Source organism: Charadrius vociferus, unplaced genomic scaffold (genome assembly GCF_000708025.1).
Source record: "Charadrius vociferus isolate BGI_N301 unplaced genomic scaffold, ASM70802v2 scaffold34, whole genome shotgun sequence".
In the NCBI taxonomy this organism is placed as follows: Eukaryota; Metazoa; Chordata; class Aves; order Charadriiformes; family Charadriidae; genus Charadrius; species Charadrius vociferus.
Window position 1 is genome coordinate 2,137,432 of NW_009647989.1, and position 71,137 is coordinate 2,208,568.

A 71,137-nucleotide genomic window follows, 5' to 3' on the forward strand; every position below is an offset into this window, starting at 1 on the left:
GGGAGGTCAAGAAACATAGGAGGAACTAGTCTTACCGAGACCTCCCTCCACCTGTCTGCAAGTGATGCTTGTGTTTCCTTGTCCCTGGGTACTGGCTCCCTTTTGGGCTATGAAAGAGGCAGAGTACAGCCCCATACTAGCAGGAGATGGGGGCTCTGCTAGGTCGTGAGAGGCCTGGGGGCAGAGAGGTCATCTTCCAATAACTGGACTGAGAAGACATTGAGGGATGCGAGGTGTATTTGGAAGGAGTGTGGGTGGAGCCAGGAGGAATGAAAGCCAAGTTGGTCTCTACCCGGTGCTGGCTATAGTCCCTGAAGAAAAGCATTTTTGCTGTGTTGCCGCTGATGGTGGTACTCAAAGCACTTGGGCAGAGGTGAAGACACCATTCTGGGAATGTTTTGCTTCAGAAGAATTTGCAAAGTGAATTCTTGTTATTAGCCTGATATTAACAAGGGGTTAGGAGAGGAATGATGACTTTGTTACTTGGCTGGTATCATGGAAGTGTGCAGTGGAGGGTGACATTAAGTCATTATCAACTAAAAGAAGTTGAGGGAGTGTCGTTCCCTCTTGGTTTAAAACTTATTGCTTCGCACAGGCTAACACAGTGCTCCAGGAAGGGATCGAGGGGGTGAATGCGTGTGGGTGTCCCGGTTGCGGCAGGGATGGGGTTAATCTCCCCAGGGATGCGGCAGGGGGCGGGCATTCCATCCCACGTGACCCATCCCGGGCTATAAGAGGCGCGAGCCCGGCGAGGGGAGCAGTCGCCGCTCGGGGGTGGGCTGGGGCGGTCCTGGTCCGGTCGGTGCGTTTCGAGACGGTACTGTAATCGCGTCTGTATATCCCTTTATTGGTGTTATTGTTTTGTTTTCATCTTCCATTTTGCTGTTCTGTTAAACTGCCCTGTCTCAACCCACAGGTTTTGCCGTTGTCTTCCCATTACTCCCACGGCTGTGGGAGTTGAGCGAGCGGCCGCCTGGTTCTTTGTTGCCGGCTGAGCCCAAACCACGGCAGTGGGAAAACAGAGGGTGGGGATGGGTTCTCATATATGTGTTTGGTGCTTCCCTCCAAAGTTTGTCAGTAATTTGGGAATTAGTTCTGGCATATTCCTCTTTATGTTATAATAGGAGAAGTCTCTTCAAGGTGTATCTGATGGGTGCTCGAGTACTTGTATGAGTTGTCATTTGTTAAGATGTTATCAGGTTCAGGATGGTTGTTTGCTGGGGTGGTTGCAGCTCCCCCAGCTCCAGTTCAGTCCTGAGTGGAGGGACTGGGAGGAAGGGTGTCATTTGGACTCTCAGCTCGGTTCAGCTGCTGGAGAAGCCTTGCTGGAAATATCCTTGCGGGTTTCAGCAACTGGCCTAAATGCTGGCTCTGTAACTCAGAGAGTGAATGCTAACCTGGAGATAGAAAAGTCTCACGGCCTCTGATTCAGTGCATCTAAGTGACACGGAATGGGGAGAGCTTGCAGGAGGCCAGGTGGGGTAGATAAAGTTAATTTGGAGGGGAAGCATATTGCAATGTGGCAAGGTAGGATGCGCTTTGTCCCTTGTGCTTCTTTCTCTGCACTCTAGAGTGCAGAGAACAGCATTGATTTAAACATCCCTGTGGACTTTCCTCACTTTCAGATGAGGAAAGAAAGGGACAATAATTTTTTTAGGAAACCTGAGATATGGCTATGTGCACAGTTTCTAAACTGAGTTGTCTGGGAGATGCGTATGTGTTATCTGTGTGGGTGTATATTGACATCCTTGAGGTTCACGTGGCAGCCCAGTTATGAGTGCATGCTGTAATGATATTTTAATTGTGCTAACTTCTGGAGACTTTTTTTTCAGTATGGAGGATTTTCATCATCTCTGTACTTATTTTCCTGTTTTATTTGAAGTAGCAATTCAGATCGAGTGTTTCTCCTACTGCCCTGAGTGGTACAAACGAAATGGCGACAAGCCATTTGACTTCCTGAGCAAAACTACTGGAGGTCAGAGAGACACCTCCCTGTATCTACCAAGGGAACTGATATATCTACCTAATGAGAGACCAAACCTCATCAGTTTGGCTGGTGCACTTCTGTCCCCACCAAGCAGTGGTCAATTTTGGACACCTTTAGTTTAAAAGGCCCAGAGCTTTCCTGCAGAAAGGGCTGGTGGCAGGCAGCTGGATTCCAAGGACCCAGCTGCATTCCTTCCTCTTCAATTTCTCCTGCCTGAGGCATCCCTAAGCAGGACTTGAGGCATCCAAGAGCTGGGACAAGCCAGGTTACAGTCCCCTCCTGCGTGAGGGTGGGCTTGCCCAAGACTGGATGACTCATGTGTGCATCCTCTGATGAAGTCACCAAGGCAGCAGGGACCTGCAGTAGGTAGAGCCCTCGTTAGTTGGAGTTGACAATCTGAGCCTTGTAGCAGAGGTTCTGCCAGTAGAAACTGGTGAATCACTTTCAACTCAATTGATTAAAACTGCAATAAATAAGCATTTGCTTGTGATGGCTAAGTGAAGTTGTAGTACCTCAACCCATGAGACTTTGTGAGATGTTTCAGTGTTCCCAAGTTAATGAGCCTCCTTGAGATAGGTATTTCTTTTCTCTTGACACCTATTGTCACGTCTCAGAGCTGGCACAGTGGGAGTTGAACTGTGTGACACTGGTTAATGCAGAGGTATGAATTGCTATTGCATTACCTTTGCCACAGTGCATGTCTGTGTCAGTTGTCTCTCTCCAAGGCAGCCATTTTTGAAGCAGCCATCACACACTGCTATTATGCTTTTGGTGAGGAAGATCACTTACTTTCTGCAAAAAGAAACATGATTTCTTCCCTACTCTATGATTAAAGATCAGTGGACTTTTGAGAGATACCTTTCTACTCTCCTTTAACAAAATTATTCATGTTCTTGGTCTGCATGACTGACATGTATATCAACCACAGGCCTTTAGCATCACAGTATAAACCTCTACTGCCTGCGTTTAAGGACTGATGGTTCATTTGCAGGAACAGTACCAGGCAGTTATCCTCTGTGAACCAGCATACAGAAATGAGTAGTATGCAGTCCTAGCAAATCAGGAGGGTAGGTTTGCAAAAATTGCTCCATTTTATGATGGATGTACCTTATCAAGATTTGATGCTGTGAGACAGTTTTCTATTATTTCACTTAACTGCTAGTTTCTAATGAAAAGTGTGCTGCTAAGCTCTTCTGCTCTGTGTTGCTGGGGCATTGGTTGCTAAAGGGTCAGCTTTCCCAAATTACCTGAATGTACCAAGTGCTGGGCTCTTTAAAAAAAAAAAAAACAAAAAACAAAAACTTATTGGAAAAAGGATACCTTTCTGCTTCTGGAAGGATTCTTCCTTGGGGATTCTTGATTCTGAACATGACCACAGTTAATTATATTTGGGGGTTAAATGTCTGGCAGTGAACTTGTTTCATCTTTTCCAGATTCCTTGGAGTAGCCCATGAATGACATGCTGAAAACCAAGGTGTTGACCAATGTATGTTGATATGGCAGTTCTGGAAAATAACCTTGTGTTAAGGCTTCTGTAAAGCACTACCAGACCCTGGAAGCAGACTCTAGTATTAAAGGAAAAGTTGGCTTTACATGATTTGTGCTGGTTTTGTAAGCTCCTTTTGGCTGAGCTGTTTAGGGAAGAAGCTGAAAGTGGATGCTCATAATAATCAGATGATTGTTCTGAGAAAAGTTAATAGCAAGAGCTCCCCGAGGAGGTAAGGAGGCTCAGTAGCGTGGCACTCATCAACATGGGTAGGTAGCAACACAGTGCTGTGTGTGGGCATCAGAAATGGCTTTGGTGAATGAAGTGGGCAGAGCCCTACAATCTCTGCTGAGTGTAAGGCAGGAACTGAGCATCTCTTCTCAGCACCCTGCTCCCAGGTAGGAGGTCCTGCTGCATCTACAGCACGCTGCGAGTATTAATTTCCTTCTCACATTGGGAACTGGCTCTGTTTGCACCGGATAAGAACCTAGCTTTTAAAAAAACCAAAAGTGACAAAACAAACTAAAAATTACTATGGTATTGCTATGGTAACAAACATCTAGAAATGCAGGCAGATCTCTGTATCAACTGCAGGCTTTATAGCCTGTGCCCTGGTGGTTGCAGATGCCATCAGAGACAGAAATGATGCTGTAAAGGGAAAACAGCAGCAGGTTTATGATACCTTGGGATCTTTCCAAATATGAGATCTACTGCTCCCTCTGAGGCAGGCTAGGAGTAAGCTGTTGGTATGCATCTGTCATGGCCTGTTTGCTACCCACCCAGGCAGCGAGAGATGAGGGGCCAAATGCACTTCACAGCACTGTTATGGCTGAGCTGAAATGACCAATAACGGGATCGGCGTTGGAGTATCTTGCAGTTTGAGTTTAAAAACACCTTGGCCTCTCATTGGATTTTGGAGGGGCTTTGACTAGCTGTAGAAGATACACTGTATGCAGAATGAATTTATCAAATGATAAATTCATGTTGAATGTTCCGCTGGAACATTCAACATCGGGCCTGGGAGAAAGCAAAGGGAGCTCAGATTCTTCCCTGGCATGGTGTTTAGTTGTGTCTCCGGTGGTTCTCGGTTTTGCTTTTTTTTTATTCTTGTTTCCCATTTTCACTCTGTTATGGGCAGTGTTAAAATCAGTGAAGGAGAGGAGTGCTAGCAGCAGAGTGCTTGGAGTTTCTGGCTGAGATGGAACAGGTTCTTCCAAAGCACCCCTAAAGCTGACTGTCATTTCTGGCTTCAAATTAGTGGAAGCTACTGAGTGTGAGATATCACTGGTGACCTGATCTGGATCCTTTTGGCGTGCCACTTGTTTCTGTTCTACTTTGCATGTGATTGCAGGGAAGCAAGGGAAGAACTCCAGGGAGCTCAGTCTCCTGCGCCAGGGCACATGGTGGAATGTAGTTGTGCGCAGTCATGCCAATTAGTGCTGGTAGTGGATGTGCATGGTCAGCTTTGCGCTGACACTTGTAATTCAGGACTGCCTTCTGTGCTGAATGCTTGACTCTATGACTTTAAATATGCCTTTTAATATTGGTTTGGGGTGGAGGCAGCAAGGGAAAGAGCTGGATGAAGTAATATATATATTGACAGACAGCGAAGTGCCCTTCAACTAAGGTAGATAAAGTCCTGAAGGATGTGCTCCTGTAAAAGTTTGGCATGTCTCTTATCAGTGGTTTCAGAAAGCCAGAGCAACTCATGTTGCTTAAACTTATGTTAGTTACGAAGAAAGATTGAAGAATCCAGCCCTGGCAATTGGCTGGATCCTGAGTGGTGGATGTTACTCAGTTGGCATGAGAGCTGCTGTGTCTCACGCCCTGTGGCTGCAGAGGTCTCAGTGGGAGCTGCCTTTGTGCTAAGCAAAAATAAGATTTGAACCGTTAAATGCATTTTATTCAGTAGCAGGTGCTGCTCTGCTGAAGAGTTTTGTTCTTCACTGATGTTCTTCATTGATGTGTTGCTGGTCAGCCTTCCTTCAGCAGTGGCAGGGACAGGCTGCCACTATACGGGATGTGTGGGTGAATACACTGCCTGGGTGCTGTCGCTCCGTAGTCCTGCCATGTTCAGAGTCATTATATAGAATACCTTTTACATCCAACCAGCTACCATAAGAAATGCTTATTCCAGACAGCGTAATGCAGAGTTACAGGTTAACTCCTCTTTTGCACCCACCTTTTGTCGTTTCAGAGTAGGCTTCCCACATCTTGTTCCCTCTCTAACAGTTCTTTCATGTTTTTTGATGGTTGCTTTTCTAGGTGGGGTTTTTTGTGTTTTTTTTAAGTTTATTTTGTGATATCTTTGGTGATGTCTGTCCCCACGCTTGCAACCACAGCTCTGCTTTTGGTTTTATGACTTTACACCTACTTTGAACAAACCTGTCAGCACATTTCCTTTGTTCGTGTTTGTTCATCTCCGTGTTCTCTTCTTGAGCCAGAAATGCTAAAACCCAACAGGAGCCAGCCAGAAATGTGAAGAATGTCTCAACATCTTTTTCTGTTTGGGAGAAAATGAATTGCATTACAGACTCCATGTCTCTAACAAGCTGTATTGCATTTAACCTTCACCTCGCCACCACAACCTGCAGCTAGAAATTTATACATTATTTGTCTTCTGGGTAATGAAGGCCATTTAACAATGTCTTGCCATTTTCCAGGGCAAATAAAGATTTGGAAGAAGGGGAAGTTCAGTGTGTTAAACAGATGAATTTTTCCAATAGATCAAAATAAAATGATGAGTGTGAACCACCGAAAGGTAGTGGAAAACTGGGGCCTGGGTAAGTGCTGTGTGTGTTTGTTTCTCACTGTTTATATTTTTGTTGTAGCTGAAATCCTGTCCTGCTGATGTCACTGGGAATTTTGCCACTGGATTTCACTAGTAATTTACAGCATACTTAGATTTTTACATTGTGTTCTTCTGAACACAAACAATGTCTCTGTGCTTCATGCCACTCTCTGCGAGAGGAGCAAGCAGAGCTCATCCTCGTGAGCAACCCTGTGGTTTTCATGGATCTGTGACAGGACTGAATGTGTCTGGGTTTTATTTTTCAGTCATATTTAGGAAAGCTGCTGAAGGTCCAGACAAGATTCTTTGACCATCACAGCACCCGTGGCTTTTTGGAGCTGTGCTTTGGTGACATAAATCTGTGTGCTGAAAAATGCACCTGCCCGGTGCTCCTGGGCAATGGGATGTTTCGGGCTGTTCCACTGCCCAAAAATATGAATGGAGTTTACTCAGTCCTACTGGTTATGCTCTGCTGTCATACTTTCGAAGAAGAGAAATTTTTTTTAAAAAAAAGGCATCCATTAGATCTTGAGAAGATCTGTCTTCCTTGACAGCATTGGTTATACTCACACAACGCTCCTCTGGGAAGCAAAAGGTTAGGGGCACAACCCCAGCTATCAGAAATGGACACCCACATTTCTCGTATGACACTTGCATGAACTTTTTGTTTTAAAACTTGCTGGCAGAGTGAAAACTGCTAAGCTGGTGGCTGGGTTGTGAGCCAGTCAGCCGTGGTGGGGGGAGGCTGTCAGGAGTGCAGTCTGTACGCAGTGTGAGGAAAGTGGGACCGAACTGCAGGGCTCTGGGAGCTTTCTGAAAATGAGATTTGGGCAAAAACTCACTAGTTGAATATGTGGAGAAAAATGACAGACATATCTTTTAACAAATGAACTCAAAACCAGCAGCTCCTCAGACCTGCCTGCTCAAACAGGCCAGATTTGATTTAGCCAGGACAAAAACCAGCTGTAGTACCCTAAGGTTTCTGTAATGGCGTTGTTGCTGACCACAAACATTACTTGATTTGAAAATCAAGTTTTGTGTCCTTCATCTTCACCTTTGGGGTTCTGAATTTCTAGGTATCCCCCTTTTTCTCTTCTGCAACTCTGAAGGCAAAAAAAACCATGCTTTCAAAAGAAAAGCTGTGAGTTCTCCCAACAATACAACCCAGGAGCTGCATCTTTACAAGATGAGACTTGCAGCGGAACTGGGAGCACTGTATGTGTGGAGTCAGATGATGGTTGCCCTTTGTATTGGATAGGGATTGGCGGAGTAATGGATTTTAAGGATCCTTGCTGGCCATTGCAATCATTGACTTTATTTTGCCACAGTTTGCACCTGCAGAATGAGATGAGCGTCCGTGTGAGGAACCGTGACACTTTGTGCGTGGGGAGAGCTGTGTTTCTGTGAGCTGTGGTTTTGGCCATACCTGTCCTGAGTGTATTTCAGGACTGTCAGATGTGTGTGTTTTTGTGATGCCTGCTTCAATGGCTCTGCTCTTCCTTATATGCCCAGCTCTTTCTTGGTTGACAGTGATTAAACTGGCAGAGCAGAGAGGCTGTTGAGGAGGCCGCTATTAATAATGTGATTGAAGCCTAGAATGACAGAGACCTGCATAGCATAACATGGTTTTTCTTCCGTATTTGACAGGGCATATGTGAGCCCATTTCATGATTCTTCATTGGTTTGCACCATCCTTGATTAAATTTGCTATTGGGGAGGTGAATTTTAATGCCTTTGCAAATGGAGACCCAAGCAGAAAGCAGAGCGCGGCTCTGAGGGTCTTGGCAGTTCAAATTGATTGCTGGGTCCTGGAACTGGAGCAATGCAGTAACTGAAAAATTAATCAATTAAAATGGAATATCATTTGGCTTCTAAACAAAATGCCAACAGCCTGATATTCTCAAATCTTCACTGACAAATAGACAATGAGTTTTTCCACTATTAGAAGACAATGTTGCGTGCCGCAGAGCTGAATGCATGGCAGAGGACATATCTGAGTGACCAAGGTCTTGTGCAGAAGGACTCATTTTTGTAATAAATCATGGATGCATGTGCACCATCGCCATTGTCACTACAGAAAGAGTACCAGTACAGTCCCTGGGGATAGATGTCATGGCTTCAAACCTCCGAAATACAAGTCTGCATTGTGAGCTGAAGGTCATTCTTGAACTTCTCTAAGAAACTAGGTCATGATTCAATGGCAGCATGAGGAGTTATATTAAGTCACTTTGTTAAGTGCCAGTTTGGTTGTTGGTTTACAGACAAGTTGCATTTTCATACTGGGCCTGGCTAGCTCCCAACCAATGAGTCCTGCCAAGAGTCTTTCTGTGTGGTGTTCAGAAGCTAATGTGAGGAAGAGCTGCATGAAGCATCGTGGTAAATTACCTGACTCATCAAGGTCATGTATTGCCCAGGTGTTATTTTGTGGGAAGATAAGCTCCATCCAGGATCTGGAACTGTGGGCCAACCTCCAGGAGCAGTGTGGTACCCCAGCTGGCACAAAGGCAGGAGTATGGCTCCCTGAGGCCACCCTGCCACCCGGCTTGGTCTGCGGGATGTGCCATGGTGTTTCCTACTTGTGGGGTGCAGCTATCAGTGAGACGGGCTGTAACAGGATCTATCTGGTGATTAACATGGGGAGAGAGGAGAGAGTTAGTGTGGAATTGGATAATATTCAAAATCATGACTGCTTGAGCAAGACCCACTAACCAAAACAGGTGAGGGAAAAATCTTCCCTTGCTAGAAGATGGGGAGAAATTCCCACCTCCTGCTGTGGGGCTGGGGTTGTCCATGCTGGCGGTATGAAATGTCCCCTTGTCTTCTTGGCTCAGCTGTGCACATGCACAGTATTTCTGCAGTGTGAATGTTGGCTAGTTGCAAAATCACGCTATTTTATTCTTAATCTTCTAATCTCTGTTAAAAGCTCTAACTCTTGAGGATGAATGATTAAAAAGGTATTTCAGCTTCCTTTCTCTAGCCTTAGAAAAAAGACCTGACAGCGTGATCTTGAAGGCAAAGAAAATGAGCCCCAAGCTTAATATAATTAAATATTTTAATGCTTTGGGTGAGCAGTGCCCGGTCCTCAGTGCTAGCTGACCTCTGCTCATCTCTTAGGTAACAAGTTCACTGCTGACTACGTTAGCAGCTTATGAGGTCTAAAGTTGCTTTCTTCTCTGCGAAAAAATCTGTGGCGGCATCTGTCACTTTAGACAGTTGTGATTCACTGGGAGGAAAAGGCTGAATGTAGGTCACTCGAGTTCAAAGGGAATAGATTAGTGCATCGGCACAGGAGGCACATACACACATAGTGCAGACAGAGTAGGTGGGGGAGTGGGCAGAGACATGATTTATGTGACTGATGTGTTTAATGAAGACCTAGGCCACCCTCAGCTGAACTGTCTTATTGGCTTCATAGGTGCTACCAGGTAATCATGAGGGTATCATCGGTCTTGATACAGAATGCTATGTCAATCTGTCTTGATACAGATGCTATAAATCAGTGTTTGGGTAATATCTAAATGGCCACTGAGCATCTAACACTTCGAAGACAGGTAACAAAACATCGTGCCTTTTACTTCTTAATTTTAATAATTCAAAATCACTTGGAAAACAGGGACATTCCTTACATATTTAAAAGTTTAGAAAGACTGGGATATTTTTCCAGAAGAAAAAGTGCAGCTTCCTGTGGTACCTTTTTATTTGCTCTGAGGGACCTCAAAACACACCTTTACAAACTGTGTATGTATAATCTTTAGCAGAACAGTACTCCTGTATACAGTGAGTAACCTAGATGGCTTTTGCTAAGGAGGTTTGCTATGTGACACTGAACAGATGTCTGAATGCAGACAGCTTCATGTCCACGTGACCGTTGTTTCTCTGTACAAAACCTTCATTTCCAGAGGGACTATATCCCAGCTACGCATTGGGATCTCTTTCTGGCAGTGCTGCTGTTCTGGTGGGGGTGCCAGCATGAACTGCCTAGTCCCTTATGTATTCAAAGGGCATGCTGTCATGTCTGTCTTCTCCCTGACATTAGATGTTGTCATGGATATTTATGGGTAGAGGGAGGTATGCTTGGAAAACAAGTGCTGTTTCAGGGAAAAACTTCCCCACAGTCCTCACACTACTCTCTCATGCTGGTGCTCAGTAATTTTGAAGACCATCCCCTCACTATTTTTCAGTGTTTTCTCCACATTATTTTTCTCCTGGAGAGAAATATAAAAGCATAAAGGTTTCTGTCAGCAAAAATGGCCATGTTCGTGTCACTTTTGCCAAATAGGGAAAAAATGGCAGGGAATGAGATGAAGATCAAATGAACATAGAAGCAGATGTATGTGTGTCTGGACATGTGGGTGTTTATACAAAATCAATATATGTGAATGTCATAAATATATTTGAAAAAATTATAATATAATTTTTCAGTTTTGCATAATGGGCATCTGTGTGCCTTGGACTTAAGACTGAGGGAAGAAAGAGGCCTTGGCAACTGCTTCACCTCATCTGGGGTCTGGTTTTCCAGGGTTCTGAGCAGGCTCATTTCCTTAGAGCTGTTTGGAAGAGAGTGCCCTCGGGCATCTATCTTTGAAGCCCTTTTGGCTTCCACTGCTTTGCTTTATTCAACACTTCTAAAACCAAAAGACTAGAAGGATGCCCGAGGGCATCATGTTCCCTCCCTCAAGTTATGGGCTATGTCTTCCTGCCTCAGGGCAGCTGGGCCAGAAAACATTGCACATCCAGCCCTTGCTAACCATTGAAGGTCTCTTCAGGATTACATAGCTGAGCCAAAGATGGACATACTTTATAGAAGTTATCGTTTGCTATATTTTATACCTATATACCATATATCTGTCTTGGCCAGCAGTCGTAGAGTATGATAACTGATAGTATCATGTGCCTGTCACATGTGAGGTTGTATAATAAATTCCAGCTTCTCAGGTTATCATTCTACGATGAATAAACATCAGGACTGTATTCAGAGGGGAATCCAAGTTGGCATGATTTATGCATGGACTGCTAATCTACGTGGGGGCGGAGACGGGTTAGTTCATGCTGAAGCCAGTTCCTGCATGTGGAAGTGACTTGTTTGCATGCAGTGTGATGCTGAGCTCAGATAACCATCGTGGTGGAGAGTACAGTACCCCACACTCTTTAGGGCTGCTGTCTGCAAAATGAAAGACTGATGTATGCTGTAGTGCTGGTGTTTGTGCACTGTGTGTTACTTTTAGCTGTCGTCCAGTTGTCAGCCCATGCTCCTTTGCATACCTTTGGGACCTGGGCAAAGTGATCCAGATGTTCTTCCTGGAAGGATCTCTCCCTTCTGTAGACAAGGACATGCAGGATCATGAAATACCACAAGAGGGATGCTTCTCCACAGAGTCACTAAAGAGATGTCTAAGTAGGATCATTGGGCAGAGGCCATGTGGCTGCCTCAGAAGCAAGATTGTGAGTTCTTAGACATGAAAGCAAGGAGTTGGCACCATGGTAGGACAGACAACACGTTTCCATATGCTGATAAGTTGGATGAGGGTAGTGGTGTGTGAAGCTATGAGGGAAAAAACGCTTGTGATGGACAGAGGTAGTAACTTAGTTGCTCCTGGGGTTTTTTTGCTGCTCTGCCTGTAAACTTCCTTTGCACTGTTTTCCTCTCTTGTGTTGCCTACTTTCTTCTCCAAAACTGGCCAGAAGACCAGCTTGTCAAACCATGGCAAGGCTGCTTGAAAGGCAGTGGCCAAGCCTTGTCTATCAACACACTGTTATGACCTGTAAGTCTGCAACATCCTGTTTGTAAACTCTTCACACTAACAACCCATGTCTGCTGGTGACAGACATCACAGGAGAGAGTGTGATGTTCACCTCATCCAGGCTGTAGGCAGTAACATGGAAAAACACTGTGCCATCTTCTGTGTCTCTTAGAGGAGGCTCTGAAAGTAGCATCCAAAAATTGATGGGTGTGGGGAGAACATGGCTGTGGAAACCAAACACGGAAAAATAATTGCTTCTACTTTCTTGCTTTATACAGGATTTCTACCTTTTCAGGCCAGATGCTTGAGGACACTTTCCTTGTCAACAGCTCACTGTCTGGCAAAACTATGAGGGAAGAAGAAAAGAACAAGATAGAAAATGTTTGGTGGAATCCCATGACTTCCTAGCCATGAGGCAGGGATGGAGAGAAAGGGTTTCTCAGGGCTAAAACAGAAGAGAACAGAGATGCAGTCTTACAGAGATGGCAGAGGACTGCCTCTGCATGTACAGAAGAGTACATGGAAAAGAGTAGGGAGGTGGAGAAGCACCTTGAGCAAGCAGCAAGCCCCAGGAGACTTTCCATGCTTCTCACTCCCACCATCCCTTGGCGACTACAGCTCTGTCACAGGGCCTGGAGGCAACCATGGCCCCTTCTCAGAGGGCATTGAAAATAGATAACCTCTTCTGGGGGCTCACCACTGGTTTCTCCAGCCCAATTTGGAACTGGCAGCAGGCCTCAAGATCGTCCAGTGCTGATGGCAGTAGAAAAATCTCTTGAGACCAATTAGCTGTGGTGGGAGCTGATCAATTCGAGTTGCTTTACTGCTTGCATTTTGTTACTCCAGGCCACAAACAAAACATTTGAATCGGTCTCTGAGCTCCTCTGTCAGCACTTGCACTTCTTAAAGAACAGAGATGGTTCTATTTAACTGTGGTAATTTTTATTAACATTTCATAACAGAAGTTCCATAAGAGCATGGTTCCTAAACCACATTTAAAATGCTTTACACAGTTAAACAAAGCATGAATAAAATAGGCCCTGTGCTGTCAGGCACAGACTTCTTTCTTAAAGTATTTTGAGCTATTTTTCAGAGAAGTATAAGGCCTATTTCATGAGACATAGCAAGAGCCATGCACACTGGGATTCCTAATCCCAACTGGAAATGCAACACACCTTCTAAAACAAATGCCCTTGGCAACAGGCGTTCAAGAGAGTATCTTGCAGGTTCAGCCCATCAAGAGTAGCTTGCTCCCTGGGCAAGCAGGTTCTCCTGGGAATTTCTTGGGAGTTGCTGCAGCTCTCAGTCCTTCCCTGTCTGTTCTCTGTGCCATTCGTAGCCCATCCATGTGTCAGCCATATGGGTTACGGACCTGAACAGCACCTGCCCATGTAGCATCCCCAAGCACTGCTGTGCGCTTGCCCCAGCATCTGATTGCTGGTGGTGGAGCTGTGCTGTCCTCTCTGGGTCTTGTCTTCAGGTCACTGGGACAGCATATGGAGCAAGCGGAGTGAGGCCATGGAGAAAAATTTTGCACCGTGCGGGCCCCAGCAGCTCCGCTGTGGTTTACAGAGGTGACTTGGCCCTGGCCTTTGCTCTGAGGGAAAAGGATTTACTCAGCCAGCAAGGTTGTATCTCAACCCAATGGGTCGAAGCTCGCATTAAACCGGTTCAGAGAGGCAGCCTCTGCTGAGGGGGGTTGGACAGGCAAGGCTGGTGGGAGAGAGATGCTGACAGGGTTGGGGGTCATGGCAGTGGCAGTATGTGAGGCTGTGGCAGTGGGATAAATCGAAGGGGTGCCTCAAGAGGGAGGAAGGTTTGGTGGGGTTGTTATTCCCTGGCTTGCTTTGTGTCCGTATTCATCAGTTAGACCTTCCTGGTCAGTTAGTTCTTCCAGAGAAGGACACTTACTGGGGATGGCTTGTCACTGATGCTTTTCTGTCCTGGGATTTGACAGAGCTTCCACAATCATGAAAATTAGCTTAAAACAAAAGAGAAGCATGGCAGCCCCCTGCTCCATTTGTTGTACTCGTGCTAAAAAATTGTAAGAAAGATATGCAAGAGCTGCAAAGTATATGTCCTGTCATATAAAACTGCTCTTGGACTAACTTCGCAGTAACTGTGAAATGATTAATTGCACTTACCTTTGAGAGTTCTGCGTACCTTACTCTAGTTAAGTAATGATTCCTCATGACCCCTGGGGTATGGTTATCCTTTTTGCATTTGGCCAAGCCTGCTGTTACAAAAAAAATATCTGGGGACCCTGAGGTCCCTAGCTGCTCTGGTTTTAGTGGCTGTTTGAACGATGTTGGAGCTGGAGTGCCTGTGTCTGGTGGCAGATAGTGATAACGCACGGAGGTGAGTGGCACATTACAGTCTTGGTATTTTACAAGTGATCAGGCCTAGAGGAACATCACTGTGCTAGTTGAGAAATGAGCCTCTCAAGTTTTCATAGATGTGCATGGCATTAATTCCTTTCCCTTAATCCCTTGCTTACAAAGTTGATTTCATGACTTGAATAGTTTCTGGTCTCGTGAACTGTGTCAAAACACAAATAAGAGCGTACTTTCAACAGCAGAAGAGCAACTCGGTCCATTCTGTTACTGAAAGGGAAAAGCATGTGTGAAAACGAGAAATGGCAAAATGAGATTAGAAGGTTTACAGTATTTCCTGAAATTTTGGTATGTGAATTGTGTTGGAGGTCTCAGCGGTGTTTGGGACAAACCTTAATTTGTGGAAACTGCTTTGCTAATCCCTAGTCTAGACACTCACATTTCCAGTGCCTATTCATCGTTATTTCTGCTTTCATCTAGCAAATTTTTTTTGGTCTATCACAGAGCATCAGTCAGAAGGAACTGGGCTCTTCTGCTCCCATAACTCCCACTTGTTCCAGCCTCAAGCATGGGGTTACTGCACGTGTAGGTACATAGAGAGCTTACAGGTATGAACTGTCCTGTTGATGTGGTTAGCTCTGCTCTCAGCTGTACATACCATGCCTTTAATATACCCAGAGCTCATATGTGCTTATGTGGACTTCTTCCTGAAGTGAGAGGTCTTAGTGTGAAGGGAGAGGAAAGAGGGGGTGGAAGTCAGTCCGCCCTCCTTAGAGTATTTGGCAGGGGACTGACTACTATTTTACAGAGAACCTGTGCTGTTCCTGTAAAGTATGTTTTCAATTAACAGTGAAAAAATGTCCTTTTCAAAGGACATTTATCAAGCATCTATATTCTAGGAACAGAATCTGATAAAGCAAGTCGGTCCTTAAAGATAAGCTTTATATTTGCTTTGCTAGGCTTGTTTGTAGCTGTCTGGGCTCCACTCAGGATGGTGTTTGCTCTCTTCTCTTTATTGGGCTTCGCTATTGTGTGCTTTGTAATGAGTTGTAATATCTAGGGCTTTTTGAATACCACTGGATCCAGAACAAAACCCCAAGACCTGCTCTCACCATAGACCCTCTGCTCTGACAGTGAACAGCTGGTGATTCTGCTCTGACAATCAGTTTTACCCATTCTGCATTAATTTCATCTAGACTATTATTTCTCCAGCTTGCTAATGACGAAGTCTTACAAGCCCCTATCAGAAACCTTACCAAAGTCATGATGTATCTATCTACTGCTTCTCTACACCCTTAAGACTGATTACTCCATCACAGGAGAAAATTAGGTTGGTCTGACATGATGCGGTCTTGACAAATCTCAGTTGGCTCCTATTTATTACCTTGTTATCTTCTCAGTGCTCACAAATGAGTTGTTTGATTACTTGTTGATTACCTGTTGATTAGCTGTCTGGAAGCTGAAGCTAGGCCCTCTGAGCTATGGTGCCCCGAATCCTCCCTTTTCCCCATTTGAAGAGATACTGGCTGAGATAAAAATGAGACATGTTCTTAACTGACAGTTAACACCCAGTGCTCTTTTACCACTTTTTAAATTTGAATTTGATGTGTAAGTAAGGTGAGAACCAAGATGTTCTTAACTGACAGTTAACGCCCAGTGCTCTTTTACTACTTTTTAAATTTGATGTGTAAGTAAGGTGAGAACCATAGTATCTAGAGGAATTACCCCTAATAGTTCAAGTTAAGGTGTGTCATGGCTCTGAGGACACTAATGGGCCTTCCTGTCCCCGTTCACTCCCTGGGGCTCCCTCTACCCTGCCAATGGCCCAGGACCCCTTGTCAGCCCCATGGGGATTCCCTCCACCCTCTCCATGGCCCAGGACCCCAGGTGCTGTCATCCCCTGCCCCTGTGATGCTGCAGCAGGGCTGGTCTCCAGCTCGCCATAGCCCTGCCCTGCCTGGCCATGAGCCCTGCCAAGGTGGACTCATGGCCTGACAGATCGCCAGAGAGGTGCCTGCTGCCCAGGGCTGGGCCTGCCCCGGTGCCCCCCCGGCTGTGTCGCTCCTAGCTGGATGGTGGAATGGTCCTTGGCTGCCAGGCCCGTTCTTGTATGGTAAGAAAGGGAAATCTGAGCGTCAGGCTGACCTTGGCTGTATTGGGCATAATTTTATGGACCACCTTAATATTTCTTCTCTGTTCATTCATCTTCTCTCCAAATGGAATAGTCCTAACCTCTAATTTCTCTTCATCCTTCTTCCAGCTTCTTTCCAGAGACTGGTTTGACAAAACTTGTGCTCTGGCCACGGCTGCTGAGCTGTCACTGATTTTGTATAACAGTGTTCATGGTGGTTTCAGTTTTCTCTGTCCCATTTGCAGTGCACTCGATTTGCTGTATTACCCATCTCAGCGGACCAAGTGCAGGGTTTCTCTGAGCTGTCCATGGGGACGCTCAGATCTGTAACCCGTGTGGTCACGGTTCATTTGAAATCCATCAATGTGCATGAGTAGCTCAATTTGTTTCTTCTAATGTTCATTATCTTGCACTTGTCTACGCTGAATTTCATTTGCCAACTGTCTGGTTCTCCCAGGGCTGTCTGCACTGCAGGGTAGCCTTTCTCGGAGAAAGATGTAGAGATTTTTGTTCTTCTGAGCACTCTCCTGCTTAAGGAATTTGCTGTGGTGCTGGGTTTCTTGAGTTGTTTCCCACCTCACTAAGATGGTTCAACGAAAATGCTGTGTGATACCGGGGACCAGTCCCTGGTCTCTTGCCCTCTGAAACTCCTAAAAAGAGCCATATAATGGAGGGAGGAACGTGATCAAGCCTAGTATTAGAGGGTGTCCAGACTGTTTTACACAGAAGGTTCTCAAGATCTGGGGATTGTTCAGTGCTTTGGATGAGATGTGAATGTGCCAGAATCTGCCTTTCCCAGCAGTTTTAGGGAGCTCCAACACTCCTTCATACAAAGCTGGAGCCATTTTATGGCTTCTTCATGATTCGGTATATCAAATGTCTCCATAGGCAATTTGTTAAACTACTTTTATTATGTAAACAATCCTGATTGCTTTATTAGCTAATATTTTACAGTTTCTAGGAACCAAAATCTCGTATCTAAGAGTTCAGCATGGGCTAGAACTATGCCTGTCCTCCCTCACAGTGGCCCTAGTGAATGGTCTTTGGGTGCCAGCATTGTGCTGATTCTGTGGCCTAGGAAAGCTAGAGGAAAATTAGGAGAGGAAAGGGATGGCCCAAGTGTTTTTGCTCTTGTATGGGACTGGGGACAGTTACATGCAGCTTCCAACTTTATCAGGGCATTCTGTGAGACTGGGCAAAGCTGGACAAGGCACGGTAGGCGACCTGTTAAATCAGCTGCCTCTGTGTTTGGATGCAATAGCGATTGCTGAAAGGCCGAAACTGTTTTTCCTCAAAATACTGTGTTTCAGCCACATTGGCTGGAGGCTGCTCTCAAACCCGTGTTGCCTGGAAGAGTTTCCAAATTCCTGCAGTCTCACACGTTCTGCGTAACAAGTGCTAAAGGGAATTTGGCTCTGCCTAGTGCTATCAGGAACAGCAGCTTTTGTCCCAAGCTCAGCCAGTAAGAATAGCGAGGGCCTGCAGTTTTCCTCGGAGAAGGCAGTTCTGGCACCATATCTGTGAGGGTTTCCTGCTTTCATTTCCAAACTCTTTATCTGTCCTGCCTTCCCCTATACCTGAACCACTTCCAGATGCGTGGCAAACAACCTGCCTTAGCGTACATGTGTCTGAACTTATTACCTGTGTCTCAACATGAGTTGGCTGCTCGCCCTGATGCTCTGATGCTTGTCTCTGCTCTAGATGACAAGGGCTCCCCAAGGAGAGAAGAACAGCCGGAGGGGTTTTGATGAAAAGGCTTACTTGTCCTCAAAGCTGCTGAAGGCTGGAGAAGACCCTTACCGCCAGCATGCTTTTAATCAGCTAGAGAGCGACAAACTCAGCAGCGATCGGCCCATTCGGGACACCAGGCATTACAGGTACTGTGCAGCCCTTGCTCCAAGCCATGGCTGCTGCTTGGTGTGGGGAGTCAATTGCCCTTCTGTGCTGTTCTGCAGCATTGACAAAGGACAGTTTGGGTTTTTCTTCGCTAGCATTGGTCCATTACTTCACTGTATTTCATAGTTAATCTGGAAAGGTCTCAAATGCGCAGAGACCCTTGAGTAATTCTGCCCCAGCTTGTTGCTTTTCTAGCGTCTCTTCTTGCAGGTCCAGGCATCATCTTTTTGTTCCAGCGCAGCCCCTCCATTGCAGCTCAAATTGCTCATCTGACTGTTGGTTTTTGTGCAACTCCCCTCACACTCATGGCTTCTCTCAGCAACCCTCTGTCCTGGCTGTTGCAGCCTTGCTTTACTCTGGTATTCCTCACCTGCTGCCCTGGCTGCCTGAAGCTGGTTTCGTGCCTTCTTTCCGGCCTGAGCATTATGGTTTGGATGAAGGCTGCTGGGGTGGGGATGAAATGCACATGTGATTATAGTCAATATTTCATGGCTTGCAAAGTGCTCATCATTCTATCTTTGTTTCAGTGGGGGTGAATTTATTCTGCCAACTAAACTCATCTTTAAATTGCTGATAGTACTCAGATAACTATTTTGTAGTTTCTGGAGTACAAAAAGATAATGTTGTACCTTGAAAACTGTAGGTTTGATAGTGATAGGATAGTGCAAACCAGCAGAAAAAATAGAAGGAAACTAACCACATCTGAAATGCTTGTCTGCCTGGGCTGGTACCTAGACCCTACTTAGGGTTTCAAAGCAACACTTCACAGCTAGTGGGAATGGGAAACAAGGCATCTAACTTGATTGAAACTGTGAAAGAGATGTCAGGAGACATGGAGCTTTGTGAGGCTGCCAGCACTGACAGCCATCAGGGTGCTTTGTGAATGAAAGCAGTTGGGATCTTGGTTGTGAGATGAAAGTCCTGTGCTCCTCTTCCCCAGTGTAGTACTCTGGACTGGCTTCCTAGTGACTCAGAGGGAGTGGTGCCATGTCCTGAGTTACTGACAAGTCCCCCTGCCATGCAGAATTGCTGTTTTCTGTTAATCTGCTGTCATGTTCTGGCCTTAAAACAGCTCACTTCAAAGGTGAATTTTTGTTTGTTTTGATCTGTGGTAGCATGCAGAGCATGCTTTTTGTGAAAAGCCTCATCTCTGCACTTCAGTCTGAAAAACAACATATATGTGATTCCCTGGAAATGTATGGCCATTTCAGCCCCAGCTTTGCAAGGATTCCCTTCAGCAACGGGGAGTCTGAAGCAAGTATAATCAGAACAGATAAACCTATTTCCATGCTCCTTCCCTTTGCAGAGGTGACAGTTTGGGAATGAGGGAGCTGTGTTTGAGTACCTTCTCTTGTAACTATATTGAAGTGGTTGCTGGGATGACAACTTGGGATGAGGACTTATTTCAGCTGATACAAGTTAGGCTGTGGTTTGAGGAGAGCCCATCCTTGTGTCACAAGTGGACCTGGCTCCCTCTTTAAGGAATAAGGGGTCAATAGGTCACTAACATGTCACTTTGTCTTCAGACACTCAAGCAGAGCTTGGACAAACTTGACTCTGCATCGTACAAGCTCCTTCTGACCTAGCACTTACTGTTTTTTTCATCCAAAGCAGAGAGGGCCAACTTTCAAGCACAAACTTTGTCCTTGTCCTCTGCGATGCTGTAATAATGCTGATATCTTGGGAAGACTTCCCCAAATAACACATACACCGATCTCTGCTGCTTTTCCACTTCCTGATGCCTTAATACATTTTACATGCATTACATCATGGAGTTATTTTGAGACAATAATAAACGTAGTATGTCTCCTGTCTGGGCTCAGGTTTTCCACTTTAGTCTTTATCAAGGTTTCTTTATATGTTTGAAAATTGCTGTAAGAAGCTGCTGTCCCCTTAATAAAATATTGCAATGAGAAAGTCGTAACTTGATAGGATTGAATGTGATGATAAAAACAGTAACAGTTTAGTAACAGCTGTAAAAGAACAGTAAGTAAATGTGGAAGAACAAGTGGTGGCTGTAAGAACTAAATTGTATTCCATCCCAGGATGGATCCAGTCTATGCATGGCCTTGAGTTGTTAAAAACTCTAGGCCACAATTTCAGGTGCGGGCTCTTCATCAGACAGGGAATTAGTGCAGACCGACTGCTGTTTGACACTGGCTGGAAGTTAAGAAGGCAGACACTCTGGAGGAGCGGATCAGCCCAAATCTGCCATTCCTAGTATCTGCCAGAATTGGATCCAGGATTCACATCTACATTCGACGGAGGGATCTGGACAAGTTGGAGTGATGGGCCAAGGCTAATAGTATGAGGTTCAACAAAGCCAAGTGCTGGGTCCTGCACTTGCGTCACAACCCTGTGCAGCACTACAGGCTTAGGGAAGAGTGGCTGGAAAGCTGCCTGGCAGAAAAGGATCTGGGGGTGTTGGTCAACAGCCGGCTGAACGTGAGCCACTAGTGTGCCTGGGTGGCCAAGAAGGCCAACAGCATCCTGGCCTGTATCAGGAATAGTGTGGCCAGCAGGACTAGGGAAGTGATTGTCCCCCTGTACTTGGCACTGGTGAGGCGGCACCTCATTTTGTGCCCCTCACTACAAGAAAGACAGATGTGCTGGAGCATTTTCAGAAAAGGGCGACAAGGCTGGTGAGGAGTCTAGAGAACAAGTCTTATGAGGAGCAGCTGAGGGAACTGGGGTGGTTTAGTCTGGAGAAAAGGAGGCTGAGGGGACACCTTATCACTCTCTACAGCCACCTGAAAGAAGGTTGTAGCAAGGTGGGTGTCAGTCTCTTCTCCCAAATAACAAGCAATAGAACAAGGGGAAACAGCCTCAAGTTGCACCAGGGGAGGTCTAGGATGGATATTAGGAAAGATTTCTTCACTGAAAGGGTTGTCAAGTGTTGGAACAGGCTGCCCGGGGAAGCGGTTGAATCGTCATCCCTGGAAGTATTTAAAAGACGGGTAGACGTGGTGCTTAGGGACATGGTTTAGTGGTGGTTTTGGCAGTGTTAGGTTAATGGTTGGACTCTCTGATCTTAAAGGTCCCTTCCAACCATAACAATTCTATGATATTATGATTCTATGAATGTTCGAACCTAACCTTACAAAGTCAGGTGAAAAGATGGGAGGAATTGCTTTCCATTACCAGCTGAGGTATTAGTGTTGAACCTCAGCAACTCCCTGATGCAGATCACAGCACTAGATAATGTTTTCCTTTCTGTAAAGCCCAATGTCCAAAGAAATGGAAGTGCTTTATACAGTGATGCCTGGGTGTACCAGCTCCGTGCATCCTTAGCATGTCTGTGTCCTGTACATGAATAAACAAGATTTTACATCAATCACAGGCAAATCCAGGGACTAGAGCCCACAACGTTGAACCCTTTGTTCCCCATGAAACCCATGCACCCTCCTCAGTATGCAGCATCATGAGTTTAGGTATCACAGCCTCAAAACTTTGCCTTTCAACAGGCACAGTTCTTTTTAAGCTCTGCTAACCTTGGTGCATGGCTGCCAAGACCACCGTTGCTGCAGCTCAACTGTGCTGTTTCTGGTTTTAGCATATTATTCTCTTCTCCTTTAGAAATTCTAGGTACACTGCTGCAGTTGGGTGGTGTTTGTGGGTGATGTTTGGCTTATGATTCTGCTCTCCTGTGTTGCAGGTGCACTTCTGTACGCTATGACACAGACTTGCCAGCCACCAGCCTCATCATCACCTTCCACAACGAGGCACGCTCTACCCTGCTCCGCACGGTGAAGAGGTGAGTTCAGCAAGGGGTGCTGGGCCCAAATGATAGTGCCTGGAGGGGCGCTGGTGGAGCGTTAGGCATTTTCCAGCAGTTAGGCAAGCAGGGTGGCTGCAGTCCCCAAGTGCTTGTGATCTGCCTTCGAGCTGCTCCACCAGGACAGGTCAGGGGCTTGGATTGGCAGTGTGGGCTATCTTCAAAGACAGGGCATATCTGCAGTTAGCCGCTATATAGCCCCTGTGGGGGGAATCGTTAGCAACAGGAAAGGGGCTGCTGGGCTTGTGTCTGCAGGTGGGAACAGTCTGTATGAGCTTGGTTTGGAAGAGTGAGGGGCAGCCAAAGGGGACACTGTGTTGCTAGATGCAGCTGAGGGAAGGGGCTCAGGAGGGACTGTGTTCCATAAACAGGAATAAGCAGCCCTGCCAGGGCACATGTTACAGGAGCTGGGGCTGGCCCAGTGAGGGCAGGGGGCACAGCTCGTAAGCCTTTCAAGCAGAAGGCGATGAACTCGAAGTCTCGTGGAGACCAAGCCCTTGCGGTCTGAGCAGGTGCTCAGAGTCACTTGCTGGTAAAAAGTTGCTGAACCTGATAGCCCATCAGATCCTTGCTGGGGCTTTGCGCACAGACCCGGCTGAACCTGCAGGACACTTGCTGTCTTGTACCAGTGTCTCCTCATATCTGAGTGTCATCATCAGCGGCCAAATCTAACCAAGTAGATGGGTGGCATAGGGCCTGTCAGCATCCCCAAGTACACAGGAGCATGCAATTATCTGTACCACAGCAATGTTCCAGCTGCTCCTTCCCTTCCCCATCGCCCCCACAGAACCCAGGGAGGCTCTTTTCCTTTTAGTTTTTACACAAAAAATGCCCTCTGCCCTCTCTGACTTATCAAGTAATTTCTCAAAGGGTCTCTGAAGCCTGCAAGCAGGTCCAGGAACAGCCTGTGGAGACTGAAGGAAGAGTGAATTGTCTGGGTAGAAGGTTCAGCTGATGGTATCGCTAACATGAATGCATTATTCATCATCACCACTTCTTCCCCTGTCAGATCCTGTGGGCTTAGAGAAATGTGCTTTGTGAATAAATAACAGGCTTTTTCAAGTTGGCCTCATGGCTAGGAGGCTGGGTTTCTGTCTGCCAGGTTTGGTGCTACTGTGTTTCCCAAGGCTTGTATATATTGCATTAACACATTTTGCTTTTTTATCTCTATCATTTCTATTTCATTCGAACCATAAAATGAGTTCTACAGAACCACTGTTCAGAAAATGAGCAGATTTGTTTGGAACCACGGTGCTGCTAGGGCAACGGCAGGAGATTTCTGCCAATTACGTCATAGGTCAGACAATAAATGGTTAGGTGATCAGAAACCATGGTAGTAGGATCCTTAAGAAAATCTCAAGGCAGCCGATCAAGTAGCCAGATGCTGTGATAGTTAAAATGAAGAGAAGATGACATTCAGAGCAGTAGTAACATATCTAGAGAGAAAGTGATATCCAGGTCCTATGGAAGTGATGTGTACTAATAAGCAGATACGTGTTGCTAATGCGTTAACAGGTCAGTCTTGCTCAAAGCCAGGTCAACTAGAGTAGGTTACTGAGGGCTGTGCCTGGTCAGTTTTTAGTGTCTCCAAGGATAAAGACTCTGCAATCTCTCTGAGCATTCTCTTCTCAAGGCTAAACAACTGCAGCGCTTTCAACCTCATCTCATATGTCTCGTGCTCCAATCCCTTAATTAACTTTAGTGGTCCTTCACTCAACCTGCTTTAGCATCTCCCTCTTTTTCTTGTCGTGGGAAGCCCAGAACTGGACACAGCACTCAAGGTGTGGTATTACCAGTATCTCAGATGTGGTCTCCTGCAACCCAGAGCCCCCAACAAAGGCCTTGAGAAATGGATGACCCATCTGTTCAAATTGGTCCCTGCAATCCTGCTGCCACTGGAGGAGTGCTTTTGGAAGGGACTGGCTGCACTCTGCTGTGAATGGTGGGGTGGATGCCATTTCCTCCGAGACATCTGGCTACAGCTGGAGCCTTCAGTGCCAGACCAGTGGACATGATTGATTTACTCCTTGCTTACATCAAATGTCAGAAGTGTCCCTTTCTGACAAGGGATCCTGAAGGCTGAATTCTTCTTGGGCTCCACCATATTTGCGGTGTCACACAACCAAGCATTGGCTAGTAGCCTTGTCTTTGAAGCATGGAAAGTTTGACAACCATACACAGAGGTGAAGGCTCAGGTCGTGGCTGCACTGTTAGAATAGGTATGGGGCCGAGTCCCACTTTCAGGTTGACACTGATGTTACAGAGGGAGTTGAAGATTTCACAGTGCTCTTCAAGACCTCTTCTGTAACCCCAGAGTCCTGTCTTTCAGCAAAACGCATCTGAATGTACCAGGCTGACTTACTGCTGTGACTATAATTGTTGCTCAATTCACATACACAGTCAGTGCACCAAATGCTATGTAATTATTACTTTGCAGCACTTTGGAATAAGCCAAGTATCAAAGGGACAGGACCGTTCTCTTCTGTTTGGTTTATGACCTGGCTGTGAGTCTGCAGAGGACCACAGTGATACTAAGCAACAGGAGGCATAAAATTGCACTGCCTGCCTACCTGCTGACTAGTCAGGCTTGCAGCCTGTCATTATTTCTATATCCATAAGAGCTTTCTTAAGCTGGCTAGAGCATGATTATTAGGTGATTAGAATTAACCATTTGAGATGCACCTGGTGAACATTAAATGCCATTCAGCCGTTATTATGGGCCTTTTCCCAAGTTTAGTTATCATAATTACACTATAGGGATGCTAGAAGAGAAGTGGAGGTAGAAGAGGACAACTGATGGAAATGAGCAGCACTAAAAGCAAAATTTTCTGTGGCTGAAAACTTTTTTAGAGAATCATTCTTCAGAGGTGAGTAGAATAAGTACTACCAGTTGAAGTTTTCATACCTGAGAACTTCGCAAGCCTGGCTGATGAGTGCCTGAATTTGGGCACTCAAAAATCAGCTGTAAAACTTTGGCAATTTCTGGGAAGAAATATATGAAAAGGGTACTGGGATTGAACTAATCTTAAATTAATACTAGAGGGAGCCTAAGTGTGCTCCCCTGAGCCAGATACTGTCTTACTGTGTTACTGTGACAGCTGTGCAAAGTAGCTCAGCTGAGTGGCAATGCTGGTACCAAAAGGTCTTGGGAAGGGACCCAGGGATGAGACTCCTACATTACTCCTGCATATTTTTCAGGGTGATCTAAATGTGGCATTTCTAGGGGTCAGATCCTGATCTGCAGACCTTTCTTGCTGACCACACTGGCATGTGTGCTCACATGGACTTGCTCAAGCATGCCCGGCAGCTCAGCAGTTGCCAATTTCTCCCTGCTGCTGCTGGGTCGAAGCAATGGGAGTGATGTGCTGTTGTTGCCACTTGAGAATGGGGGAAATGTTTGTCTGTGAGGGAGAGAGGGAAATAGAGGCGTGACTCTGGGGATGAATAACTTCTTCCCTCCAGCACGCTGTCGCTTGTCCCTCCTGGTCCCCAGAGGCAGCATGGGCTGCATGCCTGCCTGCTGCTGTGGGCTCCAGCTATTTTCCTCCTCTCCCCTAGGTAAAGGCAACAGGCAGCTGGACCTGCTGCCCAGTCTGCACGTTGCCAGAGGGGTCACGCCAGTGCACCAATAAGCCATGCTGCCCCAGATCCTACTGGTCGCATGCGGGGAGTCCTTCAGACAAATTTTGTTCATTTGTTTTTGATGTAGAGGGAGACAATTGGTTAAAAATATCCAGCACAAGACTCAGAAGGGGAGTAGGGGGAAAAAATGGGAAATGGGCTATCCATCAGAACCTGTGAACATGCCAGTTCAAATGGCTTGTTTCTGGCATCTGCGGTCCTGCAGGAGACGTGTGTCAGTCAAGAGCTGCTTGCTTGCTTGATATCTCTTCCTCGGCAGGACATAGCTGTCACTCTTGAACCAGTTACTTGCTTGGCATCCTGTTCTCCCTCAGAAATAACTGTCACTCAAAAGGCATTTTGTGTGATTGATGTCTATGCCTGATTAGTCTTTAAGCGATACCATCACTTCTGCTGCAGTGACCATTCTTGCAGAAGGGAAAATCAACGGCTTTGTTGTCTCGTCCCTTTCTTTCTCTTTATTTCTGATTTCAGTTGGTATCGTGGGTACTCTTTGTCATTGGTGCAAATGTAAAGGTGAATAGTCAGGCTTTAAGTCAATGGACTTGAACAGCTGTCAGTGGTTTGGTGCCTATGCAGAGAGCCCGTATAAATTCTGATTAAAAGGATGCTGTTGTAATGCTGGAGCATTTGGTATAGCAACTCATTACAATGACAATTTAAATAATGGCAAAAGAGGAGATTATTTTAGAGCAAAGGAAAAAAAAAAAAAAGATGCTCCTCTGCTAACATCTGGAATAAACAAGATTATCTGTGAGCTGATGAGGGATGGACAGATCAGCAGAGGAGAGAAACTCATTGGCAATGCTGATGTGGTGTCATGTGACAGAGTAAGGACACTGATACTGAAAGAAGGAAGCTGTGAGAATAGACAAAGGAGGTAGGGAATCCGTGAGTTGAGGGGAGAACAGTCTGTGTTTCTGCTGTAAAAGCAAATTGTCTTTGGGATTTTGGAATCCTAATAATACATTTTGTGCCTAAAAGTAATCAATTGTCATGCCAGTCTCTGCACCTCATTGGAGGGAAATACTAGGATTACTGTGTTCCTTGTTAAAAAGGCAGACAATACAAAGTGCAAAGAAGATTAAGTACCTTTCTCAAGGTTCCACAGCAAATTATTGCAGAGCTGAGAGCAGAACTGGGCATTGAACAATGAGCTGTGAATTCCTTGAGGAGTGTTTTCTCTCTGCTTGGGAATCAGTGGACGGGTGAGGAAGAGGGAACAAAGCGTTTGCTTTTTTTTCCCCAGTTATGTTGAGTTGGAAGACCTGAAACTTGTGGATAAAATGCAAGCAACACTAATAGTCAGGCTAGTGGGAGAAGGTGTTGAATAATATTTTACAGCCATTATACTGCGGGATGCAGCCTGTCTGGGTCGGTTATGTTTGCATTGAGTTTGCACAGACAAGAATTTCAGTGCAAGGCAACCTTGTCTGTAAAATATGCAGATGATGGCTATGCTGGGAGAAGTGTGCTTATAAATGCAAAAAGGAACATCTCCCACTTCCCACCCCACCATACTAGAGAATGCAGAGAGGTATAAGCCTAGAGAAGCAAATGAGATTCAGCTTTCAAAAATGCAGGCTCAGTCATCTAGGGACATAGAAGCTCAAAATACAAATACTCTCAGAGACATATGAAGCAGCATAAATCTGAAATAGAGTGGAATGTGATACTGAGTAGCAGAACAGTCAGGATTTTGCTGTATGAGACAGCAGAAAACTCTCCCAAACTGAGGAAACTTTGGCTCTGTATGCAAAGCCCTCAGTGATGCTACTTAACAAGATGGTAGTTTGTTTCTCTACAGTTCCATTCCTGGGAGTATGGATTACTCTTGTCTGTTTTCTGCATAGCACAAAAAAGCCAAAGACAAAAAAAGGAAAAAAAGCAAACAGTCTTTGTGCAGAATCGCTCAAAATCAGAAGAGCAGGTGCCAGTGAAACAAGATGGATTGCTAGAACCAAGAGAACAGTGTTTACCTCTGTTTTTTAATATTAAAGTTTGCTTAGCCGTCCTCATCACTGGGGTGACGAAATCTTGTTGAAGGCAATGAGGATCCACCTATGCACAGAGGCATTGGAGAAGGAGGCTCGAAGGGGGAATATGCAGTGTGTTTGTAGTAGAGCCGGGGAGGAACTTGAAGAGGGTCAAGGAAAACTAGTCTTAAAACATCTTAATCAAATGAGAGGGACAAAGAGGTTGGAATCAGACTGCTCTGACTCCAGGGTACCAGAGTGCATCAACCTCTGAGGAGGGCAGAAGCTTTTATCCCCCTTCCTTGTGTGTGAAAGTCCCCGCGTCCTGCAGATGCAAACCCACTGCAGTAATAAACCTCAAATCCAGAATCTTGCAAAAGAAAATTGCCTCCCTCCCAAAGAAGGGAATTGGTGAGAAAGCCCCAGCAGGCCTCATATGTGTCATTAAGGCAGAGGTCCTTGCTGGGGAAAGTGGCAGCTCTTTCCACTCCTGGGCAGTGATGAGCTTTGCCCAGAGCCTGGCAGATGGGAATGGCCTCCTGGCTGCCTTGAGGCAGGCGGTGCTCTCCTCTTTGCCTCTCTGTTTAGAGGCAGAGAGCATGCCACAGCATCCTTTGCTAGCTGACCCCAGGCAAGCCCTGCAGCCAGCTTCCTGTCTGTGCATCCTTGTAAGGTCCGGCTGAGATGCCATAGCTCTCTGGGATATTCCTGTTTGCAGTTTGGCGCCTGCCAGTGAACCCTGGTACAACGGCAAGGTTACCTCTTCCACATTACTGTAGTTTGGTATTCCTGCTGTAATAGCAGATTTGTATCAGTCCTACCATTGTTGTTATTGTGGCAGCTCACAAAGATTGTCTTTTTCCTCCCTGGGTCCCTGCAGTGTCCTGAACCGGACCCCTCCCAGCCTCATCCAGGAGATTATTTTGGTAGATGACTTCAGCTCAGATCGTAAGTATGGACGTATTTCCCTCGTACTTGTTTCTTCCCTTCAGTTTTCCCCTTTTTTGTTTGCTGTGTTCAGTCCCCCTCCCTCACAGAGATTCCCTCTTGTCGGTATACAAGAGAAAAAGAAAAGAGGAAGTTTTTCTGTGTTTAGTTTATGTCCGTGCATGGCAGAGGCCAGAGCTTCTTCCTCTTTATTTCTTTCTGTTGGGTCGTCCCTTTCTGTCAGCTTGGCATCTTTGGCCAGGTTGCCAGAGATCTCTGTCTAGTTTCATTATGCACCATTTTAGCCCAGATATGTATGTAGCAATGGTGTACGTGAGCAGAATGGGCAATTACAAACCAAGAGAGACCAAAAGGATGTAGCGGAGTGTACAGAAAATTGCTGCCTGGGGTCCTGCAGGCAGGCTGAGGCAAGACTCTCTGCCTGCCTCCATGTGTCTGGGATCCCAGGCATCCCTGTGGGAGGTCGTGGAAGGGTTATTGTTTTGGGCAGTGCCATACCTTCTTCTGCAGCTTGGCACAGGGATGGAGTGTCTTCTGCATGAGTCCCACCAGACCTGCAGACTGGAGGCTATGGTCTCTTTCCATCTGTACAGTTGCTCTTGCCTCCTGGATGCTGTGTAGTAGTGGTGAGGTGGTGGGGACAAGAGATTTCTGGCTTCTCCCGTGATGTGCACTAGTTTCAAGGACAATCTAGTTGTGTGTCACTTATAATAATTGATAATTACTCCTTCAGAACACTTTACAGATAGCTGAGAATGCCCACCTTGGCCTGCTGAGGTAAGGAAGTGTTTCTCTCTTGATTTTACAGCTAAATGCTTGTGTAGCTTTGGCCAAAAAAAAATTTAAAGGTGGATGCTGAGATTAGGGGTTTAGCTTTCTGAGGGTCTTAGAGCGTGATTTGGATAAGGACTGAGCTGTGCCTAGCTGTTGGAGTTGGGTGTTTCTGAGCACCTCCAACAAGCAGACCTAAATGTCCCATATGGCAGGGAGGTTGGTACTTGATGATCTTTAAGGTCCTTTCCAACCTAAACCATTCTATGATTCTATGATATTCGACATCTAGAAATTCAATTCTCAATGGCCAAGGTGTACCAGATCGACACTGATGGATCTCAGGGACCTCTACTGCACAGGGCTTGGCCAGAAACTCCTGTTTAGGCTCCTAGGTAAATGGAAAGATTTTTAAAACGTCCTGTCCTATGACAGCTCTTATTTTTCTCACTGGCAGCTGGATATTTCTGTATACAGCTGGTCCCCTGAGGCACCTGCATGGAGGCACTTTAGTGCATATTTGAGGTCTGATGCTTTGCTTTAATATACACCTCGGTTTCTCCAAAGATACAGAGAGTTTGTAAGCTCTGGCAAGTAGTTACAGTCAGAGTGATGTGCTCCACTCCCAGAAAGTGAATGACTTGATAAGGATTCTTGTACTTACCTGAAGTTGTGACTTGGCCAAGATGAGTGTTGCCTTCCCTTGTAGCAGATACCCAACAAGATCTCGGTACTCTGTAATTAAGAGCACCTGCTACTTCTCTTGGATGATGCAGCAGCTGCCAAAGTGCCCGCGCAAGAGCAGTATTTCAGATTGCATGTATCCTTGAGAATGGAAGTGCTCCTGCAGGAGCATGCCAAGAGATGCATTTTGGCTAATGGCCTTTGCATTCTCCCCAGAGCACTCAGTCTGTGGGAGGATGACAGCGGGAAAGGGGATGTGTGAGACATGAAAAGGGACAAACGATAAACATGGAAACTGGCGTGAACTTGGTGGAGCAAGGGAAAAGAGTGAGTTAGAAACTGTTATTCCTGTGACCTCTGCTAGAGGGGTGCATGTAGTGACAGGACGAGGGGGAATGGCTTTAAACTGGAAGAGGGCAGGTTTAATCTAAACATTAGCAAGAAATTTTTCACTTTGAGGGTGGTGAGGCACTGGAACAGGTTGCCCAGAGAGGTTGTTGAGGCCCCGTCCCTGGAGGTGTTCAAGGCCAGGCTGGACTTGGCCTTGGGCAACCTGGTCTAGTCAGAGGTGTCCCTGCCCATGGCAGGGAGGTTGGAACTCGATGATCTTTAAGGTCCTTTCCAACCTAAACCATTCTATGATTCTATAATAGAGAACTAAAGACCCAGTGGTCAGTGGTACAGCTGGGCTGGAGCCAGTAGCTGTTCTTCTCTGTCATCTTCCTTGGGCAATGTAAATGAGGGACTGCAGGAACTTCTGGCAAGCTGCCAGCAAAGCCCTCAGTCAGGCATCCATGTGTTAATGTAACGGTGTCTCCAAGGAAGTGGGTCACATCCCTGTGGCCTTTATTGAATAAAATCAAGTAGAAACTTCCCTGAGAACAAACGGTGGGAAATGCCCAGACGAGCCGCTGAAGGCAAAGAGAGTGGATGAGATCACTTTATATGACAGGACTCTCTTTTACGTGACACTTTGGTGATTTGCAGCCCTGGCTCCCCGCAGTCCTTCTGTTTCATCAGTGCTTGGTTGCCAGTACATGCCCCGTTGTTCTTGTGAAACACCGAGCATGGGAGGGCGAAGGCCTGGCTGCTCGGAGTATCGGGAAACACGGGCTCAGCTGTCCGAGGAAGACAGCATGCAAGCAGTGCTTTTCTGTGTACTCTATAGACAAGAGGATTAAGGCCATCAGACTGATTAATGTGATGTTAAGTGAAAGCAGAATTTCCCCTCCCATGGAGAAGCAGGAGAACAGTTAATTGGAGCTCTCTGTTGAGGCCAAATAATTCATGCATGTGTGCCAAATGTTTTTTTTTTTTTTTGCCTTTCCTAAGCTGAGGACTGCCAGCTCCTTACTAAGATCCCAAAGGTGAAGTGTCTACGAAACAACCGGCGAGAAGGTGAGTGTGGAAAGCTTGGCAGGTACAAAGATTTTGCAGATTTTCCCACATGGCCCTGTTTGCTTGCCGGCTGCTTGCATGTTGTTTCTTACGGTTACAGTTTGTTTTTTCACCACTAGCTTGGTGTCCTAGTTTAGAGGCTCTGTGGAGGGAGAACCTCACTTATCGACTCTCAGGCTTCAGGGCTCTCATTTTGTACTTTAAATAATGAGAAGTGGTGTCCAGAGGCCCGAGCTAGAACAAGGACCGCAGTTTAAGATCTTTATGGACATAGATGAGGATGTAAGTCTTATACTTTTAAACCCAGAGTGCAAGCTAACAAGCCGTCTAGGAGGTGTTGGAAAGGGAATAACAATCATATCTATCATAAATAGATACAATTAAGGAAAGTTATTTCTCATATATCTCCTATGCGCATAAATGGTAATGCTGACTTTCGCAGCTGCTCTTCAGCTTGACTCACATGTGCTGGCTTATTTCTAAACCTGTCAGTGCACAGCAGGCCTGGAGCGAGGATCTGGAAGGGGAAACGGGAGTCACTGCTCAGTTCAAAAGGGCATCCCAGATAGTGGGATTGTCTGTAAGAAAGTATGGAGACATTTGAGAGCCAGCTTGACATTTCTGACTGCAGGGCAGAATAAAGGACAAGTGGGAATAAAGCAGATAAGCAGTAAGAAAGACAACAAGCAGGGAGTAGAGCGTGGTCCCACGGAAGCGGTGAGAGAGGCAACAGGATGCCCTGATGGGAGAGACGCTGAGCAGGCAGCAGCAAGGTACCTGTAGGGAGGGCTGGAAGTGAAGGGGGACATCATCAAGACAGGAACCAGGTGAAAGCTCAGTGGCATGGACAGAAGTCGCAGGTGAGGTCATTCTTTGTCTGCTGGGAGGGCTTAGCTGACAGCGTCCTCTAGGGGATGCCCTGCTAAAGCTGCTCTCTGCTCCTGGTGGAGGTGTGATGTTGGAGAACCACCTGTTCTCCTGTAATGGCCACACAAAGTATTTTATTTTCTGAAGCAGGTTTGGCCGTTTCCCTTCCTGACCTTCCTGCTCCTCTGCTGTCCTTTTCTCATTGTAGGGCTGATTCGCTCTCGGGTGCGAGGAGCTGAAGTGGCCACTGCTGACATCCTCACCTTCTTGGACAGTCACTGTGAAGTCAACAGCGAGTGGCTGCAGCCAATGCTTCAGAGAGTGAAAGAGGTGAGCACCATCTCCCCCTCTGGAATGGATGGGGCTGACCTGTCTTCTGCTGGTGAATCCTCTGCCCTCATATGCCATCAGCAGCAGAGGACAGCATTGTCAGGTACTCCTCAGAAAGGCTATCACAGAGGAAGGTACAGCCTGAGCTAGATGGGCAAGAGATCCCTGACAGGCTTTTGTATTCTGCTAATGTGGCAGGGCAGGAGGTGCTCAGTGATGGGATGCAATGGTGAACGTTTGAACCACTGACTTATACCTCGGGTCTCCTGCAGGTGCTGTGCTTTCTAGTCCTGTCCACCTGTACATAGGATAGCCACTTCTGCAGCACACACTGTGCAATTTTTCCATGGTGGCCATCTCCCTTCTTGCTGCTGGAGCCTCCCCTCTGCCTTGTCACTGCCAAAACTTTCCTTCCATTAGTGCTCCTGACGGGCTGCCAAAGCACATCACCTGCATGCAGATGACTTCCTAGCACAGAGGAGCTGCCTGTGAGTGCAGGAATGTCCCTTTACTGGTTCAGTTGGGAGAGGATTTACATGAGGCTGGAAGAGTGAAATTAAGGCAAGACTATTAGCAGCTGTCACCTTGACTGCGCTGTAGCACTGGACGGGGAGACGTATGGCTCCGCTGTAAGAGTAAACTGGGGAGAAGTGATGGGAGAAGTCGCAGCCATGCGTGCAGGTGGCAGAGATTGATCCCATACTCTGAAAGGAGGATTCTTTGTAGTAATGGGCCCCTAGAGAAGGGGTGGAGGCTCTAATGTTGCCTTGTATTCATGTCTGCTTGGCTTAATATGAAGGAGCAGAAGAAGGTAAAACTTCAGGATTGATGACTTAAAAGCTCCTGCTTTTTATTCCTGCTCAATAAATCCTCCATCTCAGAAGCCCATAAATGTTTTCTTTACTACTGCTCCTTTAGTCAAGCTGCAGCAGCAACAGCATAGGGGTCCTTAAGCAGAAAACCTCAATAGTTTCTTCAGGGAAAGATCTAAGTTGCAAAAGCTTGGATGCTGTCTCCGGTATTATTTAGTGAGCAGATTTCAAGTCAGCCTATTTCTGACCTACTTCCTACATTTCTGATGTGCATCCTAGTTCAGATTTCAGTCTTGCCCTGCCCAGTCCTAGCACTGGCTGGTTGGAGCAGTGACTGGAGCACCAGGCCACCAGGGGGGTTCAGGCTGGGCAGACATGCTCTCGCTGTGCAGCCATCACAGCACGGAGGGGAATAAACATGAATGACAGCTCTTACCTAGGGTATGCCATCGTGGCCAAGTGCACTACAGCAGGAGGAACTATTGCAAGGCACAAAATGAAGGTTTGATAGGAAAGGCATGGAGGCTGCCAGCTGTCCGATAACAAGATGCTGTTTCTGGCATTGCCAGCTCTCTTTTTCATCCTATATTTCAGCTGTTACAGGACTGTCTTTAATGACCTGTCTCATGTTGTTGAGAAATTGTTATAATCTCAACTTCTGCCTAATAAAACAATTGCAAAGGAAAACTGTAAATATCTATAGCCCTTAATGCCAATAAACTACCCCCAATGTCTTAATATTATAATATTATGTTTTTTTCAGTTTGCATCATTATTCTTAAGTGTTGGGTCTTGATTTCATAGTCTTTGTTAGGAAGATGCTTTATTAGTGGGTTGATCATATCTAGGCTGATGATAATGAGTTAATTCCGTCCCTGGTGCGGCAATCAGATTATTATCCCCTTTTAGTGTTTCAGATAGGGAGCGACGATGTAGTAAGAAGAACGCCAAGAGCAATGAAGAAGGATTTCAGGGCCCTAGGGCGACTAGTTAAGGGATCAGGAGCCCAAGTCTTGTTTTCTTCTGTCCCTCCTGTTGCAGGGAATGATGAGGAGGTTAACTGGAAGAGCCAGCAGGTCAATGACTGGCTCCGAACTTGGTGCCACAGACAGGGTTTTGGGTTCTTCGATCATGGCCTGATTTACAGAACACCAGGCCTGCTGGCAGCAGATGGGAAAAGCCTGTCATGCAGGGGGAAAATAGTTCTTGGAACAGAGTTAGCAGGGCTCATTGGGAGAGCTTTAAACTAGATTTGAAGGGGGATGGGTATGTAACTGGGCTCGCTAGAGAGGCGCCTGGGCATAGTAGCTCAGCAACTGTGGGGCCGAGCACTAGTATTTTTGATAATCAGATGCCCGACCACTCCTCAAGGGCAAAAACTACACACTCATTGGCTTTTCTGAAATGCCTGTACACCAATGCGTGTAGCATGGGGAATAAACAAGAGGAGTTAGAGATCTGTGTGCGGTCGCAGAACCAGGATCTCATTGCAATTACTGAGACGTGGTGGGATGGCTCACATGATTGGAACACTGTCATGGAGGGCGATGTTCTTTTTAGGAAGGATAGGCTGGCGAGGCGAGGCGGTGGAGTTGCTCTTTATGTGAGGGAGCAACTGGAATGTATCGAGCTCTCCCTGGGAACAGATGATGAGCAAGTTGAGAGCTTGTGGGTAAGGATCAAGGGGCAGGGTAATATGAGAGACACAGTTGTGGGTGTCTATTACAGGCCACCTGATCAGGATGGGGAAGTTGATGAGGCCTTCTACAGACAGGTGAGAATCGCCTCACAATCACAGGCCTTGATTCTCATGGGGGACTTCAACTACCCTGATATCTGCTGGGAAGGCCACACAGCCGGGCATGTACAGTCCAGCAGGTTCCTCCAGTGCATTGATGACAACTTTTTGACTCAGGTGGTGGAGGAGCCTACAAGGAGAGGTGCTTTACTGGACCTGATACTGACAAAGAGGGACTGGTGGAGGATGTAAAGGTTGGGGTCAGACTGGGCTGCAGCGATCATGAGAAGACAGAGTTCAGGATTAAGTGTAGAATAGACAAAATGACAAGTAGAGTTGAAACCCTAAACTTCAGGAGGGCTAAATTTGATCGTTTCAAAGAATTGCTTGGGCAAATCCCATGGGAAAGGGCTCTAGAGGGTAAGGGGGCTCTAGAGAGCTGGCTGCTATTTAAGCATCACCTCCTCCAAGCTCAGGATCAGTGCATCCCAAAGAGAAAGAAATCAGGCAAGGGGAGAAGGAGACCTGCATGGCTGAGCAGGGACCTTCTGAAAAGGCTCAGGTGGAAGAAGGGAGTTTACAATAGGTGGAAGAAGGGGCTGACTGCTTGGGAGGAATACAAGAATGCTGTCAGGGTATGCAGGGAGGAAACAAGGAAAGCCAAGGCAGCCTTGGAATTGAACCTGGTGAGGGATGTCAAGGCCAACAGGAAGGGTTTCTTTAAGTATATAGGAGACAAAAGGAAAACTAGGGAAAATGTGGGCCCGTTGTTGAATGAGACAGGTGCTGTGGTGACGGATGATGCAGAGAAGGCGGAGTTGCTAAATGCCTTCTTTGCTTCTGTCTTCACTGTTGGGGCCAGTCCTTGTGAGACCCAGACTTTGCAGGTAACAGAGAAAGTCTGGGCAAAGCAAGACTATCCCTTGGTTGACGAGGAGCACGTTAAAGATCAGTTAGATAAACTGGATATACACAAGTCCTTGGGCCTGATGGGATGCACCCTCGGGTGCTGAGGGAGCTGGGGGAAGTCATTGCTGGGCCTCTCTCCATTATCTTTGAAAGGTCCTGGAGGACAGGTGAGGGGCCTGAGGACTGGAGGATAGCCAATGTCACTCCAGTCTTCAAAAAGGGCAGGAAGGATGACCCGGGAAACTACAGGCCGGTCAGCCTCAGCTCCATCCCTGGGAAGATGATGGAGCAGCTTGTTCTGGGAGTCATCTCAAAGCACCTGGATGAAAAGAAGATGATCAGAAGTAGTCAACATGGATTCACCAAGGGGAAGTCATGTCTGACTAATCTGATAGCCTTCTATGACGAAGTAACTAGATGGGTGGATGAGGGGAGGGCAGTGGATGTTGTCTACCTTGACTTTGGCAAGGCTTTCGACACTGTCTCCCACATCATCCTCACAGGCAAGCTTAGGAAGTGTGGGTTAGATGAATGGACAGTGAGGTGGATTGAGAACTGGCTGACAGATAGAGCTCAGAGGGTTGTGGTTAGTGGTGCAGAGTCTAGTTGGAGGTCAGTAACAAGTGGTGTCCCTCAGGGGTCAGTACTGGGCCCAGTCTTGTTCAACATATTCATTGATGATCTGGATGAAGGGATAGAGTGTACCATCAGCAAGTTTGCTGATGACACAAAACTGGGAGGAGTGGCTGACACGCCAGAAGGCTGTGCCGCCATACAGCGAGACCTCGCCAGGCTGGAGAGTTGGGCAGAAAGAAACCTTATAAAGTTCAACAAGGGTAAGTGTAGGGTGCTGCATCTGGGGAGGAATAACCCCATGCACCAGTACAGGTTGGGGGCTGCCCTCCTGGAGCGCAGCTCTGTGGAAAGGGACCTGGGAGCCCTGGTGGACAACAGGATGACCATGAGCCAGCAATGTGCCCGGGCGGCCAAGAAGGCGAATGGCATCCTGGGGTGCATCAAGAAGAGTGAGGCCAGCAGGTCGAGGGAGGTCATCCTCCCCCTCTACTCTGCCCTGGTGAGGCCGCATCTGGAGTACTGTGTCCAGTTCTGGGCTCCCCAGTTCAAGAAGGACAGGGAACTGCTGGAGAGGGTCCAGCAAAGGGCAAAGAAGATGATTAGGGGATTGGAACATCTCTCCTATGGAGAAAGGCTTAGGGACTTGGGTCTCTTTAGTCTAGAGAAAAGAAGATTGAGGGGGGATCTTATTAATACTTACAAATACTTAATGGGAGGATGCCAGGGGGATGGGAGCAGTCTTTTTTCAGTGGCGCCCAGTGATAGGACGAGGGGAAATGGGCTTAAACTTGAACATAGGAAGTTCCATCTTAACATGAGAAGGAACTTCTTTACTTTGAGGGTAGTGGAGCACTGGCACAGGCTGCCCAGAGAGGCGGTGGAGTCTCCCACTCTGGAGACATTCAAAACCCGCCTGGACGCTGTCCTGTGCAACCTGCTGTAGGTGACCCTGCTCTGGCAGGGGGGTTGGACTAGATGATCTCCAGAGGTCCCTTCCAACCCTAACCATTCTGTGATTCTGTAATTCAAGGATGGCTGAGCAGAAGGTGTGCTGTCAGTAGGTATGAAAAACAAGCATAAAACCTTTGGGACAGTGATTCATGCCGTGTGACTTGGGCAGAAGATAAAGAGCTGTTTCTTAGCAGCACTCCTGGGTGTTGGGGTCCCAGGCTTCATTCCCCGCATCCATGGCATGCAGCTGGCTAATACCCGCCGTCCCCATGTTTGGATGTAGTGCCCATGGATCCCTTGCTCAGCTACCAGAACTATACTGAAGAAGACAGGCAAAGATTTACATGTGCAGCTTTGTGTTTTCTGATCTCTGGCAGCTTTGCCAGATGTTCAAAAAAAGGCTGACTTTTTTTTTCCCCTGTTCTCTGTCTCCCTCAGGATTATACCCGGGTGGTGAGTCCAATCATTGATGTTATCAGCCTGGATAATTTTGCCTACCTGGCAGCATCAGCAGATCTGCGGGGAGGTGGGTGTAACAGCATGTTTAAGTTAGGCCTGAGGGATGGTCCATGCAAAATAATTGCTGTTCTCTTCAGCTTTCTAAGAAAACAGAGTGATGATCTTTTCTGATGGGTTCTCTGTCCTCCTTTTCCTGCAACTTGCCAAGTCAGATTTTTTTGCAGAGTTAGAACAAAACCCAACTAGTATTTACCTCTTGAGCTTGCATCACTGTCACAACATTTTGCAATTTCAGGGGTTAGTTAACGGATTAAGTGTATCACCGTGCCCTCCCTACCCTACATGTACACGAGAGTCTGACCGGTGCTTCCAGTTGCTGTTCCTATCTGTCAGGCTACCTCATGGAATCTTCTGAAAAGCATTTTCACCTCTATCCTGGCAGTTGAGGAGCCTTGCAGCTGTTCCTGTGGTCACCCACAGTGCCTGATCTGTGGCTGGGGTTCACTGCTGCACTGCTTGCCTGCCAAAGGCTACTCATTCTGTGGCTACCCTTAACAACGGTACAATGTTAGTGACTGTGCTGTGCTCAACTGTCCACCACAGGCCAACTATAAATAAGTGGTAGTATTGAAAGAGGTGATGGTTACGGTCTCCTCCAACCCATGCTATTCTGTGATACTGCAATTCTATGATTCTGTCTGCAGGCCTTTGTTCCCAGAATACTTCACATCCCACAAAGTGATTTGATTAAAGCCTCGTAACTTTGGCAGACAGGGAAGTGTAAGACTGGGCAAAATGCAATTACATCTCACACTGACAACACTGTCCTGAAGATACGGAGTGCAATTGAGCAGAGATTTGTAATGCTAAGGGATGAGGATGCCAAGACAGAAGCTGGTGACTTCTTAGCTACATTAGGATAGACTCTTGCCATTTTGGGTAAACCATGAGGGAGGTCAAGGAAGGAAGGCAGGGATAGCCTGTGAGGTAAAGGTGGAGACTATGACATAAGCTAGTAGAAAAATATTAACAAAACCTATTTGATGTGGTTTTTTTTTTCCTTCTCAGGGTTTGACTGGAGCCTTCACTTTAAGTGGGAACAGATTCCTATAGAACAGAAGATGTCCAGAACAGACCCAACTCAGTCTATAAGGTAGCTGTCTCTGATGGACTATGTACAGTCCTCCAAATGCCTTTGCTAAGCCTTCATCTGTATGACAAGGAGTGTACAGGGACTGCCTTGTTGAGGACAAAATGCCAGAGCATTCACTGGATGATGACAAACTCTTCATGTTAATTTCTGAATGCATTGAGGTCTGTACCCTGATTCTGAGAGTATTACTCCCTGAATATTGCAAGAATAGCAATTATAGGCTTGCTTGTAGGCCTGCCACCTCCACCCGCCACCTCTTCTGTATGTTTGGTTTTGTGATCTCACTCAACACTCTGAATGCCTCAGAAACCCCTTTGGGGTTTTCTAATTACCTCCATTTTCCAGGTGAAGAATTAAGGAATGAAGCAGCCAAACAGTCACCCAGGAAGTGTAAAGCAGACTTGGGAACTGAATCTGGCCTAGTAAATTGGGCCCAGAATTATCCTCCCCTCCTAAATATGTGTATTCATGGACAAAACGGACTGTTGGCTGGAACAGTTATTGCCAGACTTGCTGCTGTGTACATGGCTCTGAGGAATGTAGAATATGACAAAACCTAATACAAAAAGTCACAGTGCTTGTCTGTATAGGCAGACAGCTCCCTGTTTGTATAAAAAATATCATTCAATTTCTTTGTGTAATTTGTGAGCCTGTTCTGTACTCCAGAAGCAACCAGCTTGTTAACAGCAGAGCAGTACATTCAGCAAAGTCTCTCACACTGTGTCTACTTGGTGAACACAGTCATCAGATGTTGCCCCTGTCATTCCTTCACACTGTGTGTATTTGTATAAATGCAAAAGACACAGAATTACTCATGTAGTGCTTGCAGGACCATCTAACAAAGGCAGAAGGATGATCTAGTGAGGGGGATCTCAGAAGCCTGCTGCAGGTTCGTGTCCCAGCTCTATTTTTCTCTATTTTTTCTACTATTTTTCTCTTTTAAATGAGATATGATTTGTCAAGCCTGGACAAATTGTTCCCCCTCTAAAATGAAAATGGTGGTGCTATATATACATGTGATTATTTTGTATGGGCTTGTTTTTTCTTTTCCAGAACCCCTGTCATAGCAGGAGGCATCTTTGTGATTGACAAGTCCTGGTTTAACCACCTGGGAAAATACGATACTCAAATGGACATCTGGGGAGGAGAAAACTTTGGTAAGTTTAAGGTGTTCCAGGGGAATGACATGCTAACGCAGAACCACTTCCCAGTCTTCATCGCCTACCAGAACTCTCCTTTTGAGAAATCTCAGCTGCATGTTGATGTCAGGCTAGGGACATGGTCAGGTAATCCCCATGTTGGTCAGAAGTGCATTGCTGTCAGCTTTGTGCAAAGTAAACAGAGGCTTTTTCGAGCAGCACTATCACAGGCATATGCACTATTATACAGGTGCTTCCACAGTACAAGTAAGAAAGAGGAACCTCCTGATATTTAAATTGTTGCTTGGTTTTGGAGAATATTCCTCCAGTCCTTCACATGATAGTCTGTGTTGCCCCTGCTCTGAATTGGACAGTCACTCCTACGCTCTCTTCTTATACCTGTTCCTCTTTCCCAGATAAGTCTGAGTTGCTCTCCCAGCTTGACAGATCAGAAGGATGTTTTTCCTAATAAAATAAGCCTCTTTGTAAGTGGAATTTGGGTACAAATAGATTAAGAATTTGGACATTTAGAAGCAGATTAGGGCATCACAAACATCTGAAGAATGAGGCCCAGGGTAGTCTGTCCACTCAAGTGCTGTTTTCTTACAGGACATGGTGCTGAAACCCATCTCCTTGCACTTAATGGTGGCACAGATATTCCAGGCATCTCTTTGCCCCGTGTGAAGGGATGCTGCAGTGTCGCCAGGTGTTAGTGACAAAAGGAAGAGGAGTATTGAAGAGAGGTTCACAGAGACCTCATGTATTTGAGGCATTCATTTAGAAATTATGCAGGTGGAGCTGAAGAGATAAAAGCCTTACTCTGTTTTGCAGTCACCTTAAATAGACTTTTCTGTAGCTAATGCTGCCAAAAAAATATTCTGTTTCTACAGTTTCCATAAATGTCACAGATTTGTAAATAAATCCCTTTAAAGAAGAATTTATATGGTGTTTTCTGGCACTTGGAGGACCAATTAGAAAGAAAGAAATAGTCAGGAAGAGGAAACTTGTTTCTCCGAACACAGCTGGGAGAGCTGCCTCTTTCTGAAATGCTCTCTGAAACCAGGAAATAATATTTTTGGCTCATAACAGCGTATCAAGGTACCACTTTTTTCAAACAAAGTATATAATAATGAGTGCTTGTTCTCTATTTTCCGAGGTCTTGCTTCAGTTTTATGATATTCATGATGTTAAAAAGAGACACTAAATGGGGCTTGCATTGGAATCTCAGCAGTGCTAGTAGCATCAGCTAAGCATTGTAGGCAGAAGTAACAGGCAGCCTTTACGCAGGCATGAAGATCCCCTTCTCCTGTGTCCCTCGGACTCCTCTGCTGAGCCAAACTCAGCTCCTTGCTGTTCACCAGCCCCGCTCCAGCTGCAGAGCCACTTAGCCATCCTGCCAACCTCCGAGCTGCAACTGTGTAAAAGCTGTAAACCCCAAAGAGAAAGAAAAGCTGTAAACCCCAAAACAGAGAAAGAATATTTCTTTAGGCTTTTGGTTGTCTGCTCCTGCCCACCTGGGAGACCAGTTTTGTTGTTTAGTGCATGTGTCAGTAGCTTGATGCTAAGGAGAGCTCTCTGCCATAAGTGGCAGTAAATTACCTGCACGCCCATAGCCCTTCTTGCACGTAGAGCTGATCAAAACCTCCACAGAATTGCTTCATTCTCTTTCAAATTGCTCTTGTAAAGCCTGGCAGGGGCTGAGCCAGGCTGTGTGGGGCTGGGCCAGGTGTGCAAGGCTTGCCAGTTTTGCCTTGTGTGGTTCTGTGTAAATTCGTTGTCTCCCATCACTTGTCTCTTATCCTGTACCTCCACTCTTCACTTAAGAGGGCAAAGGTGAGTGCACGATGCTCTGTTTAATGGGGCCTGTCCCTGGGCCGCATTGCCACACCACCACTGTGATGATTGCAATGGGAAGGTATTTTAAAAAGAAAACAGACTACTTTTCTGTTTTAAAGCTAATTTTTGTTCAGCTCCTCAGCATAATGTGAGGCAACAAATCAACCAGTGGCTTCTACATTGAGCCTGTTGCTGTTGCATGGCGGAGGGGTAGAAACCAACCTGTATTTGACAACAAAAAGTATTAGTTTTCCGTGAAGTATTTGGAATTGTTTATTTCCCCTCTTCAAAAAAGCTTTCCATACTTAATTGAAAATCAGATTTTGCGATCAAGCAAAAATGTTGATAATGTTCTGAAACACTATTTTTATTACAAGTTACAATTTTGAGTGGAAAGGAACTGTTTTGGTAAGGTTACCATTTGCAGGTGAGGTGGAAGAGTGGTTCTGACTAATTTGTGTGGGTGAGATGGGCCATTCCCTGCTGACAAAGGCCATTTTTAATAAACAACTTCTTTGAAACTTTTTGCCTGTGACTAAACACAGGGCACAGAACCGGACAAGCTCTACACACACAGCAGGTACACAGAAATGATTAGGCAGCAATTACAAGCTGCCTACATATCCTTCCAGCTGGATGTGATCTGGTAAACCCCTTTTTTTCCACTGTGATGGGGAAAAGCCACAGTGATTAAGTCATTTAAAACACATATGGACTAGGTCACATCCTGGAAAATATACAGCAAAAAGTTCTCCTATGCTTTCCATCAGAGGATGGATGAAAGTCCTTAATAAGCTATGTTTGATCTCCATGTTCTCTTCTGTGCCCAAAATCTGCATTCTTTCACCCTTCTTTAAAGAATCCTGAACAAACAAACCTGAATGTGCAGTCTGTGTGCCTAAGATATCAATATGGCGTGAGAAATCCTCTCTTGGGAAATGGACATAGCTTTAAGTTACACATGTTAGATTGAAAGTTTTGGTTTTGTTACAGGACAGAGTGAGTCAGAACCTCTTCCAGGACAGCAATTGCCAGCTGGACCCACCACCAGACAGAAACTTAAGTCTTGGCCTTTGGGTTGTTTTTTTTTGTTTTGTTTTTAAAGCCCTTCCTCTCTTCAGAGCTGGAACTCCCTGTTGAAAAGAGACTGAAAATAATAAGCTCTAGGAAAGAGTCAGGGAGAGACAAGAGCTAGTAAGAAATGCCACAAAATACAGTCTAACTATTTATTTTTTTTTTTTACTTAGAAGCTAGATTAAATACACCATCTCCCCCCCCAAAACACTGTTTAAACAACCTTTCCCAGGAGCTAGAGAAGAAAGCTAGAAAGAAAAATGAAGGTTGGGAAGATGTTAGCATGTGTACATGCTTTGAAACAGCTATTAGATCTGGATACATAATTTCTTTTTAATTTTTAAACATCAGAGCCCCATAGTTCAGGCATTACTGGAGGGAGATCCCAACTGAGTAAAGTTTTTGAAGTAATCAGTCTACGCAATCTGAAGCCCTTTTGGTAAGGACTACCAATCTACGCAGCTAATTTTCATTTTCCTTCTTCCTTCTTCTCTTCTCACCACCACATGAAACGCAAGTGGAAAACCCCTCCGGTGTGGTAGTGATTAAACTCGCGAGGACAGACTCATAAGCTTGAGCGAGGTCACATCTCTTCTGTGATGCAAATTAGCGCCTGTACATCAAAGCTCTGTGTTCTTCTAATCCTTTGACAAAATGTTGAATTTAGCTTCAGGACCAGCTGGATTTCTTCAAGTAGCAGGGTTCTCTCCATATTTTTATAGTCACACTATTAGACTGGTTTCTGCTCTCAGTAGCTCCCCTAGCAGAGGCAACTGATGACAAACTGTAACCCAGTCATCCACTTTTTTTTTTTAGTTAACAGAGCCAAGCAGGAGAAGAACAAGATATTGTAGGATGGATAACATGGAGATATGAGGGAGAGGACTTTGTGGTAGACATTGACTCCCTTCCTATACCCTCATCTTGTTCTCTTCTTTCTCCTTGTCTCCTAAACTTCCTTTTTTCGTCACATGATTTGCTTTACACTGTGAATTCTTTTTTTTTTTTTTTCTTCCATCCATGTGCGGGGCTGGAGAGTTACGGAAGTCAAAATAAGGTGGGTGTGGGGGTGATCTCAGTCTGTTGCCAAATGCCATCCTGAAGGCCTGACAGCAACCACAGGGGCCTGGTCAAAGAGAAGGGTGTCTCACTGAAATGCTCAGGGGACCAATGAGAGGAGTGGAACTGGAGAAGGCTAGGAAGTCTCTGAGCCACAAGGACTGCCTCCATTTTAACAAAGGGAGGACAATTTTTCCACACTCACTGTGGAATCGCTTTTCCTGGGTTTGCTGTTGCAGGCAATACATCCTGAGCAGAGGGGCAAGGTTTTCAGGCACACTGCTGAAGTTGCCCTTCTTGGAAATGCTGCCAATCTGCCTGCAGCTGTATGACTCTTGGGGTCTCTTTCAGAGCTCTCTTTCCGAGTGTGGATGTGCGGTGGCAGCTTGGAGATCGTTCCCTGCAGTCGAGTGGGACATGTGTTCAGGAAGCGCCATCCCTATGACTTCCCTGAGGGCAATGCACTGACTTACATCAAGTAGGTGTTGGGTAGTTCCTGGTAGCAGCCAGGTCACCTTGATGTTGGGCATGTCTAAATAAGACTAAATTCTTTGTTGTCTTTCTGCTGTGATGACAGAGGAGAACAGCTTGTGGCTGAGCATCTGTTCTCAAGGGAAGGATGAGTTGCTGTTTTCTGTGAACAAAACTGCTCCCTTCTCTGTTGTTTGAATTAGTGCATCTCGTTCTTCCTCAGTCTGCAATGGAGGGGAGGAGCAGTACACCAGAGAGACCCTGGCCATTTGTGGATACTGCCCTATGACATGTGCATGTGTATCAGTAGTCCTTAGTCATCTCTGTTGTCTCTGAGCTGCTTTTGAGTCCAGATATCCTATTGAGCTCTGTGTGCTCTGAGACAAGCCCTAAAGGACAGCTTCTACTTCAGGAACAGAAAAAAAAATGAGACAAAGTGCTTCGCAATGACAGCGGTTAAGCACTGGCGCAGGGCCCCAGAGAGGTGGAATCTCCATCCTTGGAGATTTCAAAACTGGACCAGACAAGACCCTGAACAACATGACCTCAGCTGAAGCTAGTCTGCTTTGGGCAGGAGGTTGGACCAGGTGATACCTAGAGGTGTTTTCCAAGCTGAATGACTCCGTGGTGTTATTCTAATTAGGGAAAGGGATACAGTAAAGCAGGGTGATGGTGACAGTCAGTCCAGGTGTCTCTGCAGAGGGAGCATGTTTGAAAAAATCATGGTAAACTATGGCTATTAACATTTTAACTTCTGAGCTGAAGCATCCTTGCAAGGCTTTGTAGACTTAAGACATTCAATCTATATCCATCCGTACTGCCCGTTGTATTTCATGTTTGGGACTGTCCTCTGCTCCCTCCTGGCAGACAGGCCTTGGGTCTGCTCACTGGGAGGGCAGATTCTCTGGCAGCGCTCAGCAAAGCATCTCGTCATCCCCATGCAGGAACACCAAGCGTACAGCAGAGGTGTGGATGGATGAATACAAGCAGTACTACTATGAGGCCCGGCCATCTGCCATTGGGAAGTCATTTGGAAGGTAAGCTGCCCTCAAACCTCAGTAGGAGGGCTCTGGTAAGCCCCTTGCTAGCAAGAAGTAGTTTTTGGATCTTCTCTTGAGCTAAGTGTGGGAAACAGAGTTGCTCTGAATATAGCTGGCTTGCCAGAGGGGTTGCAGCTTGAGTGTCTGGCTAACAAGGTTTGCTTCTTTATTTTTCCCTCATTAACCCTGCATAAATCATTTGTTAGCAGAAGGCCAAAGGGATTGGTAATGAAATTATAAAGGCCAGACTTTTTAAGTGGATAGATAAGAATATTTTCTGACACAGCATGCAGCTGCTCTGGAAATGTGAGCTATGCAGTTACTAGAGCTTGATCCAAAGTTCCTGTGCAGATGCAGAATCCTGGGGCAAGCACAGCTAGCTGACACATGGGGCAGGTTGCACTTGGTGCGCTCCCCTCTTTCCTGATGAGTGAATGGGTGGTTTGCCTGCTTTGTAGGGCAGGAGAGAGCCAATGGTGAGATATCGCATTTAGAAACCCAGTCTGGTTGTGACTCGTCTCCAGCACCTGCTGAGCCTACTTCTGTGCAGAATTGTGCTCCTTACAGCGCCTTTGTTAAAGCTGTCTCCAGGCCACAGGGGATTCAGTGTTGTGTGCTTAAGCATTTTTTGTGACCCAGAAATCGGTGATGGACACCGAAACCTGGGGTGAGGGGAGAGCTTGCTTTCTGCGCTGACAAACCCCTGTAACTCCCAAATAAATGTAAAAAGTCCCAGGAGTGGTGTATATTTGTGGATTATGGGGGACATGGTGGGTTTAGGGACATGGTTTAGTGGTGGGCTTGTCAGTGTTCGGTTAATGATTGGACTAGATGATCTTACAGGTCTTTTCCAATCTAGGAGATTCTGTGATTCTATTGTATCTGCAGGTTATATCTGCCTGTGAACAAGTGACGATTGTATCAGCTTAAGTCTGTGTCTAGCTACATGATATGGGTAATGACACATCTCCTTATTTGATGACAAGCAGTTTTGGTCTGACCCACACACACTTTTTTGTTGTACGTTGTGCTTTATTATCATGATGCATTACATATGTTTTTACAAATAGCTTTGCCTGCCTAATTTATCTGTCTTTGAGCTGACTGTGGCAGCTGGGCTGGGGCCCAACAGCAAGTAAACCTGCTGCTTGTGAAGGAAACCGGACTATTGCATGTTGGACATGGATATATTGCTAAAGTGTTCTAGGGCCGAAGCCTGCAGTTCTTGTTCACACGGGCTGCCTAGTGGCTTTACTGGCAGCATTGGCTGAATAAGAGCTGGAGAGAAGCTGCAGGATTTGATTTCAGACAATTTCTTGACCTGTAGTAACAGCACTGTGAACCTGCATTAAATCTAGATTTTGGAATGCAAATGGCTCTGACACTATCACTGTCAACTGGGTCTAAAATGGACCTTCCTTCCCCACAATTTTGATGTGACTATAGGATCTAAGTACATTCTCCTGAGGTATGAGCAGTACAATGGCTTCTGCGGGCTGAGGATGGCAAGGAGCATGGGTACAGTTGAAAGTCCTTCCCAACAGCCAAATGTAGTGGTATAGCTTGAAGAGCAGAGTGCCTAGTGTCACTGCTCAGTAGGACTGCTTCAGGGAAGTCCTTTTCTTCAGCCAGCTAAAGCCAAGCAAATCAGTAGGAGGACTGCTACAGCAGACAGTTATTGGAATGCTGAGCTAATTTCCCCTTATACTCCTCTTTCCCCAAACTGCCTAAGAACAAATAATTATGCTCGTTAGGTCTGAAACCCAACCTGAGTCTAGAGCTGCTGCTGTGTTCCCTCACCTCTAGCACACACAGATTAACCATTTTTATATACCTGAGCACCAACGCTTTCTAGACCTTTTCAGGAGGTGATGATTGTGCAAGTATCATGGTATGCCTCTACAGGGGCACCCAGAGGCAGAAGTGCTTTTGTGGTCCTGCAGTAAATAGTTTTTCTGTAATTTAATGCTGTAGGGCCTGGGCCCTGCCATCATTCTGAGCCAAAGGAAGTACCAGAATTACTCTCTGAAAGTGTTTATGTCTTCCTTTTCTATTCTGTGCCACTTGCCTCTCTCCTCCTTTTCAAGAATTGCTCTCTGAAGGTGTTTATGTTTTCTATTTTGTGCCACTTGCCTCTCTCCTCCTTTTCACCTCAGGTCACTGCTAGTGCTCTGAACCCAGCAACAATTAGTTGGGAAAATGAGCAAAGGGGAAGAGTCATAGTCTCCCTCAAACCTCTTGGTTGATCTTCATTGTTCCCCTCCCTCCTGTTCACTACCTTATCCTCAAAAAACTGCCTGTGTTTCCAGTGTTACAGACCGAGTGGAGCAGCGACGCAAACTGAACTGTAAATCCTTTCAGTGGTATCTGGAGAACGTCTACCCTGAGCTCAAGTGAGTCAGTTCTCTGCTTGTAGAAAACTCTGAAGGATCTGGGAGGTGGGTCACAATGAGCAGGTGAGCCTTGACGGCAGCGGGCAAAAGATAGACTTATGCTTGGAAAAGGTTTTCCTTTGTTCTTCTTTTTGGTGAGAGACCTCCTGTGATTTCCTGGCTTGTATCACCACAACAACTCTGTAAAAAGTTTGTTGCTCTCGTCTCTGGGAGCCCTCTGCTCTGCTCCATACAGCTGTCCCTCAGAGATGTGTGACAGTGGTGTTTTCGGAGGTGCGGGGTGTAGACAAGTGCCAGAGCACTACATCCCTCCCCATTAAGGCTTCATCTCTGCCTGTTGGATGCTCTGCCTGGAGGTAGTTGAGCCAAGTAGAGCCGGACAGCCTCAGTGCAGAGGTGCAGGTGGTTCAGAGAAAGCCCAGGTGAATGCCAGAACCAGCTGTGCCTGTTGCTTCCTCTGCCCCGGCTCAGGATACAGTCATGCTGTGGCATTGCTCTGCTGGGAGGTGGTCTGGGTAGAGCTGTGTTCTTAGCACTTGCTAGCTAACACACCCTGACAACACACTTTTAATCTCAGTCAAGCAAAGTCTGTAACTAACACGGGTTGAGGCTAATACATCCACCTGTAGCCTGGCCTTGGCAGATCTTTCCTGTCTGGAAGACTCAGGAAAAGGGGGAGGCAGAAGCAGAATAAGTCAGTGTGGATATGGCTTTTTACTGGCAATGGCCTCTTTCAGAAGAGACATCACATTGAGCTGCTTGGGATGCACCTAAAGCACTGTATACCTTCTGAAACAAAAGGGTACCAGCCCTTCGACCAAGTTCTCCATTGACTTCTGCCTCTTCCAGGCATTTCCAGTGGATAGCTAGCATGATATTGTTCATTTTCTATCAAAGAAAGGGGACTATGTTTCAGTAAGGGGACAGTTACGCCCTTCTAAATGCATGTGTGCTTTAGACATTTCTGTGTATGAAGTGTCATGTAACTGTCATTCTACTTCAAGGGTTCCTGAAAAGGAGCTGATTCCAGGAATAATTAAACAAGGAGGAAACTGCCTGGAGTCTCGGGCACAGGACACCACAGGGAATACATTGGCTGGCATGGGAATCTGTAAAGGAACAGTGAACAATCCACCTGTTACTCAGGTAAGGCAGTCTTCAGTTTGGTGCTTTGCTCCTGCCTCTGCCCTTTTTAGTACCGGTGAATGAAAAGGCATCTCTGGCCTTGGTGGGAAGAAGTTGGCCCTAATAATGATTTTAATAGTAAGCAGAAAAAGAAGCTGTGCCCATCTCTTAGAGCTCTGTTGGCTCAACAGACCCATCAGTCAGGCATAGAGTGGGAAGGTTTTCATCATTCAAACGCAACCGGTAGTGCTTGAATGCTCAGGGGTGTGACTAGTCTGTGCAGTAGGGATGTGACCAGGGTTTGAGTCATGTATCTGTTCCCACTCAGACTGTGGCTTGGGTGTGCGCTGCTTCATCGTCCAACCCATGAGAACTGGTCCTGGGGTGTGCTTGACTAGTACCCTGGCTCGGGCTTAAGAGATTTTCCCAGGATCAGAAATGTTCCTTGGTCTGCCAGTTCAATTGTAGCTGCAGATGGCTTGAATTGTGCTGTTTTAGAGATGTGTTTCAGTATAAAACCCAAATAGAGTTTAAATAGCCAAGACCCAGCTGCAGTAATTTGGTGCAGCTCTCCTAACTGCAGTGGAGCTGTGCTGGTTTATACCAGCTGAGGATCTGCACTCAGCCTCTTCTTTTGGTGACTAAAAGCAGCAGGGAAGAAGCTTGAGAAAGTTAAGGGTCTCAGTAAGGTATTTTATGCCAGAAAATACATATTCACATCTGTTAACTGTTGGAAACCAGTTTGCAGCCAGCATTCAACATGCCATTTAATCTGACTCATTGTTCTATGTCATTACCGTTTGAAATCTCTGAAACTTACTGCATTTTGCATTTCTTCCTTGGGGAAAGTATAATAATAATGGTTGATTGGGTTGGGTATCCATCTAGTGAGAGGAGGGAAAAATGAAGTGCCTTGTGCTTTATGTGTGCTGGTGATATATGTTGGCCCGTGGATATGCTTGCATGTGTTTTGCTTCACTTGACAGTCTATAGGTCTCAGATACCTGTTACAGAACATATCTGCTATGTAAAATATGCAGAAGCAGTTGCGTGTCATGTAGATCAGGGATCGGGGTCCTCCCTGCTTTGTAGGCCTAAATCTGTAAAGCTGCAGAGCAGGGGGATGCATGGGCTCCGAGGTTAATCAGACAGCTCAGATGGTCAGGGGAGACAGCTGCAGGCTTTGAAACAGTCATGATGCACCAAGCCTGAGCATAAACTTCTGATCAGGTGAAGACTGCTGCCATAATCTTCCCAGGGAGCCTGTGGTAAGAGTTGAACAAAGGATACAAGTTTTTGAAATACCTGATTGAAAAAACTTTCTCCCTCATCTGATCACCATTATGATCCTAATGGAACCTTTCTTTTTCTTATGCCAAAGGAGTGGGTATTCAGTGACCCTCTAATTAGACAGCAGGACAAGTGTCTTTCCATTCCCTCTTTCTCTGCTGGCTCTCAAATCACACTGGAAGCCTGTAATCAAAAAGACGGCAGACAGGTAGGTAACTGCGCACATGTTTTTAATCCCTCCATTGCCACATACCAGTGTTCCTACATCAGTGCAGCCTGCAGGGGCAAACTTAGTACTGTCAAAGTACTTCCATCTTCTGCACCTCCCTCTCTGGTGTGTTTCATGAGCTCGGATGTATGAGATGATTGCCCGCAACCAAAGCAGGGAGCACAGACCACACCAGTGTGTGTATGTCTGCTCTGCCTGGGCCCTCGGCAGCATGGTTAGCTCCAGCTCAATAGCACCCCGACCTCGCTCCTTGGATACATTTACGTTCAGCCGGATCGGTGCGTGGATGGAGCACAGCATCAGAGACGGGTAGATAAGCAGCAAATGCTTCGAGATACCCAAGAGAAGGGTGGTGTGTGCTATCATTTGTTAACTTATTTAGAAGTGAGAGAACTATGTTCTTTGTGCTGTCTTTGAGCATGTGAACAGACTTTTAAAACTGAGCGTGTGCAACGCATTTGAGAAATACTGACTGACATAAAGCACCGTATGTTCCACCCAAACTGCTCCCTGAGGAAAAATACACAGCAGCAGTGTTCCCAACAAAATGCAGCTCTGTAACTCGTGTGCCGTTTCCAAGAAGTGCATCCCTGATCTGTCAGGACACATAAGTCATTTTGCCTTACAGCACAAGGTAAGAGATGGTCTCTGCAATGGCCAGGGTGCCCTCACAGAGATGTGATGTGCCTTTTTATCAGAACTCGGCAAAACACAACAGGTGACAACGTAGTGGACTGGGCTTGTCTCATCCCTAGTTCCTGTGCTTCCCTCTACACCAAGACAGAACACATTTTCTGTCATCTGTGGCTGTGATGGCTCTGTGTTTTCTGACACATCTATTGTTTTGATAGCCCAAAGGTAGGAGACGGTTCAGTTTGCTACCAGGCCTCAGCAGCATCCTCTTTTGTCAGTACTTTTTAATGCGATGTGAATCTCTGAATTTAGTTCTTCCTGAAAGAAAGCACTGAAATCCAGTCTTGCCCATTTATGGAAAACCCGTGTAGATGTTCCTGTGGAGGGCTGGTTAATGCAGAAATGTCTGGAAGAGTTGTCACTGTAAATACGCTGGGAAAACTCTGAGTTTGGATTAGCCTTGCAAGAACATCCCAGGTGGGCTGTGCTTGCCTGCTCTTTTTTCTTTTGGTAATCACTCACCCCCTTGCTGTGTAATTAGGTCACTTAGCTTCCCCTTAGGTGCCTTGCAGCATTTTCCTCCCTGGCAGCAGAGAGGACTCTAGCAGCTGCCAAAATCAGCTGTCTTTCCCTGCCTCCCCTATCACGGAAGGACAAGGGTCCCCTGAAGGGAGGTGGAGAGCAAGCCCTATTAGTCAGAAGAGAGATTAATCCACCCTAACGCAAGCAGGCTCATTCTGCTGCTGGAACGGGATTTATTGAGCCTTGATGTGTTGATTATATACAGGCTCATTGTAAAGACGTGCACACACACTTAAGGATGTGAGCTGTTGTTTTCCATTACCTTATGTGAACAAACTGCACTTAAATCAAGGACTTGACCTCGCAGATGATTTAGCCAACTGACTGTAAGCAAGGATCTCGTTTAAGCATTTCAAATAAGTAGAGACTGATTTGAATCACAGCTGTCATTCCAAACCACCTTGTGGCTGAAGGGATGAGGTGGGAGAAGAGCATTTGATTTTTTAATCTAATTTAGGTTGAAATGCTCTGAAATGTTGGGGGTTTTTGGAAGTTCCAAACTCCCATTTCAGATTTATACTTATAAAGCCAGTTCTACTTGCAATGCTCAAGCTTGTTGTGTTCTTGAGGAGTGTTGTTACGGTCCCTTCCTTCCATAAACACAACAGTAATTGTTGTTAATACTGACACTGAATTTGAATCAGCTTGAAGTCAGATATCTTTGCAAACTATCCCATTCTCTCTCCTCCATCTCTTTTCTAGAGGGGTCACCTGCATCTAATGCAACCTTTTCTGCTTACTTTGGGAACTGACTCTTTCTCTGCCAGGTCCTAGCTAGAAAGTGGAAAGTGAAGCTACCACCTTTTATGGGGGTCACCTGAGGGTGTATGTCTGGGCTGACAAGGCATATTCCTGGCATCAGAGAGCCAAGACAGAGAGGGAGTCTGGTTCTTCCTGGGCTGGCAGCTTGCAAAACCCCCTGCCTAGGATGTCACGCAAGCCTAGCTCCTGATATATGGGAGATTAAGTTTCAAGGAGACAGCCACTACTGTAGTAACTTTAAAGTGCAAAAATGAAAGAGCAGAGCTGGAGGGAACAAACTCCCTCTGTTGCCCTACAAACTTCCCTGTGTCTCCATGGGTGAGAGTGTGGCCCAAACACTCTTGGTGTTTTCAAATTATACGTGGGTGTAGCCACTCCTCTGTTCAAGTGGACTTCTCAGAAAGTCAGAGGGGCTGAGTGGGGGTGGAGGAAGGGAAGTTGAGCTACTTCAGAGGTGGAGGTGGCAAGCAAGAGCCCCAAATAAGTGGTCTGAGTGGAAGAGGGTAAGCCTGGGCAACGTGTATCACATGTACAATATCTTAAGAGGAGACGGTGACATGATGAAGGCCCAGCTTCGAACATCTCTGGTGTCACTGTCATAAGAAATCTATGGTGGAAGACGTTTGGACTTTTCTGGATCTAGACTTCATGTCTATGTCTGAGTGATGCAAAAGCAAGAGTTCTGACAAAAGATGGGGCATGTGATAACTTCATTATTTAGTGTCACCAGAGCAGATTGGTTCGAACCTTGCAACAGCACCATGCAGATCCTAAAGTTGCTTTCTGTTTTCAAACATACTGAATCTGTGCTCATGCTACACAGCTGTTGTGCATTAAGCATGACCACAGGGCAGATAATTTCATTGTTATTTTTGAGTGCTAACAACAGTCCGTCTAACATATATGTAATACTCTATCAGAGGCTTTACAGTATTATAAGCTGTATCTAAAATATTACTTCAAAATAAGTCTAGAACTTTGCAAGTAGGAGGATATGAGACCACGGTCAAAATTTAGATGGTTTTTGGTTCTGTCAGACTATTCTCCCTTGGATTGAAGGGAACCAGGAACAAAATCTGTTTGGCACCATGATCCTGTTGATCATTCAACAGCAACAGCTGGCACTGCTAGCAGAAGACCAGCCAAGAGCTATTCTGCATAATCAGAACTAGATTTCAAACCAGATGGATGTTATCCATAATGTTATTTGGAGAATAGCATTTTTTAGTTGAATGCACGATAAATTATTGCCTTTTGCTTTGATTTTGGCTCTGACTGACGGTGGGAGTGGCGTTTTAATTTGTATTATAGTGAGGACAAATAGAAGGCAAAGTGAGAGTCAGACACTAAAACAAGAGAATGAAAATGAGAAACACTGGCACAGCATTTCCCAGCAGAACAAGAAGCATGCTGAGAAATCCTATTAAACAGCCATATTTCATTAAAATGTGCTGAAGGAATGTGACCCCAGCCTGAAAATGAGGACACTAAGTTTTCTTGTGAGACAAACAGTATTTGAAGTCCTGCGTGGCTTTGGACGTGATTGGGAAATTCTTCCCACCTTGCTTCTCAGTGTATCATATTACCCAAAGTGCAGACAAATGTGACTTTATATTGGCTATTGAATAAGAGAAGGAGTGAAAACCTGTCTATTCTGGAAGCACCGACTTTTGATTACCCTGAAAAATTAAGCTGGTGTAAACACTTTCAGCTCTTGTATATATTGGGTAGAAGAGGACTGGCTATTTCTGATTTTTCTCTTAGTAATTGCACATGGAGTGCTTCTATCCAGTCACCTCAAAGTACTTCACAATGATAGATAATAAAGATGGAGAGAGCGAGCTTTACAAAAGAGTGGGGAAATTTTTGGTTGACACTGGGGAAGAGAACCAAGACATGATACTTCAAAGAAAATATGGATTCTTATTTTTCCATCTCCACTCCAAGCCTGCTGTGACCTGTAAACTCTATTATCTCCATCTGCACAAGAAAGGGAGACCAAGTAAGATTTTCAAGCCAAAATTTTTCAGATTGTGCAATGCTTGTAACTTCCAAAAGCTTTCCTTCCAAGTACAGGCCAGTCATAATGTCTGGGTGGAGGAGAGGAGAGGACTCTCTGTAATGTTTGGCTGCATATGCAGGAGGTATCTGCTCTGTTTGTTTTCCTAAAGACGGGTATCGTCACTGTCATTTAAAAGTTAGCTGTCCAGGCTCCCCTCGTGGCCTCTGGAGAAAGCTGGGCCCTCTCAGAAGGTGCTTGTACCTTGGGACTCCCCCATAAGTATGTCAGCAGGTGACTGGTTTAGACTAAGTTGCCCAGCTGAGAGGTGGGTGGAAGTGGGAGACGAGCATTCTATCTCATCTTTCCACCCATTCCTACTGCCCACCCTCCTGAAGGGTCTGAGATACGATGTGTCCCTACAGGATTAGGTGTTGGGCTGTCCTTGGCAATCCTGTGGTCTGGCAGTTAGGCAGGGGGGTCTTTGTGAAAAGTTCAAGTAGAATCAGGGGAGTTGCTCTGGTATCTCACGGAGGTCAGCAAAGCGCAGTTTTTGCCCGGAAAGAGTAGAATCCATCACTTTTAAAATATCGCTTCCATGTGAGGTGAGATGAGGAGCCCTACTTTGGCTTTTACTGTCGGTACACTTTATAATAGCTCCACGTATGGTACCTCCCTGCAGCCCAGTTGAGCCTCTGTCACCTTTGCAGTGTTTCTCCTCCCTCTTTCCCACCCTCGTCCCACTTTCTGTTGAACATAAGGATCCAAGGTGACTTGAAATGCTGGGCTTTCCGGTGGTGTGATTCACTGAGAAGTTGATTGATTTGGTGTAGTTTGTTAGCAGCAGAAAATGTGCTCTCGTAAGTGTTTGCTAGTGTCCTCTGTGTCTGTTACTGTAGACTCTCCCTACAGACATCACAGTGGGTACCTGCTCAGCACGGAGAGGTGACACACCAGTGGGTCTCTGATCTGGAGGAATGACATGAGCGAGCCTCCAAGTGGTGCTCATTTTCTCCTGAATGGCTAGGGGGAAGAAGAAAACCAGTGTCTTTTCGTAATTGCCCTTGTCCTCCATCTCAAATCTCATAACAGCGTACTTCTTTACAGCAGGGTCTTCTGCTGAGCTGTGGAGCGTGTGGGAGAGGTGGCTGGCAGGCATTCTATTGCACATGCACAGAGGAAAGCAAAGGAGGAGGCTGGGAATTCATGAGTACAAAGAGGCAGGGGGATGGGGGAGGGCAAAGAAGAGCTTCCCTTTGCACAGTAGATGTGCTTTGGAGAAGGTAAAGATGCTCTTCACTGAGGTGTCTGTGACCCTGGGAAGCAGTGGTGGGGCGGCTGCTGTGCAGCTAGGCGCAGTGTGCTGCTTTCCAGGGAAGAAGACCTCCTGCTTTCCACTCCATCATTACAGCTGCGGCTTTATGGTATTAACTCTTCCTCAGCTGTTTGCAGGGAGACTTCTGCCAGATGAGAGCCAGATGGCTCTGGGACCTGTGTAGGCATTGGGTTGCAGCAGCTGGTGAGGGTATTGCAGTGCACAGACTGCATTGTATCTTCCTCTCCATCATCACTACATTCCTCTGCCCCCTTCCCTATTAAAACCAGCTTCTTCCTGCTGCACAAACAGCTCTCCTTCGGTGTTATCGTGTCAGTCAGGGCTAGCAGTGCTGGCAAAGCGATCCTGCCTCTGGTATTTAGTCGTGAAGGAATATGTGATACAGGAGTAACAGATTACTCTGGGCTTGGCAACTGCCCTGCTCTCCAAGAAACATATCCAGCACGTAGATTTGGAGGAGAGCTACCAGCAACATGTGAACATAACTGGATTTCTTAAACCACACAGCATGTGGCAATGTTTGCTGTATTACCCAAGAATTAAAATGTTGGTAAGTTTTGACATTGTCTGGATATTGCAGGAGGGGTTTTATTTCCTTTGCCTATCATTTCTGCAACAGCCTTGAGACCCATCAGTGATGTCAAGCTGTTTCTTCATCAGTCTCATGTGATTTTTTTTTTTTCTTTCTGTGGATGGATTGCTTTCCATGTTGGGAGGGCTTTCAATGCTTTGCTTTCTATGGATTAGAAAGAAGCCATAGAAGGGTTTCAGATTTTAACAGGCAGCTGGATGCCTAGAGATGCAGGCCAAAGAATGGCAGGGAAATTGTGAATATAACATGCTTTTGAAAATGCCACTAGTTGCTGATTTTTGTGTAGTTTGCCTTCTAGATAGTTTTGAATATCTAGCCCTATAATTCAGCTAAACTCAGTCTCCAGGTATTGTTAATACACGAAACCAGTGCTTTGAAGTTGCTGCCCATACCCAGATTTTCAGTGTCCCTGGTTGTTGGGGATTCCTTGTGGTTTATGCTCAACCTCTGTCCTCCAGCTTGGAAGCACAGTTCCCTGATGAAATGGAAGTAACAGCATGTTTCTCCTCTGTCTCCTCACAGAAGTGGAAGATGAAAGGCAGTTTCATTCAACACTTTGTCAGTGGTCTCTGCCTGGAAAACCAGACTGGGAGAGTGGTGACCAACCCTTGCCAAGCAGATGTACCTGGCCAACAGTGGGAGCTGCTACAAGCAACATGATGGTAGCACAGAGATCTCCTTGTTTCTTTGTGCATGAGACTTTGGGAACAGAAGGGGATCGGGAAGGGAGGAATGGTTTTGTATGTCTGACCCTAAATGTTTTCATTGTGCCCATCTGCAAGCCACCATTTCAGCTGAGCACTTGGTGTTTTTGAGCTTTTCAGAAAAGAAGCTGGGGGTGAGGGAGGGATGAGGAGAATTGTTGAAATCTTCCCATCTGTTGTAAGTTCTCCTTTGTAGCTGTTGTCTGTGCACAGCTGCAACCAGAGAGGGGGGAGGACACAGCCCAATACATCGAGTGACTAGAATTGCCTTGCAGCCCTCCCCATCCGTTCCTTTCTCCGCGTCTAGAGTCCACGACCTTCAGTCCAACAGCTTAAACGATGCTTGTACAAACATTAGTAGCTCTTTGGCTTCCCTGGCTTTTCACTCTAACATCATGTATCGTTTATGCATGCATGTGTCTCAGTGAGAACTGAGAAGAATCATCATGATGAGTGGAGGGGCTGGGAAGGAACTAGCAGACCCTGGGGGCAGGTTTGTAACCTCTTCGTGGTGGCCCCATTCCTTCCGCTGCCTGCAGCAGCTGCCCTACAGCCACATGAGCTGAGGTTGAGAAATGGGGCATGATGCTGACAAGAGAACTGGAAAAGGGACAGTCTGTTTTAGCAGCATAACCAGGGATTGTTTTGAGGACTATTCCCTGTTGAATTCTTGCTTCCAGTTTTTTATGGGTGGAAGGCCAGCTCTGCGTCCATGAGTGATCCAAGCCGGCAGGCAGCCCAGCTGGACCTGAGTTGAGGGTACCACACTCCTGCAGAGCTGGTCAGAGACGGGTGCTGACACTTTGGGATGTCAGGGAAGCTGGGACCATTCTCTGGCTGCTCTTCCTGGTGCTACCAGACGCTGCCCGCTGCACCCCACACCGAAGGTGATGGGCAGAGCTGCGTTGGCAGAGCACACTGACAGTTCCACTGCACTTGGCTCAGGCCTGTGGCAGGAGCCCACCCAGTTCCCCTCTGTGAGAGGCAGGAGGGGACAGCCCCTAGGTCATTGCAGGCTTCCTGCTGCTGGCTGGGCAGGAGCACAGCCCTCTCGCTGGCTCTACGGCTCTGCATGGCCCATGTGAGCACAGCCCAGCATGACAAGCCACCCAATCCCTCCGTCTAGTTGCTTTTGCCCCCTCTCTTTCAGAAAGAGGAGGCGAAAAGGCCTAGGGCTGCTTCACTTGCGACACCCAGCTCTCCTCCCAGTGGGCATCTTGGAGAGGTTAGTTGGCGAAGCTGAAACTGCCCCCCACACAAATGCTGCCACAGTACAGGCCTGCCCAGAGAGATCTCCCCTTTGTGTTCTGGAAATACTGAAGACAACGGGTGTCTCTAGCTAGCGTCCCAGTCCTGCTCCCAGTTACCAGCCAGCTGTAGCTGAGTGTGGGTTTTCAGACCTGCCAGGGCAAACTTACATATTCCAAAAAAAATAATCCCCACAACATTACCTTTTCCTGCTAGATCTGTTAAATTTTCCTCTTGGAGCTAGGTTTTGTAAACCATTCCTCCTTTCCAAGAGCCTGGCAGGGGAACCAGATGGTGGGGCCACCTTCGTAGGCAATTGTTTGCCTGGATCCTTTCTGATCTGGTGTAAGAGAACAGGATGTTAATTTGGATTCTGAACAGCTGGCTGCTTTTGGTCATGCTTGTATCCCTTTTTAATTCTTTTTCCTACCTTGGTATTAGCCCAAACAGTTGACAAAAGAACAGATACTGTTCTTCATACATTGCATGTGCTCAGAAGTGCTTGTGTGAGAATTGGATTATTTGTTTTCTGTTCTCGGTTATTTTTATTTAAAAAAAATTAAATCAGCCAGGCGGCAGGAGCTCTTTTCCTGTTTCCCCCTTCACTTTGACATCAGCTCACCGTCTCAACACTGATGAACTAGATGAATGACCTGCCTGCACTGTGAAAACTCAGGAGGCAGTTCCCTTTGGTCACAAGCTTACAGCATGGTGCAGCCACACTTCTGTGTGGGAATGGGGGCACTGACTCTGCAGAGTTTTCTTTTTCCCTATATAGAGGTGCTTTGGGCCTGAACCACTGAGGCCAGGAAAGAGCAGAGAAGGAAAGAAAATAGCCCAGGAACAGAAAGAGGGCAGGCAGACCCATCAGGGGGGAGAGGTGCCATGTACTAGCAATTGCTTTTTTAAACAAGAATATGCAGGAGATGCTACTTCCAGAACATCGTCATTAGGGAGTGGGAGACAGGAACAGTCAAGTTCTCACATACCTGGCTTGAAAAAAGTTGATGCAAAGACAGATGGAAGGCCATTACGCAGGTACTGTACATCAGCTCTGTATACAATGAAGTGCTAAAGGATTACGTGTTTTCATCAAAGTGCATTCTAAGTGGACCATCTGAGCTTCCCCCATTTCACTCTCCAGCAGCTTAAGGGTTGCAGCTAACAGCATGTTCACTCCTCTACCAGGTACTGCTTCCTTCCTTCTTGCTCCCACTGTGCGTGTACAGCTTTCTTTGCAGTTCCTTCTTCATAACCGTACTGGGCCTAGGACCCAGCTCCTCCACAAACAATTCTCCTGACTGCTGCAGACCACAGGAGCCGTGCTTACATACAGTCTCCAAGCTTTGGGCCGGCCCTGGTTCAAAGGGCCCTCGTCAGCACGCTGGCTACTGCCCTTGACGTTGTGCTTGGCTCCAATGTTGGAGGTTACTGACCGCTCCCGGAGCAGAGGTACCTGGAGTAGCCGTGTTGGTTTGTGCCTCTCTTCCTACTGCTCACCACCTGGCAGAGTGTGAACTGGTATCCATTTGGGGCTGTGAGCTGGGGCAGCTGAAGATTGGGCACTCTCCTTCTTCAGGTGCTCAGGCCTGGGGGAGAAAAGGGAAAAGGTGGCCATATGCTAGATGTTGATAATTTAAATTCCCCCTGGAGTCAGGGGCTACCAGCGCTGTAACTCCTGGTTTTGGACACGTTCTCCTGAGGTCATCTCCCCAGTGTCACATTCGGCTGTCAGCTAAGCGCTGCTTGCAGGACCTTCCTGTTGCCCGATGCAGACCTCCCCCCACATCGCCTTCTGGAAGCCATTGGTTTCCAGTGGATTTTAGCAATTGCTGAAAAGGAGGTGCATCACAAAAGGCTGCTTTCAAGCATGGGCAAACCAAACTTCTCAGAATAAACAAAGTCTTGTCCAAACTCATTATTAATATACCTTCCTTTCAGTGCAAGGCAAATGGAAAGAGGAACGAAGTTATCTGTGCTTTTCCGCCAAGGTCCACACAGTGCTGTGTTTTGGAACAGGATTCCAGTGGGGTTTTTGAAAGCAAACTGACTGAGCCCCCAAATTTGGCCCAGTGATTTGTTTCTTCAGCAAGTCAGAACAAGCAGCTGCTTGCCCTTGTTTTCTTGTTTACTTTAAAGGGCCCCCTAGACTGTCAAGACAGAGCATTTCATTGGTAATACCTTTTAAGAAAGCTGTTAATGTATCAGATCATCCAATGTAATTTTGTGTGCTGTGAACCAACGGGGGTTTATTTAAGAGGAGCTGAAGCTAATGTTGTACAGAAATCAATTTCAAAAGGTTTATTTTCCCCACTCACTTGTAAGTTGCACTTTGCCAGATGTAATTTATGCGGAGCCCAGATTTGTTTTCCCTTTTCTTGAAGAAAGCATGTGCCAGAATCTGTTTAATGCCTGGAATAAAATCCACTTTGAAACAAGAGATTCAGCCTGGTCTTATTCCCTCTTACTTCCCATTGGAAAAGAGCCTCCATCCTTTCTTGCCTGGTCCCTGCCTCTGTTGCTCACAGGGTATGTCCCCGCAGGCATACATACCCCAGTTATTTGCATGGGTTCCTGGAGGAATACTGCAGGAGCTGGCAGAGACATTTCTAGGATATGATGGTGTATCAGTTGAACGCGACTGAAGAAGCCCTCCTCAGCTGGCTAGGCAGGAAGGTATCCTTTCTGGCAAAAGTTAAGAGCAGTTAATGGACTGCCTTTTACATGCTGAAAGAATAGCTGGGTGTGGGGGGGAATTAATTCTTCCTGTAACTCCCTCCTTGATCTTTTCCTCAGGCTATCAGCCTGCCTGTTCCTCACTGAGCCTCCCAAAGGTCTTTCTTCTGCCTCTAGCTTGAGGGCAGGGAAGCATCACCACCCACAGATGCCTCCGAGCATGTGCATTGCTGAGCCTCAAATAGTGTGACTCCCCAAGTAGGCTGGTAAACCTTCCTAATCTCACCTTAAAAAAAAAAAAAAAAAAAGCCCAGCCAGCAATGTCAGTTTGGAGGCTTTGAGTTTAAAAACAGGGCTTAACTGCCTGCTCGTTCACCCCCAGAGGCTTTTTGAAATTCGGATCAGCTACATCTGCCTACAGAAAGCAGCTGTGCCAGAGCCTCCCTCTAGAGAAGGAGGGTGAAGGTGTACTGGAAGTTAGCTGGTGGGGGGGGGAACCAGTGCTTCCTTGTGCTGCCTGCAAATGTATCTGGTGTTTGAGTGCTGTGGGAACGCGATAAAAAGGAGAAGAGTTGGGGCTTTCTCACTTAGTGTTGCTTCTGTAGCAGGACATCAGTTGGGCTGTGTCCCTGGGATTCTGCCATGCACACCCTGAGCGACAACCACTTTAGTGCCCTAGAAACCAGGAGATTCTCAGGCTGTAACGATGGCCGGGAAGACTTTAATTAGTCCTGTCTAGGAAAATGAAAGACTGATCTTCTGAAGAGCCAAATGGGAGAGGGGAGGAGAAGTGAGTGGGTTCCCTTCTGAGTAGGATAGGGTCAGACGTGCAGTGATCTGGCACATAAATGAGAGAGAGAAGAGTCTGGAGTAGAAACGGTTGCATCAAAGGGGACTAGAACCAAAGTGGGGAAAATTATAGGGGAGTAACTCCTTTGCAGGAGGTTAAAAACGTAGCAGCACCACATCCACAGTGGTCACGCAGTTGGGTCAAATTTGGTAAATGCTTTGTCTCAAAAGTCAAATCAAGTGTTGTTTGGATTTGTTGTGATTTGTTTTTTTTTTAATACTCAAATAGTTCATTTTAGCACTCAAAGCAGATTATTTTGTTAGAAACAGAGATGTTCTCCAGGCTATGTTCAGTAAGAAAGCTGAGTGCTAGGAGATACCCTTTTTCTGCAGGGACCTGCTTGATACAAAGGTGGTACATGAGTGTCTCTTCATTCTCAAAACCCTCTGCTGTTGGGCTGCGGGGAGTGCTGAGGTTCCATCTCTGTCCTTCTAATCGGACCTCTTCAGCACTTTAGAAGTCCATACTAATTGCAGGAGCACCTGGAAACCCGACTGCTTCTCTTCCCTCGGGAAAGCATCCTAATACACTTCTTGCATCCTTTCTCTTTCATCTTGTACTGCTTGGCCAACACAGCTGAAGAGCTCCTGTATCCTTCCCTCTTAGGGGGCCTGAGATTCATTCCTTCCTGGTGACTTGTGAGCATTTTAAACAGAAGCAAAGAAGCCCCGGAGAACTGCGAATGTTGAAATGAGATGTTTAGATCTACCTGAAACAACACTTGTGTTCGCTGTGTTTGTTTTGGTGCTATGGTAGCAAAAAATTGGCACTGCACTGCCCTATGAAAATAAATGGTGTGTTTGCAGCATGTTGGGCTTCTGGCTCTGCTTCTCCAGCGGGGAACTCTGTGCCCATGTGTGGACAGGAGGCATTGCCCCTCCGCCACTCTCCCAGCTTGGGTGCAAGGTGGTGGGGCTGTCGTCCACACTTCTAGGGCTTCGTTTCTGTAAGGTGTCTGGTAAACACCTGTGATACAGTCCAGAGCTGCGTGAAAAGTGTTTCTGTGTTGCAGAGGTGCCGCTGGGCAATGGGAAGCTGGGTATAGGAGGGAACTGAGGGAGCAACCTTTTGCTTTCTTAAGTAATCTGCATCTGAGAAACGCTGCTTAAATCTCACCCGTGACTCATTGGTGATTAAAACCAGGCCAGAACAAGGTAGCATTTCTGTGCTGGAAACAATGCTAGGTAAGTGTTCAGACCTGCCTGTCCTTGAGTTGGGGACATCCCATCCTAATGGAAACAGCAGCTTCTGCTTGACATATCGATGAAACTTGTGCTTTACAAATCTGTGTCATTAAAATAAATCCCACTTCATCTGTACTGCATGGTGCGAAAAGAAGAATGAGAGAAAAGATAACAAAATAATCCACTTGGGACAAAATTGTGTTTTAATGTGATTTTGGTGGAAACCAGCTTCTCTGGTTTTGATTTCCATGGAAACAAGTACGGCAACACTGCTTACCACTGCCTCCAGCGGGGCTGAGCTTGGCCATAACAACAGTGGTGGTGCGGTATGCTGAGTGATGAGCTGCCCAGTGCCTAGGGGGGTGCTCAAATTTGTGAGCATGAACTGAACAAAATGGGGTCACTGACCCGAAAAGCCACCCGTGGGTCCCTCTGCACCTCCTGATCTGTCTCAACTTTCTTTTCCCAAGGGCTCCTCTCCCTGAATTTTGCATCTTCCAGTACCTAAAGGGGGCGTACAGGAGAGCTGGGGAAGGACTTTTTACTAGGGCATGTAGTGATAGGACGAGGGGAAATGGCTTTAAACTGGAAGAGGGCAGGTTTAGATTAAACATTAGGAAGAAATTTTTCACTTTGAGGGTGGTGAGGCACTGGAACAGGTTGCCCAGAGAGGTTGTTGAGGCCCCATCCATGGAGGTGTTCAAGGCCAGGCTGGATGTGGCCTTGGGCAACCTGGTCTAGTGGGAGGTGTCCCTGCCTATGGCAGGGGGGTTGGAACTTGATGATCTTCAAGGTCCCTTCCAACCTAAAACATTCTGTGGTTCTATGATATCCTCACCCATAAAGTCTGTTTTAAGACCAGAAAGGAGAAAAGCAGATGTAAGTGAAGATGATGGCAAAACACAGCCTGGACAAGTCCATGTCTTTCCTATGTTGGGGGCTCCACAGCTGGATGCAGTACTCCAGGTGGGGTCCCACCAGAATAGTGTAGAGGGGCAGAATCACCTCCCTATGGAGGTGGAACAGAGAAACATGGTTTTTAGCAGAAATTGATGGTGGGCTTTCTCCTCACTGCTGCATTTTTCCTTCTCTTTTTGCAGAGCTGTGGGGGGTGTTACTCATTAGTGCATACACTTGTCAGATTTGGGAAACAGACTCAGTCTAAATCATTGTTCCTGGTTCGACTGAATTCCTGATTGTGCATTTTAATACTGTTGGCTTTAAGAAATGTGAGTGGCTGGGACAATGCTGCCGGTCAGCCGTCGCTGGCCTTGTGGCAGAAGCAGCAGTAGAGAGCTGGCCCAAAGCAGGTGGGACTGAGGGCCAGGGGGAAGCTCAGTGGTTCTCCTGCTTGGTTTTATTTCAGAAACAGCAAACCAGTAATATAACATTTAAATCTTGAAATGGCTACAAGGGAGGAGAGGAAGACAGGTAAGGCTTGCAGTGGGTCTGCCTTCTGTACTGGCACTGCAGAGGGGATGCTCTGTACAGGTCTTCCCTCGGTGTCCAGCATCACCTCTCTTCCCCTTTGAAGCACCCTACCCATCCCAGGCTGTTCATCTGCAATACTGCTCGATACACTGATACTTCTCCCCGTTAAAATCAGCTTAATGACAGCTGCTGTGTAGATGAAGGCTTGACTCTGTGGGCTTTATAATATCATCTGGACTGCTTCTGCTGCTGAACGTGCTGCAGGGCAGGCAGCATGTAAATGGTGTTTCAGCGACTCAGGCGTGGAGGGACCTCTTTGAGGCAGAAATCGTTTTTTCTAGGTCATTTCTCAGATTTTTGAGGAAAAGTAGTGAACTGTAGCAGAGACTTGATTCCAAATCGCTGGATTTGCTCCGCCTGGTGTATTAGGCTTGCAGGCTTCTTTGTCCTTTTGGCCAGCCCTGAATAGTTTTAAACTATCCATCCTCCAAGCCAGGCTTACCGGCACAGGCTAGCACAGTGCAGCCTGGCTGTGGGCTGAGATGCTCAGCTCCCACGGGACACTTTGGTCCCTCGCTCCGCCATTGCTCTCACCTCCTGCCATATCTGGGATTTTCATGGGAGCCTTCACCTCCACGAGTTTTGTTTCATTTACATCACTCGGCCTGTGAAAGCTGATCGTGCTGCAGCTGTAAATATCTGTTGATGAAAATGGGCATTAAAAATGCGACAGATGTAGCTAAGTTTAAAAGCATACCAAAGGGACATATGCTTGGAGTTAAATTACAGAGCGTGATGGTTCAGGCTGGTTCTTTCAGCGCTCCTCTCAAGCCTTCAGTGCAGCACGTTTAATCTTTTGTATTTTAACTCCCTTAAACGCTACTGTGTGAGATTTGTTGTGTGCGTTTTTTTTAACTAGGGGCTACGTGTTTATAATGCTGTTGACAAGGACAACCAAATGATGTCAAAGTCCTAATTATCCCAGGCTGAAGTGTCACCTCTGCTTTCTGTCTGAGCAGATGAAAGCAATGTTCAAAGAGATCCACTTAATACCAGAGCATTTTTCAAGGCAATCAGCTGCTCCAAGCTCTTTTCCCCCCTAAGCAATCTAAATGCTAAATAGATCTTTAAAATAATTACCATATCTAAGACGAGGAGCCATTTTCCCCTGCACACACCTGATGCTCATTAGCAATATTTAACGTGTCACATATCATGTCTGTTTACTCTAAACTTTCTTGGCAGGAGTTTGTCAGGTGCCTGCAAGTGCTGAGCCTACGCTGAAGAGCTTGGGGAAGCCTCTTGAGCACAAATCACAGAATCACAGAATGGTCAGGGTTGGAAGGGACCTCTGGAGGTCATCTAGTCCAACCCCCCCCACCAGAGCAGGGTCACCTACAGCAGGTTGCACAGGACGGCGTCCAGGCGGGTTTTGAACGTCTCCCGAGTTGGAGACTCCACCACCTCTCTGGGCAGCCTGTGCCAGTGCTCTGCCACCCTCAAAGTAAAGGAAGTTCCTCCTCATGTTTAGATGGAACTTCCTATGTTCAAGTTTGTGCCTGTTACCCAAGTGCCTCAGCCTTTCCTGGTAAGAAAGATGCTCCAATCCCCTAATCATCTGTGTAGCCCTAATCACTTGTCCTGAGAGAGAGAAGGAGGCCGGATTTCTGTGAAACTCTTCCCTTCCCTTCACTCCCTCCCCTTCCAGCTTCATTTTGATCTTATTAAAAATGAGCAGTGTCAGTGCACAACACCAACCTGGTGTCAGCCTAATCCAGGTCCCCAAACCGGACATGAGCTTAGCACCAAGTTTGTGAGAGTCAGGATGGTAGAAAAGCTGGCTTCAACTTTGCAGCTCCTCTTTCCCAGGTCAGAAGAGGACGCAGCTGGGTCGCTGGTAGCTGCTTGCAGCATCCAAGAGCCCTTGGCAGGACTAGCAGCTGCCAGCATGGACGTAGCCCCTTTGCCCAAGAGCAACTCAAGCATGGGATGAACTATGAATCCCGTGGGACTGCCACAAGGCTGTTACAGCAGCTTTTCTGCAGCAAAGCGGAGCCTTCTGCTAGGGGGAATCCACAGGAGGGGTCTGCTCGCTGCACCTCACGTGGCTGTCAGGACTCACTCCCACCCTTGTACCAATGGGATATATTAATGAGGAGCAGACCCTCTGGGAAACTGGGGGTGCTCAAGGGGGTGGCATTGTTAGGTCTGCCTGCTAAAGCTCCTCTGCATTGCACCTCACATGATAATAAAGCTTAATTTGGGCAAAGGATGTATGATTCTAGCCTAGTGGCTCAAGAGCTTTCTGTCTCTGGAGCGAGGCCTGAGGCCCAAGATCGCTTCAGGAATTACTTTGCATTTTTATTCTGTAACCATTTAATTTCAAGTTCCCAAACAGCCTTTGGAGCAGTGCCTGGAATGCAGGACCATCCTGCCACACAAATGCCCCAGCTGCTGCTAGAAAACTGTAATTACTTTCCCTCTGGTACAGGTCATCCTCAGATATTCCATCCCAAGGATTCCAAAAGACCCTCACCATAAGACGTTAAGTGTTTTGCTCTCTAATCTCTCCTGCCGGCCCCAGACAAGCCTATACAGCTTGGTGAAATAGAGAAAGCGATGACTGTTCTTTTATTTTTCTGTTTATTCGCAATGGCTGTGCTCTGGGAAGGCTTCCCAAATCAGGGGAAATGGAGGAACACCTTGTTTATGAGTTCCCTTAGCACTTATTCACAGAGATAGTCTGAACACAGCTGAGACTAAAGCGCTTCTGGGCAGGTGTTGGAGCAGGTCCTGAATTGTGAAGACTGAGATGTACACGTCTGAGGTGTATCCAGCTTTGGACAACAGCTGAATAGAGGCTTTTTTGGAATCCAGTGTGAGATCTGTCGATTCAAATTCCACCTGCACCCTTTGAGATCTGGGCTTCTGGACACCATACATCATCTGGGGCACAGCCTGGAAAAGAGTCTGGAATCATCTGACTTTGAGCCCTGTATTTTGTCTAGGATGCCATACATCCCTCTTAATGCACGCTTCTCAAAGTTCTTATTCAAATGTCTCATTTGAATTGTGTGTGCTTCATTAACACAGGGGTTCTTTACCCTGTAATATACCGCAAACCAGGCTGAAGGTCTTGAGTTTTAGTGGAGTTCATTAGGCCCTTTCATGGGTGTGCTGTGTGTGGTAATGCTATCACCTCTGACCTCTGTGAACTCAGAGCCTCCAGACACCACATCCATTAGTAAAACAGATTACAAAAATCTCAAAGGTTTTTTTTTGGTGTTGCTCAGAGAAGCAACGAGTGCTGCTGTAGAAACTTCCTCTGAACTAGATCACAATAAAACCTGACCCAGAGGACTGTGAGCATGTGTGAGAAGGGTTATTTGGGGGCTCTTCCTCATACCTCAGGGCCCCCACCAACTGATCTCTTCAATCACCTCTTAATCTGACCACAATCCCAGCAAGCTGATGAGAGTGAACTGGCAGAAAAGGCTTGGTGCCTGCTGTAGCAATGAGTGACCAAGCAGATCCTGAAGGCTGCAAAAGATTTTAAGGGGATCAATATTCTCTGTGTTTTCATTTCTAATTGGGCTTTATTGCAGGGCTCTGATTCATGTAGTTCATTAAATGGAGTCAGATGGAGTTTCTATAACTGAGTTTATACTCCTAGGGCATAGGATCAAAATAGCAGCAGCAAGCAATTGCCAAGGCCACTAGAACTCATCTGGAGAAGTAATTGCAAGAGTGCTGAAGCATTAGACTTCAAAGAAACATGGATGTGGCTAAATTGGTATTATTCATAACTTTTTTTTGTAAACTGAAATGCAATCTGCCACGTTAAGAGTCACTTTAAAAACCACTCAGTGCCATGAAGTAGTTATTTCAACTAATTTGTAGTACCACTTGCATTCTGGGGCAAGTATTTTCTGGGTCTTCATGAAGCCCATGAGTAAACAGCTCCTAAACAGTAACTATATCAGCTGGAGTTACACCATCTCCAGTTCTCATGACACCATGCCCAAACCACCAAACTACTGGAAACAATGAGGAAAATATACAATGGAGGAAAATGCTGCTTATTGCACCTCCTTATCTACCTTAGGTCTGCATAAGCACTTTGAACTTACCTGCAAAACATTTGTAGAAAACCTTAGTCAAGCAGGGAAAAAACCTCCCAACGCCCCCATGAAAATAACCCCGACATAGAGTGCTTATGTGTATCTGACCAGACGAAAGTGCCACCTAGTCCATTAGCCTGTTTCTGTCAGTGATGCAAACCAGGTGTCGAGGGGGAAAAAAATGTAATAACAGGGCAATTGCACGGTGCTGCTCTCCCAAAACACTCTCAGGGTCCTCAGTAACTTCCGATGCTTTGACACCCTAAGCCAGGGGTGGCATCCTAGCACTCAACAACCAGCAATGGATTTGTCCTTATGGGGCTTGTCTAATTAAGTAGGAAGAGGAGTTTGTTTCAGTTCTTAGCAGATCTTCGGCATTAACTAATTAGCACTACTTATTGCTAGTTAGAGTAAGTGGCAGCATTTGAGGGCAAAAGATACCAGTTAGGTCAACGCATGTGTGAGGGAGGGAAAGGGGGAATTGGACCGAGGTGCTCAGTTGGAAGCTAGCTCAGCTGGTACTGGGCTGGGACCTGCATTTTGCTGTTACGTTACTCCAGGAGCTGGAAGGGAGCCTGGGCAAGCCACACAGGTAGGTTTTTTCAATCTGAATTACGTGTCAAACACCTTTGAGGCTGGACCTCCACCCCCCCTGCAACCAGATTTAAGCAATGTCTAACTTCTCGTGACAGCATGCCTGGAGGTAGTCATGAATTTTCTACAGAAACAGTTTAATGGAGAACTCTGATTTATGGAGCTCAGAACGATTTATTTGAGGTGTCTTGGGGCGGGCAAGAGGAGGTTGATAAACATTCTACTGGCTGCTGTTCTCCCCCCTGCAGGAGGAATCTGGGGCTCCAAATGTGATGCATGGGCTTCCTGTAGTCAGGGAGGACTGGGGCCGAGGAGTAAGACAGACAGAAGGCAGAATGCTGAGCAGAGGGCTGCCTTGGTTATGCAATATGCTAATGAGATGATTAGTCCATTAATTGTAAGATGGAGGGAGGCACCTATTTTTGCTTGGGGATTTTCAGAAGGCAAATAAATACTTCCTGGAGCTATGGCTGACCTGCTTTGGCTGCCTTTCTGCTAACAAATGGAGCAATGCGGTTTAGTGTTTAACGTAGTTCCTGCTCTGCTCATTGCAGATGGGCTTTGAGTCCTCTGGAATATCGCAGGTGAGTGTCCTCATTAAGAGGTTATTCTCACATATCTCTTTCTCAAGTTTTCCAGCTGAAGTTGTTTCATTTTTTATAAATAATGAGTGTTTTTACTTGGAGAGGGTAGAGGAAAGGGATACAGGGTGCACTGAGTGATCACTGAACAATTAAGTGTGTTGTAAACACAAAACCAGCACATGTAATTTTAGGAGGCATTAAATGATTCGTTCTTGGTCTGAGGAGACATCATTACCACAGTATGAAAGATTGGTAAGCTTCATTTAGAGCGGCAGGTGCCTGGAATGATAACTATGTTCAATTAAAGACAAACTTGGAGAGGAAAAGATGCAGAAAACTGCTAGGATGAGCAGGAGGCAAAGCAACTTCTTGTACAAGAAGAAACTACAATTCACAAGTTACTAATATAGCAAAACTGAGATGGGGAATGATTGCTCTTCTGGGGAGATGAGTGGAGAAGTAATTGGAGAAAAAAAAGACAAAAAGGTGCTACTAGCACAAAGTGGATAGAAATTGAAATTAAACTCACTTGGCCCAGAATCTAGAAGGATACTCATAAGCTGAGATGTGTGTTCTCGAACGGCATTATAAGCCAGGCAAGGAAAGCTGCCGTGGTTTGGCACTGGCTAAACTTCTGGAGATGATGGGGATGGAGAAGGAACAATTCTGGGTTTGAGAAATGTGCTTCTTTGAAGAGAAGACTTGAATGCTGACTCTGCTTATTACACTCTGGTAATGTCTCGGTGCTTCTGCTACGTTCCAGTGTTACAGTGGAATAGATGCACAAGCCAAGAATTCCCTCAGAGGTCCAGTTAATGTATCGAGAGAGAA

The 71,137-nt window shown here is 46.3% G+C and overlaps 1 protein-coding gene across 1 annotated transcript; it reads left to right on the top strand.

The window, feature by feature from the left end:
- The first annotated feature begins 18,170 nt into the window (after positions 1-18,170).
- Positions 18,171-57,574, top strand: GALNT16 (polypeptide N-acetylgalactosaminyltransferase 16). The gene is made up of 14 exons (XM_009883494.1): positions 18,171-18,346; positions 22,021-22,119; positions 28,639-28,706; positions 31,494-31,559; positions 32,635-32,756; positions 38,181-38,268; positions 39,270-39,354; positions 40,408-40,511; positions 44,814-44,940; positions 45,878-45,970; positions 48,283-48,366; positions 49,371-49,512; positions 50,873-50,989; positions 57,437-57,574. Exons 1-14 carry the CDS (start codon positions 18,171-18,173, stop codon positions 57,572-57,574), a joined length of 1,509 nt encoding a protein of 502 aa, XP_009881796.1.
- The last annotated feature ends 13,563 nt before the right edge of the window (positions 57,575-71,137 follow it).

Bases quoted from the DNA above. Each gene is read 5' to 3' on its own strand.
- GALNT16 (XM_009883494.1), top strand. From the start codon at position 18,171: ATGACAAGGGCTCCCCAAGGAGAGAAGAACAGCCGGAGGGGTTTTGAT. The intron at 28,707-31,493 runs GTAAGTATGGAC...GCCTTTCCTAAG, and splicing joins AGATGACTTCAGCTCAGATC to CTGAGGACTGCCAGCTCCTT. The intron at 45,971-48,282 runs GTAAGCTGCCCT...CTGTGTTTCCAG, and splicing joins ATTGGGAAGTCATTTGGAAG to TGTTACAGACCGAGTGGAGC.